Raw genomic sequence first — 72089 nt, forward strand, 5'->3', positions numbered from 1 at the left:
AGGTTAATTTAGGGTATTGGGCTAGTAGTACTTGGGTTAGGCTAATTGGGCTGAAAATATTGTAAACAGGCTTGGGTTAGTAAGGGTTTGAAATGTATTTGGGTTTGGCAAAATTGGGTATGTACAAGTGGTACTGGGCCAGAGCCCTTTTCAGATTACAATAAACTGGGCCTTAGCCCCTTATTCAGATAACAGTATGGCCCATAGGCCCATTTCAAAATACATGCAACATCAATAACATATGCAAGCCCATTTGGGGAGACTACTCAACCTACCAACCATTACACTCCACCCGTACCAGCCATACACTCCATGTGGGGAATAGCTCAACCCACCCAGCCCAACACTCCACAGTTGCAGGCTTGCTGCTCAGTTAACAGTAAATTGAGGCAAAGCTTCCAGTATGTGGACAAGCCACTTTCAGTACTTCCTCCGTCAATATCCCAATCCCATGCATCAGATAATAACAACATGGCATGCAGTAAATAACAACAGTCAAACATGCATTTAGGTCAATTTAACCCTAGGGGTATTTCGGTAATTTATCTCCTAGGGGTAAAACTGTAAATTTTCCACTTTTAAAGGTATTTCAGTAATTTATCTATTTTAGGGTTTTTCATGCATATTCCTACCTTTCACGTACTAACAAAATCACTACCGAGGGTTCTTACCGAATTGGGCCCGTTGGCTCATCATTCCAATTTTGACCCGTTAAGCCCAAAAATATCGAGGGCACAGAAATCATGCACTTTGCAGTCCAAACATTGCAGCTTACCAAAAACATTAATCGATTTACCTCACGAGCATTCGCACACTCGAAAATCTACAAAATACCGGTTTTCGGCATTTCGGCTTTTCGACTTTTGCCGATCTAGACTAAAAAAGAGGGTGTTAGTTACACACCTGTTTGCGACGATATGCTGACGAGATCCACACACGAACCGCCTACAATTGGATTACTAACACGTTAATCTAACTATTCAAATACAAACTACGTATTAACCTTTTACAATATTCGGCCAACCACACCTACAGATCATAGTAAGCTTATAAGAAATCAATAAGCAACTCATTAACAAATTTTTGTCAATGTTTACCACATAATCATAATTTCACTGCAAGCTGTCTTCCTGAGCAACAGTCACTAAATTATTTATGACTGGAGCTACAAAACTCCAAATCAAGTTCCGTTAATTTTCCCTGAAAATAGACTCATATATCTTCTATCCATAAAATTTTCAGAATTTTTTGTTTAGCCAATCAATACCAGATTTTTCTCAAAGTTTCCCATGTTTCACTGTTTGACTAATCTGACCACTCTTCATTACGAATCAAATTTCTCATTGTATAGAATTCAAAATATGTTCTTATTTATTTCATTAGAAACTAGACTCAATAAGATTTAATTACATAATTTATTCAGCTTCTAATTCATCTCCCACAATTTATGGTGATTTTCCAAAGTCACGTTACTACTGCTATCCCAAGCAGATTTATTACCAAATCACTCTTTCACACATACCTTGCATGCATGTTATTTAAACATGTATATCACCAATCAATCATCACATATCTATGATTTTACTTAAGAATAATCTCCATTTCATCATTTTAAAGCACAACATGTTAGCTGATTTTTTTTCCTTTAACATCTAAGGCACATGCATGCTCATTTGTTTGGCTCAACTTCACCTATCTTCCATTTTTTTCATCAAAAGAACATGAAATAACAACCATTTCCTTCATTTTAATTCATGACTAAATGCTCACAACACAACTAAAAACTAAAATATGCTTCAAGAGTTAAGGTAGAATCAAGAAGAACTCATGAACATCAAGATAGAAGCCAACTACCATGAACTTACCTTCAGATTTCTTCCCCAAGTGACCGAACACTCAAGAGCTTTCTTCTCTCCTTTCTCTTCTCTAACTTTCAGCTATGATGAACAAAGATGGACAAAACTTTGTTCTTTTCACCCCTTTTTCTTTTAATAAAACTTCATATTTCATCCATTTAATTCTTTAATACAAAAGACATGAAATTCTTATCATGAAACATTTACCTAATCCATTATCATGAAACATTTACCTAACCCATTATCATGGAACATTTACCTAACCTATTATCAATTTGTATCAATTTGTACCATAAATTATGAATATCAAGTGTACATTTTGTCTACAACAACATGATGGCTGGCCACTTCATGTAAAATGAGAGGTTTGTCATACAAATCCTTCTATTTTGCACTCCTATTTATTTGGTCACTTCAATTTAGCCTATAGCATTTTCAAACATTTTCATATAGGTCCTATTTCATAATTTCACTCACAAATGACAAAATTAAAGCATGAAATTTTGCCAACATTCACAGAATTCCCGAAAATTGGGACGTTACACATATAATTATTTTTGTATTATTGTATTATTATTACCATATGCACTATGTTTAAATATGATTGATTATCTTCGTATTATGCTTCAAAATAACCCATGTCATTTTAAACTTATGTTTGATAAAAATTTTTAAGAAATAAAAAATTTTCAAAGTAAAGCAATGTTCTGTATTTGGAAATTTAAGAGATCGTGCCCTAACGTACTGGGTTTCGATTTTTCTTGTTTGATCCAAATGACCGAATAATCTTTTAAAATTAAAACACGTGAGTTTTGAAAATCAAAAGACCAACTTATTCCCGAGGGTCTTGTAATGGCCAATTTTGACCTGGGCACAAGAATAAAACAATAAATAACCAATTAATAAAACCTAGTGCCGCCCCTAACCTCTGCCACTAGCTGCCATGGCAGCACCACCACCTGCTCCCGTTCCATTGCCTGCAAACAGAGAAAAAGAAGCACGCAACAGAGAACCAAAACCCACACGCAACAATAAAGGAACAAGCAGAAACGACAAAAAAAATAGAAGTAAACAAGTCATGTGAATCGGTTATAAAAACCCGAAATTTATCTTTGTATTTTTTTTAGCCACAAACAAAAGGCAGAAACTATTAATCTAAAAGAGATTTTAAGGTGATTTTTGGTTTTTACAATAGTTTCTTTCATCTAGTTCTTGGTTTTGATTTCATTTTTTTTCGTGCTTTAGTTCTTTTTTCTTTTTCATGTACGAAAATAAACGAAAAGGTAAAGATAAAGGTAACCTCACCTTGATCTTCCCATGGACTCATCGCTGGAGATCTCTTCTCCAATCGCCGAAGTCGAACCGGGGAGAGGGGGACGTTTCTTTCTATTTCTTTAGGGTTGAGAAGGCATGGCCTTCGAATGTGCCTCAAAATGAGGCTAAGAAGCCCATCTCGGCGCTTCGTCGGCCACCGGGTACGGTGGTGGTACGGCGGGCGGTGGAGAACATGATCGACGGAGAGAAATAGGGGAGGGAGAGAAAGCAAACAGCTTTCTGTTCTTTTTAAAATTGGGGGCTGGAAATGAAATTAGAAAAGAAAGGTTTTTTTGTTGTTTAGATGATGATGATGAAAGGGCGCCGTTTGGTGGAGTGGGGGGTGTGCATTCTCCCTAAATGGGGAATTTAAGAGATTGGTCCTTTTCCTTTGCAACTTCATTCGATCAGGCCCCAGTTTCTGTTTTCTTTTGTTTTTTTAATTTAGCTCTCAGATTTCGCTTGGGTTACTTTCGGGTCCTTTGAAACACTGCGCATAGGGGCTGGGAATATTTTCCCAATCAGTCCCTCGTTCTTTATGCGTATTTCACTTCGATCCTTAGTGGCCCCTTTTCTTTTTTTTTTTTACAATTTGCACCTTAAATCTTAATTAAATTTTAGCTTAGTCCTAATCTATTTAATTTGTTCATTTATTTATTATTTCAAATTTTTTAGGAGCTATTTTACTGTTAGTTATTTTAAGTTTGTTTATCTTATATTATTTATATTAGACCATTTTATTATTAATTATTTTAATCCTTTTTACGTCTTATGTATTGTAAATTGTTATTGGTTTTAAATATTTTTTACATATATTATTTGTTTTAACCCCTATACATATTACTTATTTTGAAATATTTTATACGTTATTTGTTTTAAACTATTATATATGTATTTTCCATTTTGAGTTTCTTTTCATACTTTATTTAGTTACACTATTCTAATCGTTTAAAATTCATCTTTTTTTTAATTTCCCATATATTATTTATTTTAAGATATTCTTTACTTTAGATTATTTTATATATGTCCTATTCTAAATTTTCATGTGTAATATTTAATTTAAACTGTTTTATATGTTATTTACTTTAAATTTTTATATATTATTTATTTTAAATTTCTTTTTACATATTATTACTTTGAGCCTCTTAATATTTATTTTAAATTTCTTTATATATTATTCTAAACTTGTCTTTACGTATATTTATTTAAAATTGTCTTATACAACTTATTTTAAACTCTCTTATTTGTTTAAAATTGTTTTATTATTGTTCATTTTAGTTTTTTTTGACATAGTATTTATTATATAATATATGTATTACTTATTTTAATATTATATATATCATCTATTTTAAATTGGTTTGTATATTTTTTATTTTAAATCTCTTTTTTTCAGATTATTTTAATCCCATTTATTGTCATTTTAAAATGGTTTTACATCTTATTCATTTTTATTTGCTTTATACCTTTTAAATTATTATTAAATTCATTTGTCTTTAATTGTTGAGGTTAACATTTAAATAATGTACCTTGTGTGATTATTGCCATTGTGTGAATTTTGATTCGTTTATTTCGAAATTTTGCATTATTGTTATTTATTTGTATAATGTTGTGTCCATTTATATTTGTCTCATATTCGTTACTATATTTTCATATCATCACCTTGTGAATCAAGCCTCGTTGCATTTATCCAATAAATCGTTTTTATTTTAACCTAAACAAATAACATACGTCGTTTAAATGTCGTATTCGCTACTATTCAAAAACAAAAATTTCAAAATAAGGCAATATTTCGCGTTTTGGAACATCAAAGAATTGTGCCCTAACTTACGGGGTTTTGGTTCTCTCGTTGATTCTAAATAGCTAAATATCCTTTTGAGTTTAAAATACACGGAATTTCAATTGGAATTAAAGACAAACCTGTGCTCGGGAATTCATGGTAACGTTTCCTAACTTACGGGATGTGATACTCTGATATCTCGAGACGAGGAAATCTTTAACGATCGTTTTGAGCTAATTCAAGTGTTTTTTTCTTAAAAATCAACGCTAATAAAAAAGGATCGTATTTTAAATTCGTTCTCGATCTTCAATTTTCGACATTAAGACACTAACTAATAATTCGGTACCAATTTTTGGGCGTGTCGAGGATGATAACCCTTCCTCGCGCGTAACCGACTCCCGAACTTGTTCTCTTGAATTTCGTAGACCAAAATGTCGTTTTAATAAACTAAATTTTTTTATCTAAAACAAAGGTGATCCGATCACACCAAATAAAGATCGGTGGCGACTCCCGTTTTAATTATCATTTTCAAACCAAAGTCGATTCCTGCATTTTCAAAAAAATGGTTTCGACAGGTCTGAAATGTCGCATCTTAACGTGCTGGATGTGGCATTTTATTACTTCGGGACAAGGAGGTTTTTGGAATCCATTTCGATTTACTCAAGTAAATTCTTCACACAGATCAACATAAAAGAGGGATCGTGTTCTAAATTCTTTTCGAGTTTTTAAATTTCGACATTAAGACATTAATTAATCAATTAGGTATCAATTTTGGGCGTTACGAGGGTTCTAATCCTTCCTCGTACGTAACCGACTCCCTAACCCGTTTACTCAAATTTCGTAGACCAAAATCGTTGTTTTAGTAAATCAAAATGTTTTAATAAAATAACCAAATTTCTAGGTGATCCGATCACAGCTAAACAAAAAGGATTGGTGGCGACTCCCAATTTTCGTTTTCTTTTCAAAATATAAAGTCTGTCGAAACCATTTTTTAAAGGGATGTTCGAAAAACGGGGATCGACTTTTGAAAAATAAAAACGGGAGTCGCCACCAATCTTTTAAAGTGTGATTGGATCACTTTATAAAATGTTTTGTTCTACGAAATTACAAGAAAACAGGTTCGGGAGTCGGTTACGTTCGAGGAAGGATTAGCACCCTCGTAACGCCCAAAATTGGTACCAAATTGAATAATTTTGTCTCAATGTCAGAAATTTGAAAGAATTTAGAAATGAGATTTCCTTAAAACCGTAATATTTTAAATTAAAAGTATCAAGATTCATTTGCTTCAAAAGAGTACAAACATCACATTCAGCACGATTGGATACGATATCTTTAAACTTTCGTAACTGAAATCATCTTGTGATTTGTAAAAAATTCGTTAAGAATGATATTTTAGATATTTAGACAAACGAGAAATCGCAACCCAGCATATTAGGACACTACTTCTCGAATTCCTAAATATCGAAACATTGCCTTACCTTTTTTTTTTAAAAAAACCTTTTGAAATGAGATATTTTTTTTGTTTTTGAAAATGATGATGTATTTTACAAAAAAAAAATTAACATTAAATAAACCTAGCTACATAAGGCATGCTTTATCATTTTATGCAAATATAGTATAGGGAATAATAAATAATAACATAAATTACACAATATACGTTATCACCTTATGCATGGCCATATATGACATATATACACATGCATTATCGTTACATGCAACATACAAAAATGGCAAAATAAATCAATGCAAATTAAACATACATAATAATATTTCATGCAAATATACTCTTAAAATAACAATATAAAATATTCAATTAAAGATAAAACAAATGATATGTAAAATTTAACCTATTAAGCAACGAAAGAAAACCAAAAACTAAGCAAATTAAAATGTATAAAATATAAGTTGAATAAAAATAAGCTATTTGGAAATATACTAAATAATATAAGGATAATAAAAGAGAACCCCTTTTTTTTTAAAAATGATATATACATATATAGATTATACTTATAAAATATAATAACTTAATATGTAAGAAAAATAATGTACTAAATATTGCTATTATACTTATAAAAAATAATTTAACAATGTACATAATTAATAAATAATAAAAAAGTGTATATTTTATAATAAAATAAAGATAATGTAAAGAAATATGATAAAATATATAGTGTATAATATAATTTACAAACAATATAAATCATATGATAAATAAAATAAAAATATATATGATAAAATGTATATAATATATAAAAAATATCATATGGAGTAAAATATAATATGTAATAAAATAATATGAAAACAAATAATATATAAATATAGTGAAATATATAAAATGTATATAAGATTTATAAGAAACATATATAATAATATAATATACATAAATAAAAAAATTTATTATTTTTATACATAATTAACATTTTAAAAAATATATATAATACATATGTTTTTAAAAAATATTTTAATTAATACAATATAAATAATACATATGCCATATAAAATAATATAATAATATATAATATAATGGATTTTCCATATTTAATAATAATATAACATACAATTTTAATATAAAATAATAATATATATTAAATAAATAATAAAATTCAAAATAAATAAATTTATAAGTGTAAGGGGACTAAAATTAAAAGCAATTAAAAATTTTGGGCAAAATTAAAAAATAAAGAAAAATTTAGGCCTATTTAAAAACGCATTAAAACCGAGGGACTCATTGGGCAATTTACCCTAATCTCAAAACGACACTGTTTCCACGAATTCAGTTCTAAAGCCACTATGAGGACCAAACTGTATCACAATTAAAATACTAGGGCTAAATTAAAAAATAAATAAAATGAAATTATAAAGATTAAAATTGCGAGAGGACCAATTGGGCAATTAACCCATTTTACAAAAACACGCGGATCCTCCCCGGGTAACCGCGTCAACACGCGGATCCTCTGCATAATACGGTGCCGTTTTAGTGCTTATTGAATTAAGCAAAACGACACCGTTTTGGTAGGGTTATATAAACCCCGTTTTCAGCTTTTAAAATCATTTTAGCCAGGTTTTTTTTAAAAAAGGAAAGAAATCCTCTGAAAGAGGATCTGGGGTTCCAGCCTAGGGGTTCTGTCAAGCCTCCGTCCCCGGTCTTCTCACGCGCTCACGCGCCACCACACACAATGGTCGGAGGGTTAAAAAACCTCATTCTTTCAAGAAAATCGCAGGTAACCTCTTCCTTTTTCATAATATTATCAGTTTTTGCAATAGATCGATTTGTATACTTGTTGAATAAATAACAGAAAAAAAAAACTCGAATCACCTTTTTAAAAGAAACTGCTTGAACTTCTCTTTTATGAATATGTGTAAGTATCTTTTTATTCTGTAAAAATCTGGTCCTTTGTACAGATTTGTAAAGAGGCTTTTATAGCCTTCTATGAACTGTTTACATTTAGAAAGAAATCTTTGATTTCTTTTCCCTATCCGTTTTCCTTTTCTGTTGTATTTTCTTTCTCTTTTTGGAGGAAATCGAGGAAAGGAGGCCACCAGCGTTGATTCGGCCGTTGATCACGGCGTGATACTAGGCCGGAGTCACGGCGTTGATTCGGGTCACTGCGAGACGAACGGACACGAGTCGAAGGGGCATGACTCTTGGACTGATTGCGGCGCGAAGCCTCTGGAAACCCTAGGGTTTCCAGATTTAGTTTAGGCACTGGGCCTCACTGGTTTGGGTCTGGCTCGGGTATTCGGGCTTGGGTGTAACCGGGTTTTGGGTAGTAACGGGTCTGCTGGGTTTAAGCTAAATGGGTCAATAAATTGTAATGGGCTGTAAATGAAATTTGAGCTTTGTACATGGACTATAATAAATAAACATTTATTTATTTATTTATTTTTTATTCTTGGTTTTAAAGCCCGGGCAAAAATGGGCTACTACAAAGTCGATCCTTGTTTTTTTTAAAAATGGTTTCAACAATCAATGTTGGAGAATGGAGAAGAAAATTTTTGGTTTTTAGTTTACAGATCTGTGACATTCAAAATTGTTTTATGAAAAGAAAGGTTAAAAACTATAGAAGAGAAGGTAATGAAGGCTTTCGATTGGTGCAGGCGGTGTGAACAGAAAATGCTATCAACAACGATTTTAACAGTCCAATGATTTAAAAACTTTTGAATAGTTCGGTGACCATTTTATAACTTTTTAAAGTTAAGTGACTAAAACATAAATTTAATTTTTTATTTTGAAAATAATAAAAGATCGATAACCTTCCAAATATATACATTTTATTTTACAGTTTGTAATGGCCTTATTATCATCTTTCTCCTATTTCTTTCTCTATTAGCTTCAACATTTCTGAAACCTGTTGAAAAAATAAAGATAAAAAGATAAAACAAAAAAGTAAAAAAAAATGAAAAATGAAATTAAATAATAATAAAAATAACCTCAAAATAGTGGTGCAAAAGTGGAGAATGTTGATGTAGTTTTGCATATATCTTCTTAAGTAGTTCTGTAAGTTGCTCCACTTGATCTCCAAGAAGGTCCACCTATTTCTCAAACATTAAATAAATAAATAAAAATACTTATTAGAAAAGGTTTTAGGGTATTAATTTATGTTTTCAATCAAAGTAGATTTCATTGATTTAACTTTCGGTCCGATTTCTTAATCAATGATTGAAATTTAAAACCAATCAAGATAGTTATGAACAAATTGTTCTAGGTAAAGGTATCCATAAACTGGACCAAATTAAGTTCCGTCTTCGGTTTAGTAATTTGTTCAAACCCTTTGCAATATAACACGGGCACTCGAATTCTGAAAAATAACTCATTCTTGATCAGATAATAAGGAAGAAGAAGAAGACGTTAAAAAGCACCTCAGCTTCAGCCATTTGTAGATTCTCACATCTCCTTATGAAAGCTTTCCTGTAAAGTGATTCCTTTTGGATGAGTGAGGCAATGAGCTTAGCTACTAAATTTACCTCACCCTCCATTTCTTCTAACCTGCAAAATCCGAACACATCTATGTTATTTGGATTTGAGTGTGACATTTAAATATATGTATGAGTTTAATTCGTGTATGTTTAATTTTTTATTTTTCTAAAATTTTTAAGTATGTAAAGAGTTCTTAAAAGTATACTTTTATCACTGAAATATTTACATCTAACACTCACTTCGACCTAAATTCGGATAACATAGTATACTTTAATCTATTTTTGACCTAAATCCGTATATGGAAAACGTAAAAAAAATTATTATATTAATCTCATACTAAAATTATATCAATAAACAAAATCTTGAAAGATCATGATCTCAAACGCTTCATTTTTCTTAAAGTATTTATACTCGTTTCTAATCAGATGTATTTTCATATGATATGATCCTCAAAGGACCTTCCAAATACATAAAAACATAAAAATTCAACATATCGTAAAAGATATATATCCGTATCCGATACTTATCGGATTCCAAACAACATACTATCTCAGTATGCAGTGATCAGTTAATTATACTCTATACTCAAGTGATAATAATCAAAGATCAGGAAGATTTTTGATCTAAAAGATAGGACACATAGCAAATAATTGCAGTTCATAGGCAAATTTAAGTACCTCAAAGAATACCTTCCTAATTCCATACATGATTCGAACTCGAAACTCTTCAACATTTGCGCTATATCCTGGAAGAAGGTTTCAAGATATTCATCAATGGAGGGATTCCTGCAATTTCTAGTGGTAATAATTGGATCTAAATTATTTATTGTTATGCCTAACTGGGACCCTAACTCATTCAATGATGCCTTGCCATAATCCAATTGTAGTAAAGCTTTCTCAAGCTTGATATCTGCTGAATTAGTACTGTTTCCATCATAGGTTAAAAACCCGGGACAATGCTCATGTTGGTCGAAATTGAATCTGGACATGACGTGTTGAAGGCGGATCTTCTGTTGCTTTGTTTCGGAACAGGCGGTTAGGATTAGAGATTCTTCGTCTTCGAAAAACTTGACTAGTTTATCTAATGTATGTCTCAAATTGTCGACAGAGATCGAGTTGTTCGGACTTTGGTCTCGATTCCTCCGGTCATCGGTTTCCTTTACAATGCAACCTTGTTTCACTGCCTCAACAATGACCAATTGAAAAACATCTTCCCTTATGAGACTCTCGAGGCTAAATGCATATATTTTCATATGCAATTCCTTGATTATATCTGCTAGGAAAACCTTCAGAACGTCGTCCTTGATCGACATTGCCACAGTTTTGAAGACGTTATCATTGGCTTTGATCTCTCGTAGTTTGTTTAATGAGGAATTGGAAGTGTTTATAATGTCTCTAAAGATCTCACCAAAGACAAGCAAGCAAATTTCCTCACTTAAACAACTTACAGACTCGAAAGTTTCTATATATTCATTCCATTCCCGGAGTATTTCCCGCAGGAGGAACGTGTAAATGTCGTGCCAAAGTTCTCTAAAGAAGTAATCAGGGTGAATTAATTCCTCTAGGTTCGTGTTTTCAGAATAGAGTAACGGCACCGTACCCTCCGAATGATCTAATCCGCTATTTGCTTGGTGACTTTCAGGCGCCGTTGCCTTGGGGAACAAGGTATCGTATTTCGCACTTCCCATTTCCTTGTTCCACTCGGTTTTCATTTCCTGGATAAAGTTTTCGTACATACCTTCTTTAATTAGGAAATGCATGTGATGATTAAGCATCTCAGCATGAAATTCATCCACCAAACTTTTGAAAAGAGTTAATTGAATGTCTTCCATTAGCCGGGTTTGAAGATTTGAATCCTCCATTTCTTGTTTCACAAGCTTTATTTCGCTACATGGAGCTTCATTTCTTGTTTCAGGAACTGAGCTTTTGTTCACTTGTTCCCATATTTCTTCCATACTGTGAGCACCGCATTTCTTGATATCGGTTCTGTCATCTGTAAACGGCCTTGTCTTGAGAGGCTTTTGCAGTTCACAATCATACTTATTATCAAAAAAAACATCATCTATTTCAGGACTCGAGTTGATTAAACTCTCCAATCTCACCATAAGTTCTTGAATTCGTTGTTTCGGATTGACGGAATCCTTTTCTTTCCATGTTGGTGGACTTGATTTTTCTCCAAGAAGTTCTCGTGTCAACAAATCGAGCTCCTCACTCTTTCCCCGGATTATAGACTCATGATTCTTTATCATCTTTACAACATGGCTTCCATGATCATTTCCGGAATCCTCTTCTCCGTGTTGCTTGATTATACCCAATTTCCCGAGATCTTGACCCTCCGAAAAAAGTCTAGCTTTCAGAATTTCCTTCGGTTTCTTGACTTGAGCCTCATCCGGATTAGTAACAAACAGAAGCTCGTGGATAAGGACATTAATCTCTCGAATCACCTTGGATAAATGTTTCCGCAAGCCTAACGAGGCCTGCAACTCTTGTTTCTTCACTTCGTCTTCAAAATTCTCTCGGAAACCTTTCAACAGATCTTTAATCACAACTGCAGATATAGATCTCTCAATGTTCCACATCCATTGATGCTCGATCGGCCCGAGTTCGGATAAAAAAATTGCATTCTGCATCTTACAAAAGGCAAGATCTAAAGTCCCCTTCAAAATCCCGATATCTGACCCCATCTGCTCGATTTTCTTATTGTCGATCCCTTGATTTCTTTCTTCATCTTGAATCTGATAATTCGGCTCGAGCTGTTGTTGAATGTTCCACACCTGTTGATCAACCGAATGCTTCAACTCACAAAATTCGCCTTCTCGATCCCCGGCTTCGATGCTTGCTTGACTCCCAAGAAACAACTCATCAATGCCCTCATTTTTCCTATGTTCTTCAAGATCAGCATACAATGAATCCCTTTTCTTTTCACTCCTCTCCAATGCCTTTTTAAGCTTCAATTCATTCCCTAATCTCTCCGATAACTCTTTATCCTTATCAGAAATCGCGGATTCGACTTCCTTAAGTCGACCTTGAAGCCGATCCTTGATCTCTGTCAAGTCGTCAAGCAATAATTCCTGGCTAGTTTCTAGATCGTAATTACCTCTTTCTTGTTGAACGAATTTCAAACAACCTTCTAATTGAATCACCGCGAGTTGGTAGAATTTCGATATTTCATTCAAACGTTCGATTACACCGGTTTTTGATTTAACTTTCCGGTATGCTTTGTCCATTGATTTGTGAAGAATCTGCATCATTGTTGACTCGGTTATGGAAACTTTGATATTACTATTTGCACTATCCACTTCGATCAGATTCAAAATTTGCTCCATTTGAGCATACAAAATTTTCCTGGAAAATTCAAGTATTCGTTTATTCTCGGGAAAATCTAACAGAACTCAGTAGAATAAGAAGTTGATTATGGGATTTGTTAGATACATGCAAAAGATTGTTTTGAAAGGAATTATATTTCTTTTTTATGACTTCAATTATTAAAAAATATATATAAAGTTAGTGAATCGGATTTTTATATTTACCCTATTTAAATGTTAGTTCTAAATTTTAGTTATTCACATAATCCTTTTCCATAGGAAGGGGATTATATAAGATTTGATTCAACAATTCTATCATCTAATATAATAATAAAAATCACTTAAAATTAAACCTCATGTGATGACTCGATGGTCCAGAGTGTTTACCGCCCCAGGTGTAGCTTGGTGCTCACTCCTGTTAAAATCATAAACGCCAAACTGATGTAGCAGTTAAAAAAATCGGTATAATAACAAATTTAGCTATCAACTTTTACATATTATATCAATTTAGTCATAATTTTAAAATTTTAACACTCAAAATTTACAAATCGTGTCAATTTAACCATTATTCTAAAAAATTTAAAGAAATATATAAAAATACATAAATATTTAAAAATACATATAATAATAAATTTTAAAATGTCAATATTAAAAAAATTAGAATTCTCAACAATGGAATAAACAAGTACAAATTGAAAATTTTTGTGTATTATTTTAGTTTCTACCACTTTGTCACTTTAATACTTGATTTTTTTTTACTCCAATCAATACTTAAAAAAGATATTTTTTGGATGATCAAAATGAAAGTGACATAAAAGTTGGGCGACCAAAATGAAAGTATAAACATGATATGGCGTGTATAGTTAACCGTTATTAGAGATTTAATGCTTGGGTGAATAAAATGAAATCGCCCTAAAAGTTGGGTGATCAAATTGCAAGGATTTCATTTTAAGTGACCAAAATGAAAGCTCTCTAAAAGTTGGATGACTAACTAGGAGTTTTACCCTTTAAAAAAGAGATAAATTAGTAAAAAGATCATACGACACCGTTTATGCTTTCCAGGGTAATATCGGTTTTAACCGGATTCCCAAATAAAATCCCTCCCGCGTTTCGATTGTCTCACTTGTTCCAACGTGAGCGAATTCGCGAATTAGGGTTTTTCTCTGAAATATTAAAAGAAAAAAAAATCGAAGATGATCGAGGTGGTATTGAACGACCGGCTAGGGAAGAAGGTGCGCGTGAAGTGCAACGACGACGACACGATCGGAGACCTTAAGAAGCTGGTCGCGGCCCAAACTGGAACTCGGGCCGACAAGATCCGTATCCAGAAGTGGTATACGGTTTACAAGGATCATATTACCCTCAAGATTACGAGATCCACGACGGTATGGGCGTCGAGCTTTACTACAATTAAAATTTAATTTATGTAAGCTGCGTGGTCTTTGTTTGAACAAGCTTTAAATTTTATGTGTGAATGTAATATAATCGTGGATAATGGTTAAAAAAGAATATTAATGGAGGAAAATAAGTCTTGGATTCGCTTGGCTCTTTTTAATAGTGTTAAATCCATGAATTCTTATGTTTTAATATATATCTATGTGTATATAATACACACCCCTTTGGTTATGGATTATGGAAAATTGGGCACAATGTTTTTGAGGGGGGAAATTGAAATCGGTATTGTTGGCTAAGGTGGAAGCCTTGGGTATTTGAGTACTTGGGTTTGGATTTCATCATCCATTATGTTTTGTATTAGTTTGAATTTACCTTGTATATTTGTGTTTCTACTTGTGAGTGTTACTGTATTTGTTGTAGTAAAACTTTCATAAAGAAAATCTGAAATTCAAAAAGAAATTTGCATCAATTCCATTCATATGAAAGAGTATCTTAGAATATGATATGTAGAACGGAATTTTATTCTTTAATGTTTAGAATTTGGTGCTTGTTCATGTATTCTCAGTTATTTCATCACTGGGAAAAAATTCAAGAAGAAATTGTATGGAATGGTTACTTTTAACATATATTACTTTTATTCAATTATATTATATATAACATAATTGTTAATGAAGTGTTGGCATTGTTGACAAAAGCAAAAGCTTTGAGTCCATATGAAAATTATGTTCAGGAATTAGTTGAGTTAGTTTGAATCAAGTTATTTAGTTTAGTGATTATAATTATTGATTCTAATTAAAGCTGTGGATATAGTTACTGAGTTGTAACTTCAAAAATATAAAAAGTTATGATATTGGAACATGTTTTTTCATTCTGTGTTATTTTTTATTTTTCTTTCATGTTATGTCAAAAATTATTGTACTTAGAGCCAATTGAGTTTAGTTCAATCGGTATGGCCATTGTTGTCTATGTAGGAGGATATGGGGTTTGAGTACGCTGAAGTACATTATTCTTCTATTTATGAGTTGGGGAGAGACTACGGGTAATTTTAAACATTGTGTCAAAAAAAAAGCAGATATGATCAGAATATCTAATGAGATTGTTCAAAAAAAATTTATCATGCGTATATTTTTTAGCTTGTTTCACATAAACTTGGACTTTCAAGGTTTGAAGACCAAACGTTATTATTCTATCTATTATTTTCAACAGGATACAATTAGTATTAAAAAAGAATAGGAAAACTAAAACTCTATTGAAAAATTTGAGAGTACGTGCAAACAAATTGTTTATTGCTAAGGTGTTCTTATGTGATTCAAATTCATATACAGACAATGTCTCTTTGTTGAAGTGTTTCCCATAATGCATCTGATTAGATACTTTTTTTTCTTGGTCAAATCGATACAGTTGTTTTTGACACAATACAATTACTTGTTATACAAGTCAAATTTATGTAAATATTTGTTTTAAAATAAGATTTAATATGTAAAATTTTATGAATAGAATTTTCAAATCTAATTGACTTTATCGTAATTTAATTGACATTATTATTATTGCAACAATTAGGAAGGCATTAAATTAAGTGTGTTTGAGTATATAAAATCGGTTTGATGGTTGAATTGGTCCATTATTATTTACCTGAATCAAATAATAATGCTTTTCCAAAATTCTTGAAGTGTAAATGAACCATTAAATTTTTAGGCATTTAAAATTACATTATGGAGCGCCAGATGGTGAAAATAATATCTGCAAATTTAGATTTTCTTTCAAAGTGATAAGACATGTTTTCTTTTTAATTTCTACAATTAATTTTAATATTTATATAGTTCATTTTTTATTTATTATTATTCACAATAAACTAATTTTTTATTAGACCAATAATTTATTTTTCTAAAACCTATTCAAGGATGGAATTAGTCAACAAGCGTGACAAATCCAGTCCATGTACGTCGTAGAATATTCACTTTCGGCCTACCCTACCAAAATGGGCTAATTGGGTTTCAAAATTTTTTGGGCTTCGATAAAATATCTAAGCAAGGGTTAAACTCCTTGCTCAGCTGACTTGGCCTTTGAATTATTATTTAAAATTTATTTTTAGAAAGTACAAATATTATTTTTTTTTTGAAAAGCAAACAAAAGGATTAGAATTAACTTTTTTTTTTAATAATTTCATTATAGATTTTGGTTATATTTGCTATTTTTGGACACAATGCATTAAACTACTCATAGTCCCTACCCAACCCTTGAATAAGAAAATAATATGCTTCAGTGTATTCGAACTCACATCATCTTGTATTGACAACAATGTCCATGCTAATCGAGTTAAGATTTAATTGACTTAGAACCAACTAAATTAAATAAAAGGAATCTCTCCTTGCAATCCTTCTTCCCTGTCAAAAGCTATTTTGGCTATTTGGTCAACTTCTCTATTTTTTTGTCTAGGGACATGTTCTAGCATCCAATTCCTCACATTCTTAGGATTTGATGTATTCGACTGATTAACACCGAGCTTGAAGTCTTCAAAATAGATTCCTGAATAGCCACAATAACTTCCATGTTTTTCGTCTGCACCAACACTCTATCTCAATGTCTGTTGTGCAACAGTGTCAAGCCATCTAAAATATCTCATAATTCAACATCGAAAATTAAATATTTTCCCGAACGTCAGTTAAAACCAAGAATTCACTCTCCATGCTGACCCTTCAAAATTCTTCCTGCAGTAGCATACCCTAAATCCACCTTAACAGCATTATCAAATCTTATTCGTATTGAACTACCTCTCCAAATGGACTCCCCCCTCACAACTTGCCTCGCAACTTGTGAATAGAAAAATACTATTTTGCCCAGCTATATGAACCTTTGATAATTTATTCTACACTCCACAGTACTTTCTAAAAAATGTAGGTATTCCTATTCTTTCATATATACCATGGAATTAAACAAAAAAACACAATTGACTCCTCTCTAATAAATCTTTTAAACGATTCTCCACGGAAAAGAAGCATCCATGCTCCTCAACCGGAATTATACGAGACTTAACAAAAAAAAACAAAGTAAAAGAAAGACAAACTCTTTCTTTAATAATAAATAATAAATTTGTTCTTGTTTTAAAAAGGACATATTTATAAAATCGGTGATACGGCATCGTTTAAAGAAACAAAAAGGCAAAAGTAGTCAACGGGTAATCTTTGGCTTTAAAATGCCCCCCACGCTTCAATTTTCTCTTATTTCCAGGGTTAACAAATTTGGGGATTAGGGTTTTCTCTGAAATAGTCTTTTGAAAAAAAATCGAAGATGATCGAGGTGGTGTTGAACGATCGGCTAGGGAAGAAAGTGCGCGTGAAGTGCAACGACGACGACACGATCGGAGACCTTAAGAAGCTGGTCGCGGCCCAAACTGGAACTCGAGCAGACAAGATCCGTATCCAGAAGTGGTACACGGTTTACAAGGATCATATTACCCTCAAAGATTACGAAATCCACGACGGTATGGGTCTCGAACTTTACTACAATTAAAAAAAAATTATTTATGTAATCCGTGTGGTCTTTGTTTGAACAAGCTCTAAATTTTATATATGAATGTAATATAATCGTGGATGATGGTATTTACTTTTCTAAGGATTATCAATAGAAGAAAAGAAGTTCATAGATTTGGATGTTCAAAATAGTGTTAAATTCACTTATGTTGTACCTTATATTTTCACCTTTGGTTATGGATTATGGAAAAATGGGCATAATTAGGGATTAGAGGAGCAAACCGTTAATTCGATCGGTTCTTCTTAACTTAATCAATTTAACCGATCATCACGTGGAATAATCAAACCGGTGAACTGATTTATTTAAAATAATGAAAAATATATTCAACTGCCTTATATATTATAAAATATGAATATATTTAAAATAATTAAAAAATATGAAATTGATGACTACTGAATTGCTGAAAGAGGATCTTAGAATATGATATTTAAAATGGAATTTGATTCTGAGAATATGATCATTAGAATAGGATTTGATTCTTTAATGTTTGGAATTTAATTCTCAAATATGATAATTAGAATAGAATTTGATTCTTTGATAATTGGAATTTGATTCTCATTTAGAATGGAACATGTGTTCTTGGTTTTTTCATCAACAGAGAAAATTTTGTACGGAATAGTTATTTTTTTGAATATATTATTTTCATTCAAAGATTCGATTCTGGAGAAAAATTCAATTATTGGGACATATTTGTGTTATTTTTTCGTGTTATGTTCAAAATTATCCTACGTTAATGGATATATCAGACATTGGATTTTAAATATATTATTATTATTATTATTATTATTATTATTATTATTATCAACCCGATACAGTTACACGATATTAATATAATACTAAATAATTAAAATGTGATAATACAAACAATTTGTTTGTTACTAAGGTGTTTTTATATGATTTTAGTATAAATTTATACACTACCATATTAAATACTACCATATTAAATGCAATATGGAGTGAAAAATTTTTGAGATAACCGAGTTCACAAGTTTTATTTTATTATCTTAATTTGATTTGAAATGTCAAATTAAAATATTATTACAGTATAATTAATTTCATATTAGAGCTTTTAATATGATAAACTTGAATCAGTTATTTATTTAGGTCTTCAAAATTATTATTTTAGAAAAAATTATATATATATTTTAATTTTTAAAATTTTTTAAAAATATATAAAATTTGAAATTTTTATAAATATTTTAAATTTTTTTGTAATTTTTGTTGAGCGAGATTAATTTGTTTATTTTCAAAATTGACTGAAACCAAAAGGGTATTTACACTAGTTTGTTATTCAAATTATTCGAATTGTAAAATTCACCTCAACTTGAACTCGAATCAAGTTATTCAAGTTGACTTGAATAAATCGAATAACACTATTCGATTAACTCAAAATTTGAATTTTCTTTCTATTTTTTCAAATTGAATCGAGTTTTGCTCACTCTAATTTTTATTTTTTTCGAATTACATTATATGAATATGGTATAAATGAACTATTATTAAACTTTCACTTTTTTTAAAAAGAGATAGAACATTATGGAACACCAAATGGTAAAAATAATCTTTGTAAAATTTAGATATTTTTTTCAAATCGTTTAGTTTTTTTATACATTTTATGCGCGTCATTCTATTGACGAAGGTCGTTTGTAAATACATTGGACATGTATAGGTTGTGGTAGCTACGGAATATCCGTTGGTAAGGGCCACTGTCACTTCAGTTTTGTAAGATAGCCATCCGTTTCTTATCGCCATCCGTTTCTTATCCGTGTGGTAGCCAAAAGGGTATAATTATCAAAGAAATTATTGTCAATAAAAATACTTTTTACTGACAGAATATTAGTCGAGTTTAGACTTTACAAGCCAAGTTAGAAGATTGACGAGTATCCTATAAAAAAATAATAAAACATGTCAATTTTTAAAAATTACTTGTAGAATAAAATATACCAAATACTCACCAATTTTCTTTACATAATAAAGGATGAGAATTGCATTGTAGCTTAATACATGAAACCCTACCAAACAATAAAAAAATGGACACATATTTTTAATTTCATTTTGATTGGATGGTAAGGAAAGAAAATTAACAACAAAAAAGGGGACCTCTACATGATTTGGTATTCGATTCAACCTCTCAATAGTTCATGGTAATGGTATGTGAGCTTTCAATAGATTGGGATGACTAAGCCAGTGTGATTCGAGGATTTTCTGGTTTCTTTTCTTGCTCATGGCATTGCTATGTGAGCTTTCGATTGATCGAGATGATTAAGACGGCATGTTCCGAGGAGGGTTTCCGGTAACTCCTCTTGTGTATTACCCTGAAGTAGTAGTTTGGATCATAACCAAAGTCATTAAGCAAATATATTGTACTCGGACTTGAGTACAAGTGTTAGATACGAGTATGTGTTTAACTCAAGTATGTTCAACTTTTTTCTAACTTCATTAAAAATGAAGAATCGGAGCAAACATAGAAGCAACTTACTTAAAATAATAACATGATGCAAGTTAATTTTCTCGTTTCTCTTTCGTTGCTTGCAACTCAAGGAAAGTTAACATTTTTGACACTTCAAGAGAAGTCTTACCTGTATTATAAATGCCATTTCTACGACCAAATTGTTGAGATATCCGAGGACAAGATTGGCTACACCCTGAGCCACCGTCGAAGACCCAACATCTATGTCAGCCTGAAATTTAAACTCGTTTCGGTGATCAGCATATAGTAACACGATAATGAATCGAAAAATCACGAAAATGAAAATATCAGAAAGTCAAAGAATAACACAATCATCATTCGCAATTGTACTTGGTTTTGAGGATTCGAGAATCTACCTCCAAGTAATTTTTCCCACGGAAATAATGAGTATTGAGAGCTTGACCGAGTAAGCAAGCTTTCTTTCCAACACTTTGTTTGACTATCCATGATCCCTGAAGAAATGGATTATTTGGTAAAACATAGTGTAAATGAGCTTGAGCTCAACATAAAGTTTGAGAAGTGTTCTAATGCTCGAGTCGAGTAATTCTCAAGCCTAATCAAGTTAATATTGAAAACTTTCAATTCAAGCTTCAACTTGAGAACACTTAATCGAGCTCAAAGTCAAGGATGAGAATCAAACTCATCTTTACTAAACAAATGAGCCTAATTGAGCAAGCTCAAGTAATTCAATCTGTTTCTTGCCTGAGTTTAAGTCGGGAAAGGAGCCTCGATTTTGAGTAAAGCTTGCGCTTCTTATAGTTTGATTTGGGCTCAGCTCGATTATACTTCAAAAAAGAAAAATGCCTGCTATAGATTTGCATACCTTAGAAATGTATGGTATGAGCTTAAATCTTGAGTTTCTATAGGCTTCATCTCCATTGACGAACTTGTACAGCAATGGGTGATCTTCAATGGGAGTTTTTATCATGTAGTACAGTGCTAATGTATATGTCGGTGAACCAGGAATCTGACTCATAATAATTGAGAGTATCTAATGTGATTATTGACAAAAAAAAACCATAGAAATAATAAAGAAATGTATAAAACGTAACACACCTGCATATTGATGATAAAGAAAAATTCTGGTCCACCGCGTTCAGCGTATTTCTGCATGAATGTATATCAATGAAGTTTATTTTTCGATCAATGATTTGTATCTAATGCATAGTTTTTCTTTGTTTTGCATAGATGAGTAGTAACATGGATCAGATTTTATAAATCGGAACGTAAAGCACAAAATTATAGTCCAAACCTGAACAATACCACCAACTCGACTGCCTAAATCATCTTCTCGTTTGTCAGATATTAGCCAGTCTGCCCCAACCATTTGCATCGACGTTCCATTTGCTTTAATCTACCACAAAGAATACAAATTTAGAACATAGATTGAAGCTAATTTACATTTCATGGATTTGAAAAGCAAGTAACCATAACTTTCGAAGCCATTGAATGTATTATGAATAGCTTTAAATTCTAACTTTACAAGCTGAGTAATGCAGGCTGAACGGTTGAGCTATATATTCGTCCGACACAGGTATGTTGAATGTTTTCCAAGTTTTATTTAATGCATTTGGAAACTTCAAGAAAAATGAAGAGTCGGTAACATGTATGCATATATGTATAAATGCATGCATGCTGGCATATCATATGCATGTAAAAATGTATGCTGTCGAGCACGGAAATTTTAAATAACCTATATACATTTTGAAAATGAAATTGAAGTGAATGGATACCTTTCTGTTGTCTTTCAGGTAAGTTTTACTGCGTATCAAAAATGAAGAAGGGTCTCCGGCTGACCAACTGCATGGTGAAGTGAAGGTTGGGTCCTTTTGGAGAGAGGTTCCGTAGGAGAAGACTACGCTGTCTTCCCGAGCCACCTCTTGTAATTCTGTGTAACCTTTCTTTTGAGCTGCAGCATGAATAATAGATTAGAAACAGCTAAGATGCATTCGATCCATCAATTATCTCAATAACTTTGGTTAGCATAATCGAACTCACTTGCAAGACCATGCAATTTTCTCACTAGACCGGCTGCTGATGTTATTTTTGGCTGTGTATTTTCTGCATGTTAGATTATGAGAAAAAGCTAAAAACACAGTTAATAAATTGTATGAACTCAATACAAATCCAAAGATCGGAAATGTCTCTTCGATATAAAATTCCTTCGCCACATGATTCATAACAATTACTTGAAAAACAAAGATAAATCGGGGAACAAAGTACCGGAGAACTTGATTCAGGAGACCAGTCACTCTCCAAGCGATCATAATCCAAGAATTCATCTGCTTCAGGAACATCAAAGAACTCATCCGGTTCTTGATTCAGACGCAATAGACTTACACGCCCGGATGGTGGTTTTGCTGCCTCAACCTCCATTAGAACATCCTCCTCAATCTTTATTGTCTCTTCGGGGCTTTGAGTATCAATCTTAATATCCTCTTTTTCTAATTGAGGCAAGTGTGCATCACTCGTCCACTCCATGGACAAGCATTCAGGAGGATAATTTCCTTGTTTTGCTTTGAACAGCTCCCGTAAGGCTGCAAATCAGTAAGTTCAATAAAATATTTTACATCAGTGAAAAAGGAAACTAGCTGGAATGAAGTTGAATTATTATTAATGAGCAGAGAGGCACCTGCAACTCTCTCAAGCATACGAATCGTCAAAGATCTAGCAGCCGGAGTTCGGAGATAAAATTTCCAGAACTTCCAATCTATAGCAAGCATGTGTTTCACAAGTGACTGTTTTCCGTTGTTCACCGGAGTGATAACATATCCCCCACCTATGTATTTATAAGGAAAAATTTAAAATTCGAGTAAATATGCAAACCATATAAGTAGAGTCATGTTTTGGAACAAGGAATTCAGAGAGGGATATAATGAAATCAGGGCAATGAGTGGAAAAATGCATGTGGAGGTTTATATTGTTTTATCATTCAAATGGTGATTCTGTAGGTTCGATTGGAAAACTTATTCAAAGGCATTAATTAGAGGAGAATGAACTTCTAAGTTCCTAATGTAAAACATGCATTACTTTTTAGACGAGCACGGACATAGCCATTTTGAGGTGGACACTTCTTGTGAGACGCGGAGTGGTAAAGAATCACTGCAACAAAAAAAAAAAAAAAGATATGGGATGTTAAAGCTTGAGAATAATATTTCCAAAACTTCATGCGTTTTGGTTAGACTATAGTACCGTATGTGCCATCATCCTCTCGTCTCCAATAGCGTTGAAGTAATAAATCTCTTCGTTTCATTCCCCTGTAACAACTCTGATCAATAAGAAATCTAAAATGTGAATTAGGTTCAAAGAAGGCATAGAATCTAACCATGGTAGCCAGTCGCTATATAACTTCTTGTGAATGATATCCGTATGACCATCAACGTGCTCGACCACACTGCCATGGTAGAGGCAGAAATCCCATCTGCAAGACAATCGAATATTTAACATCTGGTTCATATATATATATATATATGAATGTATATATTCATGATGATGGAACTTGAATGGAAAGTAAATTTGCAGCAATCATACTCTGATCTTGAGGGACCAAGAGACATGACAACACGGAAAATTGCCTCTGAGGTCCCATCAACCACACCGACAGCCATTATTGCTGGAATATCATTCCAATGCTGAGAACAAGAAGTTTCTTCAGCCAAACAAAAACAAAAAAAGATTGAGAATAGCATTCATGATTAATGTCCCAAGAGCAACCCACCCATCCACGAGTATTCTTGTCTTTTGATTCTTTGAAAAGCCGTAACCCTGTGTTAGAAACACAATGTCAATGATGTGTCGCGTTTATGAACTTGAATCATGGTTTGAACTTAATTTTGTACCGTTCTGACAACCAAATATTTTCCAAGGTGAGGGTGCAACAACATCGGATGTCATTGCCTCAGAATGAACAGATGAGTGGAAAGGCCAATGGACAGAGTCCTTGCTGTGTGTTCTCTTTGAATTAGTCAATCTGTTTGTAGAGGAAAACGCCATTTAAAATATATACAAACACTAACACCCAAGTCCTAATAATATAGCTAAATAAGGCAAATACGAGGTAATTGCATACTTCATACATGTAAGTGGAGGGTTATATACCCCTATCCATATCGGAAAATGTGTCTAATATGGGTACCTCAAGAAAGAGAAGAGTCGGAACAACATAGGTTACTAATGAAACAAGCATTTCAGCCTTTTCTTACAACTAAACTAATAAAACAAATCGGGAGAGTATAAAATATAATTACCTCAAAGATGACCATATCTTCTTAGGAGAAGCTGAAATATTCTTTGCAAGACATGGAGATTCCTGAAAAAGAAAATTATAAAATGTAAGGCTTCCATCGCAAGAATAACCATTAAACTCACAGATTTTTAAGTTCATAGTATTAAACCTTTAACGCTGAATCCTTCAAGCAACGAATCCACCTTGCTGCGTCCTCTGAGCTAGTCGCGCCTAACTGTAATGTTTCAATATTAGAAGATTGCTTGCTAATAAGTTAGGTTACTGGGACTCAAGGATGAATGTCAGGTATAGACTCCAACATGGGTATGCTCAATCCGTTCTATGCTTTCCTATGTATTTGGTAGGTCCTTGGAGGGCCGTATCCTCATACCCTCATCCAGATATGTTCCAGACATGGGTGTTAGTATAAAAAATAAACACAGTTCACAGTATTAGTATATAGACCTTAAGCTGCTCATTATCAACTGAAGTGCTGTAAATGGTGAAAATGAAGAAGACCTGCATGAGGTGAACACTTCATAAGCATTAAATATTGACATTGCAGCACCGAAAGGAAACATCCAAAGTCCCGGAAAATAAAAAAAAGGGATTTAATAATCAAACCTTCTTGTTTATGCTTGCCCTTCCATCATCTTTGACCCGAATGCATGAATCAATTATAGCACTTCTAACAGGCTCCTGAAAAAAGAGAGTTTCAGATTATTATACTTTGATTCAGCTGGTGTTACAAATTAAACGGGACTGTAATTGGTAGATTTCTTGCATTTCAATTACAGAAGACCGGTTCACTAAAAATTTTAAAGCTCATAACCATAAAAGACATCACCAAGATTTTTAAAAACGAAATTGCGAATCCTACAATAACTCTTCAATTACAGAGCAGAGGATTTATTTAAAGCCTTAAGCAGAATTTCAAATTAAGTTATCAAGAAACCAGACATATGGTATAAAATTGGATTCTCTTTTTTTTTTTTTTCTTCAACTACTAGAATGGAAATTAATGAAACTATTGGCTATCAATGTAAAAAACCAACCGCTTAAACAAAAATGAAATCCAGAAAACTATATATACAAACATCCACACACATATGTATAAACATGATCAAATCAACATAGGGTTTAAAGTATCACTTAAAGTTGAAATCCAGAAAGTTATTTATGCATACATACAAACATGCATATATAAACATGATCAAATGAACATGGGGCTTAACTTAGTTGGTTTATGCAGTCTCAAAGGTGAATTTCGAATCTCAGACATCCCTAACTCATTGCATATTTCTAGGTAAAATAAAAAAATAAAAAACAAACAAACATGCATTTGCCTCATTAAATAAAATGCTTGTCATCAAAACAAGAACATGTCATAATACCAGCAAAAAAAGAACATAGCATTCTCATTTCCATTTTCCAATATGGGGTTCTTTCTTTCCAAAAACATATAAAAGATCCATAGTTCAAGTTCAAAAAAAAATCAAATTAAAAAAAAAAAGAATTAAAAGAAACAAGGGGTTTACCTCTTCTTCAGAAATGGGGGTGGCTTTATAGCTTTTGAGAACATTGTTATGAAGAATGAAGTAACATTTGCGAGAGAACTGTAAGCCAATACGATTAGAACGTATTGTATATAACCAGCCTTCCATTTTAGCTTCATTTTGAGAAACACCCATTACTTTAAAATCACTCAGAAACCAAAGCTTTATTTCTTCAACTTCAATGAAGAACGTTTATTGCATGGCACTGGATATCATTTATTTATTAATTTGCTTTGGGTTTTGAATGAAGATTTTGAGGGGTTGATCCTCTGATCCCAGCTAATGGAATCAGAGAATCAAATTGGGGAAAACCAGTGAGGCTTTCGAAATTTGCAGAGCAATTTATCCTTCCTCCTCTTTATTTTTAAAATTTTTGTTTCTGTTTTGTTTGTTTTATTTTGAGTTTTTCCCTTCAATATTGAAACTCTGTTTTTAGACTATAAACAGAAGATGACGGCTTTTATCCCACTGATTTTCCTGTATTTTATTTCCTCATAATCATTAGATTTTGACATATTAACACTAATTATATAACTAATTAAATACATATATATATATTTATAAAAACAACTAATTAAAAATATTTTAAAATTAATAGAAAATCGGTTTAAACTTTTAAATAGCAAACCTGATAATTTTTAGTAGTTAATTTTGTATATTCATATAAATTTAATTATTTTTACTTTTAATAAAAAATATAATTAATGGAAAATATATAAATATTTAAAATATAAACATGTTATACCAACAAGTGGTTCGATTATACTTTTACGGGGACAATAGAGGTTTAAATCTTAAAGATGACATTGTTGAAAAAGACAATCGTAAACTCCGAATATAGATTGTAAAACAGATCGAAACATATCAATATATATTTTATTATTCAATCTTTATTGTTTTAATCTCTAAAAACTCATTGTAAATACATTAATTATATTACAAATGCATTAAATAATATTATTGTTTTGAGTTATAAAAATAAATAATATGTATATATATATTTTTTAAAATTTATAATATGTATATTTAAGTGTTAAGTAATATTTTTACTTTGATAAAAGCATATCTAAAGTAATTTTTAATATACTGTTTTTATAATATTATTTATAAAATAACTACAATTAATTTTTAATCCAAATATTGTATTATTAATATTTTATTATATTTATGGAAAAAAATATAAAAAGTAAAATTTATTTGAACAATACCATTATAGATTCTAATTACATTTGTTCTTTGTGACACAATGTTTAGAATTACCTATAGCCTATTTCGAACCCATAAATAGGAGGATAATACACTTCAGCGCACATGCATTAGCAACAATTTTCATTTCAGTAGAACTAAGACTCAATTAACATGAAAGTGGAAAATTAGATTATATGCATTTACTTTTAATAATAAAAAAATATTAATAATGCTTCATAAAAAATATTTATTGTATAAACACGTTTAGTTATCTATTTATGGATAAATCTCAAAATTATACATGAATTTTTATTCGATGTATAATTCGATATATAAACTTTGATTTGATGCAATTATACATATGAAACTACAATTGTTGTTCAAATGTATACATTAAACCTTAATTTGAATTCAATTATACATATTTAGAGGAATAAATGCATTTGTGTATTTTATATTAGATATATATAATTATTTTGTATTACAAATATGTATACTGAAAATAGTGTTATATCGATAATTGTATTAGTAATTTGTGTAATTGAATTAAATTAATATTTCATGTATAAAAGTATACAAAACCAAGGTTTATGTATAGCATTGTGTCACGGGCCACGGATTTCTAACCTCGTGACAATTGCACGTTCAATTAAAGTTCATGTATAGCATTGTGTCATGGGCCACAAATTTCTAACCCCGTGACAATCGCACATTCAATCAAAGTTTATGTACAGTTTTGATATTTATCCCATATATTTAAGATATTTTTTTTATTCAATGAGAAAATTGTTTATTTATTAATAATATTTTTGTTTCGGTAACAATTATATCTAAAATAAATTATTATCTTGTCTCAATTAATATTATTAATAAAATAAATATAATTATGATTTTTGGTTTAAAAATTATATTAATAATATTTTATCATATTTTCTGAAAAAATTGTGGAAAAAAAGTAGAATTAAATTATAGGTATTAAAATCCATAATAATAATATTGATTATTATGTAAACATGTTGAGTTATCTATTCAAGATAACTTTTTTGTTCAATGAATTTTTTATTCGATAAAAGAATTTTTAATTTTTTTAATGTTGTAGAATTATATAAAAAGTAATTTTTCATATATTATTCTTATTAATATTATTAATAAAATAATTATTTTTATTCTGTACCTTTTAGGTTAAACATTATATTAATAATTTTTATCATATTTATTGAAAATGAAATGTGAAAGTAGAAAAAGATCAATTGAAATCAAATTAATGGTTGAAAGAATATGTTGATGACGTTTTGGAGATAAAAAGTTGAAGATTTTGGAGATAAAAAGTTGAAGTTTACTTTTTTATTATTTTAAAATTTTAATAAGTAGTAACATAATAATATAATCTTTTAAAGAAATGTAAAATTTTTATGGTAAAAAGTTTAAATTTATATGATAACAAAACATGATAAATAGTAACATGCATATGTTAAATTTATACATGTTCCTAAAAGGTTTAGGATGTAGGTTCACAAAGTGAGAGTGTCTTACCGAGTCAAATCGTGCGTGGCACATGATTACCTATCAAAGGAAATGGTGACCATTTGCCTATGGTAGAATTTGAACTAATAGATCCTTCAATAAGTTGGCATTTACCTATCAAAGGAAATGGTGACCATTTGCCTATGGTAGAATTTGAACTAATCGATCCTTTAATAAGTTGGCATTGTCCCCATGTTATGTTGGAGTTTGTCTCTCAACTTTGCAAAGAGCCGAAGTGTTTAAAAAGGTTGCTTGAGATGTAGGTTCATAAAGTTATAGCGTTTTGTCAAGTTGGATCGTGCGGAGTGCACAAACATCTACCAAAAGAAATAATGGTCATTTGCAAGTTTGAAGTGGAGCCCCAACCTATAAGATATAAGCCACTATGGTTTGAGTTCAAACCTTATTTTCGTCAACTCTAAACGGGCAACACTTCAAACACTTTTTTTTAGAAAAAGTCAGTCTCTCCCTAACAATTTAATTATTATATTAAATTATAGTAAAATTAAATAAAATAAATTTTAATTACTATATTTTAAACAACTTGCTAATTCCATTTCTTTTGTTGTCTTAGAAGTAGTTAAGTAGTCGGCCTCCGTAGTGAAGTTAGCAATACAACTCTACTTAACACTTCTCCACATTATGGAGCCTCCATCTAATACGAAAACACAATTCGATGTTGATTTCCTTAAATCCATCATGTTTGGAAGTTAAAATCAGTATATCTGATGAGAGTTAAGTCCCCTCAGGAATATATTAGTATATAATCTCTCATTTTTTTGTAAATATTTGAGTATATGCTTAATTATTTGCCAGTATCTATGATCAAGACTTGTTGATATTGACTCACAAATCCTACTGCAAAACAAATATTTGGACATGTGCATAACGTCGCATACACGAGACTTCCAACTACCAAAGTTTCAGGAAGTTTTTTCGCATGTTCTCTTTCTTTCGCTGTCTTAAGATAGTCATCTAAATAAAGATTAAATCCCTATACAAAAGGATGTGTACCCTTATTCGAATTGGCCATGGCAAAACGTTCCAATATATTGTCTATTTATGAAGCTTGTATTAAAGTTATCACTTTGTTTTTTTATCCCTAAAGATTCAAATTCCCAGAGCATTGTTAACTTCACCCAACTTCTTCATGCTAAACTATTGAATTAGTCACAATTTAACCGATGATAACGTCTCTACATCATCCCCAAAAAATAGTATGTCATCAACATAAAAAAAAAACTAGAAAGACCACCATTCCCATGTCTGAATAGATAGTAGTGCAAGTGTCAGACAAAGATACTATAGGAAAATGAAGAATTTGGTAACATAGGATATATAAGCGTGTTTGTTAAAGAGTTCTATCTTTATTTGAATAATCACTCATTTTAACAAAATTGCAACAAGGAAAAAGGCGGGCGTGTGTTAAAAGATTCTATTTTTTACTTGAATAATCACTCATTTTTACAAAATTGCAACAAGGAAAAAGGTTTTAGCTTGCCTATGCTATTTAGATTCTTTATTTTTCTCGAGTACTAATGTCTAACACATGTATATGGGATATGAACATCAATCTTATCCGTGTCAAGCACATACATGTATTTAACTCTACAATGAATGTTGCATCATCAATAAGGAATGATAATAAGGTTGCAAAAGGGTGTTTGGAATGCTAGTACGTAGGCAAAGAAAGAGTATTTGCAAAATAGTGTTTAAAATGATCGTATGCTTTATTACAAGGTTTATGCTATGTACAAGAGTGGGGTGGATTGACCCCTATTAATAGTGTTAAAATAGATGCCAATAATGACAATATAGAATGATCGCAAAACAATAAGAAAAGTAAAATAAAACACATAGATTTTATTTGGAAACCCTTTCAGAAAAAAACCACAAGCAGAGAAGAAGAAATTCACTAATGTTGAAAACTGAATGATAAACAATAAGAAAAGAAAAATAAAATACAGATTTTACGTGGAAACCCTTTCGGGAAAAAACCACAAGCAAAAGAGAAGAAATTCACTAATGTTGAAAACTGAATGATATAAGAGGTGTTTCAACTACATCTATTTAAAGGTTGAAAAGCCTTACATAGATCCCATTGTTTTACTACTGTATTTTCTTTAACAAGGGTTTGGGTCATACAACTCTAACAATCTCCACCTTGACACGAATTCTCGAATTTAGATTGTTATGAGTTTAGATTAGCATGGACTGACTTTCGAACTTGGACCTTTTTTTGATAGCTTTAGGTGCATATGAGCTTGGAATGCAACATTGAAAATTATCAGGAGTGAAATCGAACAATTACAAGGAGGCCCGAAGAAGGACGAGTGGGCTGTGGCCCAAAACACCGACACTCTAGCCTAGATTCGGCGCCTCAACCTCAACTATTCGTATGCTTAGGCACCTTAGACCGTGCTTCAGTGTGATTATCTTGCGAGCCCTAGCATTGTGCTACTGAGTTGCGGCACCAAGCTTGTGCGACATAAGATTCCTTTGCCATTTTGACCTGGGGCTACTGTTTTCTTTTTCAAATATTAAAGTCTAAGAAAGTATTGTAGCCCTAATTTAGGTCAATAAACTTTATAAATACAATATTTTTTAAGAGGGTAATATAACTTTTGATTGCATTGAACTTTTAGCTTATTGCAGACTTATCGTTTTTGCGCTATTATTTTATGGATTGATAAATCCACTTTTCTATTCAAAGAAATTTCGAAGTTTGATTCAGATAGTTGTTGAGATCTAATTGTTCTTAATCTTTTATTTGTTATTTAGTATTTGCATTTTTTCTTATTTAATTACAAATATTCAGGTTTATTGAATATAAGGTATGTATTCTATATTGTGTAGACATGCAATCTAATTTAAATGGACTCCACTAGTGTGTGTTTGTTGGTTAGAATTATGTTTATCTAGATCTTAATGCTATTTTTAAGTTAAACACTAAGTGAAAATTATAGGATTGCTTATTGATAAGAAAAATAATTTCAATCGAGCCGCCCCTTGGTTATCGAAATAGTAAGGAGAGATTGGTTACTAGGCCCGACATCGACAACTATAACTAGTTTATTAAAGAACATTGAAAATAATATTTTCATCAATGATCAAACTCATGAATTAAACGATAATTTTAGCTTTAACTACAACTTTATCATATTGATTCCCCCCCCCCAACTTTTTATTACTTTTTTTTTAATTTGACTTTAATTTTAATATTTTTTTAGACTCCATTAATCTTTTTTATTTAAAAAAAAAAAATTATCATACTCTACTCGCTATTGTTTAAAAAATTATTTTGTAATTCTGGGTATTGAATTTTGGGCTTGGATTTTACCCATGAATACCTAAGATATGAACCGACCTGGGTATTGAATTCTGGGCTTCTACTTTTAAATTTAACTTGCAGTCCCTGCCCAATCATTCATTCCGTCCTTTTTCTCCTTGTGTTTTCTCTCAACTCAAACTTTTTCAAATTTTAATTTTTATTCCTTTTCCGAAATCAAAGTAATTTTCAAGCAGATTCAGAACATTCCCATCTCAAGAAGGTATGTAGATTGATTTCTATACCTTTATTTTATTTTACTTTACTATGTTTAAATTTTGCCCTTCTCCTCTTTAAACTGCAATTTTGGGTATCAAATTGTGTGTAGATTGAAAAGGTTATGCTGGAAATTTGTTTAATAAATTTTCTGGAAAAAAAACAATCTTTTGAGATTAGTTGAATAAAAGAATTTTTTTTAATTATTTGGGTTTTTACTGGAAAATAAGAATTTATGGTTATTAAGCTGTAATTTTAGTTGAGCAAAACAATGGGTTCAATTCAACATTATTATTTAAAACAAAAAAGAAACTTAAATTTGTTTGAATTTGGAAAATTTGTTATATTGTGTTAATAGATAGCGAAAAATGTCAAACAAAAATTCTATAGGAAAATGAAGAGTTCGAGCTTCATAGGATATATATGTTTAAGGCTTCTATCTTTTACTTGAATAAGTCACTCATCTGTATAAATTGCAAAGGGTTTTAGCTTATCTATGTTATTTCGAATCTTTATATTTCTTGAGTACCGGTATCTGACACTTGGATATGGGATATGACCTTCAATCATATCCAGTTTCAAGCACATACCCGTATCTAACTCTTAAGTAACAGACTGATTTGCAATGAATAGTGCATTTGAGTTCTTTTTGGCTATCAGAACTCAATAGATAAGTAAATATAGCTTGAATTCTATTGCAACTGACATTCTTATACAGTTTGTTCATGATTTGCTGAAAATGACATCTGTTGAGGGAAATACGGCTGAGCCTCGGAAAACTAGTAATCCGGCTGCTAACACTGCTAAGATTCAGAGTTCATCATTGTCATTCCGAAGGTGGGGTAGGAAGTATCCTTTTATCAGATATGGGCTTCCAATGATTTCGTTGACAGTGTTTGGGGCAGTTGGCCTTGGTCATCTCTTGCAGGGCAGGTTAGTTTCGGTACACTTGATTTGCAAATTGATTTTCCAAACCAGTTTAGTGGATGAGACCTATGTTTCATCTGGCAGTGAATATATCTGCTGTGCAGAGAACAGCATATATCATTTTAACTTTGAGGGGCAAACCATGTTATGGCGTAAATAATTGGCTCAGTTCTGTTCACGGTGTATTTCTCATGATCGGAGTTGGACCTATGGTATTAGGCCGTCAGTTCTGATGGTGGTATATAGTTGTAAATTTTTAAAGTTGGAGAAAAGAATTCCAATGACAATAGGATGTAATCATATGATTGGAAATAGAAGGCTATTTTTGCATTCTTGTTTGACTTGAATTAATCTAGCACTATATGATTCTTACACCCACACATTCACTTGTATGTACATATCTTTCTGCGGTTTTCAGGTAGACAACCAAATTAGTAGTTTAAGAAAATGTTTTAGTATGATTCTTGTTTGGGCTCTTTATCGATTGAGTGTTGAGCATAAGGTTCAAGTTCGATCATCTATTAGTTTGGTTTGGTTGAGTTTAGTTGGTCGAGTTAGATGACCTTCTATCTGATTTTCTGACTGAAAATTCGAGGGCTTGATCGATGTCCATGAAAGGTGCCACTGCTTAAACTAAGAGTACTTATCACTGCTGCATTTTTGTCTATCTAGAGTTCACAAGAACACTTCCGGTTTGCATGTTCCAATTGAAAACTGCTGATCATTATGTGGACTTCTATTTTCAATATGATTATCTGTTTCGATCACTGTTGCAACACCTCTAATCCATAGTTAGTACTTACCATCATCATTTCGTTCGATCTTCTAAAATTTTAGACTATTTCGTAGTTCAGCAAGGATATAGCAAAGGTGAAAGATGATCAAGAATGGGAAATTATCGAGACGAGGAAAGCATTATCAAGAACAGGACCCATTGATGCGTATAAGCCAAAAAAGATTTCATTAGAGGAAGAATTAAAGGTATACAATTTTTTTATTCTTATGTTATTCAAACTTGGCTCTGATCACCGGATATATCTCCATACCCATGTTTAAATGTGCATCGAACATGAATATCAAACTTAAGTACTTTGAGAAAATGAAGACTCTTTGTGAGACGGTTTTTCTTCTGTTTTGTAGGCTTTGCAACAGAAGGTTGATATAGACAACTATGACTACAAAAGAATTCCGAAGCCAAATGAAGGCAACTCAGGCTAGTATATTTTGTGCTCTCAATCCCAAAGGTTTCTTTCATACTTGCAGTAATATTAGGATTTTAGTGCTTTTTTTTTTTTTTATTGTGGTCGCTGCATCTTGATAAATACCCTGGTTTAATCCAAATCCGCTTAGAATATGTTGCTCATGTTGTTATAGATTGTTGTGAAAACTTAAAACACAATTTTGGTAGTTGAGATTAATCATCATATATTTACCACCTTGAGATACGCAAGCTGATTTCCAACTTACTTAATTTGCATCTTCTCAGTTATCAGTCAGGAAAAAAGGTTTTCTTGTTGTTCAAGTTTACAATCTACACCTCGGGATGTTTTCTTGGTTTAAATCTGATATACTCAAACTGTTTGGACCGAGCAGTGAACCTACAAATGGCCTAGACAAACCCTTTGGAGTTCCCCTCGAAAGGACCTCTCAAGCAATCCCGAGCTTCTTAGAGACATCCTCTGAATCAACAATCGAGGGTTCCACACATTAATTGTCATATCAGACTTCATTTATTACATCCCATCCTAGGTGACTGAAAGCATATTATAGCATTATTGTACCTAGATTTATAATGGTAGACCACTTGGCTACTTATCACTGACCCTCCTATAAGAGTCAATACATGATACTTAAGGATCAAGGCTAAGAATATATAAGGCCCAAAGACGATCACCAAAAGCCAATCCCTCCTCACCCTCCTTCCACCATGATCAACTTCTACTTCGAATCTCCCTTTCTCTTACTATCTCTAGTTATCTAACCTGGTGACTCTTTACCTTGTACTAAACAAGATGAATCGTGCCTCTGCTATTCACACCGCCTTGTAAATCAAAGACAAATATATCATTTGTAAATCAAAAGATGGTTTCTTCTTTTAAATGCAAAGTTATATAAAGATGATTTCTTGTTTTAAATTCAAGGTTATATATATATTTTAAATCAAAAATAATTTTTTTTATATTTTTATTTATTATATTTATTTTATTCATTATAGAAATGATGAAATACATTTCGTAATTATTTGCTGGATCATAAAAAAATCATTATTTAATCTAATTTTAGTAATCAAATATATGAAAAAAAAGGTTAGAAACCTAAAATTAAACAATTACATTCAAATCCTAGTTTTTTTCACCATTTCCTACTCAAAACCACTTGTTTCTTTACACAAAAAAGAAATCCCTTCATGTAAGCCTATTAAAAGCCTCTAATCCAATTTTTTTTTCATAATATTACATCAAAAAATAAGCCAAAAAAAAACCAATTAAAGAATCAATAAAACAGAGATGGCCCCCAAGAAAAATAGAACAATAATGGTGATTTTAGAAATTAGTTCAATCCTAGAACTTGTGCGATGTGTGAATAAATGCATGACATTTGAGTATATTGGTAGTGAGTTACACAAGAAGAGGATAAAATTCTAATAGTAATGCGAATAGTGTAACTTAAACTTAAGTGAATATTTTTATTTCATTATTTATGAAGCATCGAGATATAAAAATAGGGAAAGGATAGCTTTGAATAAATCACAATTAAACTTGATTATGTTTGGAAATCTGAATTTATGATTGATTTTTAGAGTTATAGACTTGTAATTATGTTATATAAATATAAATGTAATGTTTACAGTTATTTTTAAAATTTTATAAATTTGAAATATTTGTGAATTTGAAATCTATATTTTTATATATAATTTCAAATATACAGTAATATTTAATCTTAGATTAAAGCTTATTTGATAACTCGTTGAAAAATTTTAAATCAGCTAAAAATTGAAAATTTCAGTGATATAATATTTTAAATGCCTTCGATATTCCATAATAAAAATTACCTTTTTAGAACTTTTTTCAATAGAAAAAAGAGAAAAATAATGAATAAATAAAGACTATCTATTACTTAGTAGAAAATACGTTAAAGTTAAATCTAGTTATTTTTCCTTTTAATACTATATCATCCTTTAAGAGAATCGTATTTACACTACATATTCTATTCAGTAAAATTTTCTCTGAAACATAAGCCATAAATACATCAATTACATGTGAAAATTTATTCTAAGCATAAGTGTTATTACATTTTAGAATGTGGAAAAAAATTATCCGTAAAAGTATTATTGAGATTCTTGTACTAAGAATTAAATTATATTTTGTTCTTTCTAATTAAAAAATAAATAAATTAACTCATATACTATTAAATAAAGGAACAAACTGATTTTTCCGTTCAGAGACGCCTTAAGAGTAAAACAAGTAAAGCCTTTACTTTAGGCCCTGAATGAATATATATATATATTAGTCGTAATTAACTATATAATGAAGTATTAAAAGCCGAAAAGTCAACATTAATGAGGCTTATGAAAGTAATTTTTTATGGATTTCTAATTAGAAGTTATACAATCCATGCCGTTGTTATAGTCTAAATTTAGTATTTCGTGATATGATTTCTTTTTGCTCTAAAACTGCATCTTTTTTTTTTTTGGAGTATTACAATGAATATATTCATTATTTTCTTCTTCAACGAAAAGATGAAAAATTTTACAAAATCATATATCAAGCCTAACTCTTAAATTATCGTCACCAACACATTGAGAAAGTCGTATTGAAAGTTTAAAACTATAAGATTTTAAGCTCCAAAAATAAGAGATGCTTTGTTGAAATTAATTGAAGTTAGTGATGATCCTAAAATCAAAAGTGAATCTAAGCTTGTTAAATGAATTTGTAAGGTTGTCTTAGTATATTATTTTGACTATACCAACTATTCCATATTCAACAATCTCTTGTCCTCTTAAAATGCCTACTCTATTGTTTTATATTTTGTCACAATACAATCTAATAACTTTTCACTATTCCATCTTTAACAATCTCTTTGACAATGTGATCGATGTGTTTAGTCCTCTTAAAATGTCTACTCTATTGTTTTATTGTTATCACAATACAATGTAATAACTTTTCTCGTATTAGGAATTATTTTGAGGTCGAAGTCAAATGTTTCCTTAGTTGCTTCTAAAGCAACCACATATTTAGCTTCCATAGTAAAATCAACAATACATGTTTGCTTGACACTCCTCCAAACTATTCACCATAATAAACGATCATATTTTGTTAATATGAGCTTACCTTTGGAGGATAAGAACTAGGTTTGCCAATTATCGAGCCTTTTACCTACTAAAATCCATACAGATATATAAAATTTTAAATAAAAATATAGATAAATAATACGAATACAATATAATATTATTTGATATATCAATGGAATGATATTTTAACTTCATAGGCGGGGTTAAAAAGTCACATGTTCCACAGATTATTTCTTCTTTCTACCCTAGATATTATTTTATGGGTGAATGCACTTAGTAGGTCCCTCTATTATGGAGATCGGATTAAGTTAACCTTTATACTATAAATTGATCAATTTAGTCCTTGTATTATTACAAAAAATCAAATAAGGTTAAATTTTAATATAGTTAACTTTTACTGTTTAAAAAAAATATCATTTACTATTTAATAAAGGTATATTTTAAAAGATTTTTATGATTTTATAGATGAAATATTTTGTTTGGATTTAAATTGCAAGTGAAAAAAAATAATTTTCATGTTATTTTTTTAAATAGTAAATGTTAACTTTATTCCAATTTGGACTTATTTGACTTTCAAATAGTATATGAATTAAATTGAACCATTTAATACTAAATGGACTAATTTGATCTGATCCATGTAATGGAGAGACTTCGCAGGTATTTTAACATTTTTTTTATGCTTATTTTAATAAAAAACAGACCTTTATTTTCTTTATATTTTTATTTATTATTTCTATTTTATTTATTGTATACTAATGTGCTTGGACACCGTACAGTAATTGGATGAGGGTGCTGTAATTATAAGAAATTCCATTTCTCTAAATGTGTTGGGTGACAGAATATAATTACATTGTAGTTTCTTATGTCATGTTTAATAACATAAATTGTAATTATAAAACTACATAACTTTAGTTTTATAAAAATATTAATTATCATAAAAATGATTAATCATACCAAAGAAAAAAAATTTTCCGAACAAGTAACAAAATTTAAAATCAAATCAATGTATGCAATATGTTAGTCTAAAAAAGATATTCGACAACACAACTTCTAATAAAATTAACAAGAAAAATAAATATTGTATACAATTTTATCTAATTAGCCTGGTATTTTATATTTGTTAGGTTATTCTCTCTGTAACATTATACATATACTCCTTGTCATGATCATTGACCAATTATAATTAATTCATAATAAATACTAATTTAATTAAATTTAGTATAATTTATTTATAATAAATACTATTTAATTTAGTTAATTATTTAATAGGTTAATATTAATGGAAAATTATCTCTCGCCTATGAATTTTTTTAGATCATTTAATCAAGATTAGTAAAATAACATATAATTATATTTTTAAAAATAAAATATATAAAAATATATATCCTAAAGTTAAAATATTATTACTATTATATAAATAACTTCTTAAATTTAAATAATGTACGGATATGTTTGGAAAGCCGTATGGTAATTAGAATTGAGTGTAATTCTTTGTAATTACACACTCCCTATAAATTTTTTTTTTATAAAATTGTAATTGAAATGCTTTAATTATACTCAATTCAGTAGGACCTGCTAATTACAACGATCACTTAAACATGTCATACATGTGTAATTACAAGCTAATTTAAAATATGACGCACGAAAAGGAACAGGGACCAAATGGGAAATTATTCTCAACCCCATTAAACGTGCCGTTTCCAAGAGTGACCAAATGACCAGAGGACCAAAAAAAATAAAAATAAATTAAGTGGTATAATTTTTAAAAAGGAAAAAGGTCGAAAATAGAACCCTATTGAAAAGCATTTAAAAGGTGGAAGGACTAAAGCTATAAATATCCCCCTAAAAAAACATGCGGATCCTAGGGTTGATTCGGGTTGGGCAATTGGGTCTTGCTTCAAAACGACGCCGTTTTGGGGCTTCTAAAGCCAGGCCAAAACGACATCGTACCGAGGCTCTATATAAGTCAAAATTTTCAGGAAAAAAAATCACTTCTCCTGTGTTTAAAAAAAAAAACCTCTCCTTTCCCCCTTCTTTTTTCTCTGAACACATCGTTGGATCCGACCATGGGGCCGTCAAATGCCTGCCATGGCCACTGGTCACTGGCGATGGCAACAACGATCGTCGTCTCCGGTGGTCGGAGTTACAAAAAACAAGCCTTTTTAGCCTCTTTTTGACCTAGATCTGAAGGCAAAGCCTTCTTTTTGCAAAAATAAAAAATCAAAAAATCAAAAAATCAAAAAATCAAAAAATCAAAAATCAAAAGAGAAAACTTTAGGCTCTTTCACCTAGCCGACGCGCCTTTCACGCCCTGTTCTGTCGAAGCCCAGGCCAAACCCTAAAGGGTTTTGGGGTTTTCATTGTCAGAGAAGACCTCCGACGATAGAGGGAGGTGTAAAATAGATTTATTTATTTATTTATTATAATTTTTCGAAATAAAAAATAAAAATAAAAGAATCACCTTTGTTTTTTTCTTTTGTATTTTCTTCCTTGTAATCAATACATCTCAAATCTCTGGCTTTTATAGCCGATTACACAAATATTTTTCTTTTCTTTCTTTTGTTGTTTTTGATTTTTTTATCATCTGTCTTGTTTTCTTTTCTCTTTGCAGGTGTTTGTGGTTAATGATGGTGGGAGTCGCACCCTTGCCATTTCGATGCAACGATGGCAGGGGAGGCCATCCTCGGGCGACGCATCCACTGATGTGGCCAGGAGCAACAGAACATAGGTGGTCTAGGGTTTTTTAGTTTTCTGAAAAGTTTAGATCGTGGGCTTTGGGTTAGGTGATATATTTTGGGCTTAGTTTATTTGTTCATTTTTAATTTATCTTTTTTTTTTGTTTTTTCTCTGGCCCGGACAAAATTGACCTGTTACACAAGCAATTACACATAAATACAATTAATAGGTGGCTTTCCAAACATACCCTAAATAAGGATCACGATTCTAGCATCAATTAAGAAAATAGAGGATAAATCGTTAAACAATTAAATAGCTTTAATTATTGAACCCAATATTTGGCCGGTTGGTCATGGGTATTCATCTTATATTTCAAGTCTTGGATTTGAGTCGTGGTGTGTGTGAAGTAGTGATTTGCTCTAACGAAAGGTGTGTGAGTTGTATTAAAAAGAAGAAGTATGATTATAAATTATTTATTAAATCATAAAATCCCATTTTTAATCTAATTTTGGTAACCAAATATATTTGATTAAAAAGGTTGAAGCCCTCTAAAATTAAACATTTTTCATCCAAACCTCATGTTCTTTCTCCATTTTTTACTCAAAACCATTGTCTTTTTACACCAAAAATCCCTTCATGTAAACCATTTTAAACACTCTAATCCAAAACATTTTTCACATATTACATCAAAAATACCAAAAAAAAAATAAAATTCAATATAAAAGAGATGGCCTCCAAGAAAAATATGACAACAATGGTGATTTTTGTGATGATTTTAATGGCTGGAATTTGTTCAAGCCAAGAAATTCTCCATGTTGAACAATTGCATGCCTGAATGCATGGAAGACGAAGGTTCTAACAAAGCTGACTGCTTAAAAGCTTGTGAACAGAATTGCAATGAGACTAAAGGAAAAGGGGTTGCAATTGATCTTGAGTCGAAGAAAATTACTTAATTGATTTGTTTTTCCATTTTTTAAAATTCTTTTTGGATTATTATCAGATAAATCAATAGCATTTTTTTTCCTTTTAACTTTACTAGAGGCCAACTGAGTCTTAAATCGATTGACATGTGCATTGTTGTTAATATAGGAGGACGTTAGTTCGAATACATTGAAGTGTATTATCCTCCTATTTATGGATTGTAGAGCGGTTAGGAGTAGTTCTAGACATTATTTTAGAATGAGCAAATATGATCAAAATCTATAATAAAATTATTTAAAAGGAAATTACTAGAAAAACTCGTGAAAAGTTAAAAAATTAAATTGCGTTTAGTTGATAATTAATTATTTATTTTTCTTTGGAGTGAATTATAATAAGGGAAGGATAGCTAGCTTTGAATAAAATTTTATTTTATGGAAATAAAGTATCATCCTTTTCTAATTAACGTTGCGTTACGTTTGGGAATTTGAATTTACTATTAGTCTTTAAATTTATATATATATATATATTATGTTTAGCCTTTATAAATTCTATGAAAAAACATAGAGATAATAATTTATTTGATGTTTTATTTTTTTAAAAATTTTTTTAGTTATGCATTTAATTTTTTTGTCCATTTTTAACTTTTAAATTTTCGTTATTTGTCAAATCATCTCAAAATAGATGAAAATAATTAATGTCTATTCACTTTGTTGATATGACATATTATTTAAAAAATTATAAAAATATATCAAATTATTTTTTAAATATTTTTAATTTTTTTAAAAAATAATTAATTGCTAACATTACATACGTGTGGATTTTCATGATGCTAAATAAAAAAATTTAAATTTATTAATTTTTTCATCCATTTTGGAGTGATGTGACAAATAATGCAACTTATTTAAATTCAAAAGCTAAAAGAAACGAAAAAATAAATAGGAAACTAAAATAATTCTTTTCGTAAATTTAAAATGTCAAATAAATTATTATGATAAAACAAATATTATTGATATGATTTCTTTCTATTATTAATAATTAATTAATATTACGTTAAATTCAACTTCAACTCAACTAATATAGTTGAATAAAACCTTTATTATTTAAAAAAATTATTTTTATATAATATTAATTTAGTAAAATAATAATTTTTTAAAACTTGTGCTTTATATATATATATAGATATCAAAATAAGCCTCTAACTTTTAAGAGAAAAGATTGAATGAAACTATGATTCCACATCATCCCTATCCCTCCAATAGAAGAATGAGGAATTAGGAGAAAAAATTTTATTTGTCATACTCCTATTGGAAAGTGAAATGAATGATGTGGAATCACAGTTTCATACAATCCCTTCAGAACCTTTTGTAACAAAAATATAATTAGATTTTTTTAATATTTAAATGAATATATAAAGTAAACAAATAATAATTTTGATCTAACTAATGATGGCTTCTCGCCACTCTCTCACTAGCCTTGAGTGGCTAGGTTCTCCACTGCCGGCGGAGTTGGAGAGAGCAACCAAAAAGGTGAAACGTAAAGATGTTTCCACGGTGTCTTGGAGATGGTATGGATAGGGAGGGCACTTCATTTAGGGATATTTTGATGGCTAAGGATGTGGGGGAAGACAAAGAGGATACCTTTTTAGATGATAGTGTTTTTGGATGGGAAATACACTGAAATTTGTTTTTCTGAAAGAGTATGTACATTCCTGGATTGATCAGAGCATGGGCAAAACCCTAGTGATCTGATACTTGGCCGTTCGATTGGGTATAGGGCTTTGTTAAGATGAAACGCTAGTTTATGGGAATTGAGCAAATCTTGATAACAGTTACTTTCTGGTGAAATTTTCTAAGTAACATGATTATGATGAAGTTCTTTCGGGAGGACCATGAATGGTTTGTGGGCATTATTTGGTGGTACAGCCATGGAGCCAGGATTTTTCAACGGAAGAAACCCAACCTTGGAAAATTCGACTCTCGGATCTACCAAACAAGTATTATACTAAGGGTCTCATTCGTTAGGAACACCACCATGTGCAATCTAGAACTGCAATTGTCCTTGATCAGTATTGACGCCATTACCCAGACATGTGAATACGGAGGCTTTACCAACAGTATGTTACAATTATTGACGTTTTGGTCACACCAAAGAGAGCTGCGGGAAGAACACTGAGGAGGAGAACAATGGGAAACCAAATACTCAACACCTCAATACACATACATAAACTGCAACAAGAGAAATACGTACTCAAAATGAAAATTTTACATCCAAACCTATTAACACAACATGAAATTGTAAAACATTTAAGAAAAAAATAACCTTGAGAATGAAACAAACACTTTAAAATAATTGAGGACAATAGAATGCAAATGGCAGTAAAATAAGTACTCACTTTTGTTTCATGTTCAAGAATACAAAAATATTATTATTTACGAAAATAGTATAATTTTCTCCTTAATTCCATTTATTGTTACATAAACTAGTTAACTTATGAACTCAATTGAATGCAGCAACAATACACTTTTGCGATGGAGTGTCCTGAGGGTAATACTACAAATGTTTTAAGGAGTATGCAAAGTTGAAAGAGCCCTTTTCTCGGATGGGACAAGTTGAATATTGATGGTACGCGTAAACCAATTATATGATCACTTGTGGAGGAGTTATACGGGATTGAAACGGGAAATGGATTGTCAAATTTTCTAGATTCATTGGTTCCTGTTCGGCATTGGAAGCGGAACTTTGGGGTGTTGTTGAAGACCTTTAGGTTGCCTGGTGGAATAGATAGAGAAGAGTTATTCTTGAATTGAATAATATTGACGTTGTTAATATGTTGACTGATAGTGCTAAGGTTGGAAAGCATAACTTGGGTCGCGAAGCTCATATGTACATGAAGAAGGAATGGGACATATGTACATGAAGAAGGAATGGGAGGTGACGATACAACACGTCTACAGGGAAGGCAATAAGCTTTGTTGATGGCTTAGCTTTGACGGCTTAGGATCAACCATTGCAATGTTTCGTTTTTTTACTTTCCACCCTATGCAATTTTTAATTTACTATATGCTGATGCTCATGATTTTGTAACACCAAGAATAATGTCGGCTTAATATTTATTTTATTTTTTTAAAATAAAAAATATTATCAACTCAATCAAAGAAAATAAAGCATTAAAATAGGGGAAGGGAAGAACCCAAAGCTCTCATCAAATTAATTACACACTTCAAAAATACCAAAACAACAATTCAATCTATTTCTTAGAGAAAAATTATTAATCTAAATAAAATTTATTAATGTTTCAAATTAATTTTTGTAAAAAAAAGCAATAAAAATAATAACATGTAACATTCCCAACTTATAAATAGAAGCAACAAATTCGAACTCACATCCTCTTATATTAGTAAGAGTACTCATGCCAATTGAACTAATACTCAATCAGTTCATTAATAAATAATTTTTAATAATAAAACAATATGGAATAATATTATTAAAACACATTATCCAATAATAATATAAAAGACACTAGATATTCAAATTTAATATGGGCTTGAGATAAAATATAATTACTGCAATTAATTTATGATTTTATCATTTTTTAAAAGAATTAAACATATTTTTTTTATTTTTGGGGTTAAAGTATAGTTTTACCATATAAAAAAATTATAATTTAATAATTTTAAGGGGGCTAAAATATAATTTTTCATTTTCGAGAGGCACGAGGCCCTTGCCTCCTCCTTTTGCATTTACCCCTAAGAAACATATACCCTAGATTCAAGTTAATCTGACAACCTGTCGGAGATTGAAGAAGGAAACTATTTATATTTGATTTGAAGATTCGTTACGTTTAAAATTATTTAAAAAAATTAAATTGTAGAAGAGAAGGAGAAAAAAAAACTTTTATTGGTACAAGCGATGCGAACGGAAAATGACATACAACAACGATATTAACAGCTCAGTAACATAAATAAAAACTTTCAAATAATTCAATGACTATTTTGTAACTTTCTAAAGTTAAGTAACAAAAACAAAAATTTATTAATAATTTAATAACCTTAAATATAGTTTACCCTACTTTACTTCGAATCCAGTAAAAAAAATATAGTAAATGTAAAAAAATAAAAGAAAAACAATTAAGTATTGGTTAACCGAAGCTGAAGAAAATTCGAAACTTGCAACCAATCCCAAACCTTATTTTACTCCATGATTCACTCAAAACCACTTAATAAATATATCAACTAAAATCCCATATAAATATTCCAATTCTTCCCACTTATTTTCACATCATTGAAAATTAAAAAAAATAAAAAATAAATAAAATAAATAAAAAATGGTTACCAAAAAAACCATTTATTTGGTAGTGTTAATGATTCTGGGTTTGATTGTGATTGCCCAAAGTGATTGTGTAGAAAATTGCTATCCAAAGTGCGTTCAAGATGTTCGTGAAAATGAAGGATGCAAACATGCATGTAAAAGATTTTGGTCCGAATATGCTGGAATGTTTTAATGATTAAGAGATATGTAATTTTGTTGTACGTAACATTATATTAAAATTTATTTTGTTATATAATCTTTTTTATTAGAGCTATAGAATTTTACTTAAAGAGATTTTGTAAAGAATATATAAAAGATTTTTATAATTTAAAATAAAATTTTAGAAAGGATATAAAATAACATGTAAATGATTTTGTAAAGAATTTCTTGCAATTGGTTTTTTAATTGATGTTTAAATTTGATTATTCAATTTATCTTAATTAATGTAAAATAAAGAAAAATAGTTGATACGTTACCGATAGAAATTTTAGACTCCATAAATAGGGATAAGAGATTAACAAGGGTTTTTAATGGTATTGTAAAATATTAAAAAGATAGACACATAACAATTTTTGAAAGTTACCTGTAAAATATAAAAAATATACAGTCAATGTACCAAATATTAACCCGTAAATTAATATATAAAAGATTTTGTTCCGAATATGCCGGAATGTTTTAACGGTTAAGAGATATGTAGTTTTGTTGTACGTAACGTTATATCAAAATTTCTATGATTATATCAATATTAAAATTTTTAATATTTTAATTAAACATTTTGCTATATGTTCTCTTGTTTTTAGAGCTGATAGAATTTTGCTTAAGAAATTTTGTAAAGAATATATCGAAAAATTTTATAATCTAAAGTAAAATCTTAAAAAGGATATAAAATAGTATGCAAATGATTTTGTAAAAAAATTTCTTGCAATTATTTTTCTAAATGATGTTTAGATTTGATTATTCGATTCAATTTAGTTAATGTAAAATAAAGGAAATATTTGATACACTATCAATAAAGATTTTAGACTTTACAAAAGGGTTAAAGGATTAATAAGGGTACAGTAAAATATTTAAAAAAAAAGATTGTTTGTGAAATAAAAAAATATACCGTCACTAACCCATAAAATAATAAATAAAATAATTTGTAAAAAAGAGAAAATATGATAGAATTATTCCCTCACTAATGTTATAGACTTGATAATTTGTTATATGTATTTTTTTAGTGAATATATTTTAGAGGTCCCTCTATTATAGGAACATGATAAAATTAGTCCATTTACTATTAAATGATTTAGTTTAGTCCTTGTATTATTAAAAAAAATCAAATAATGTCAAATTTAAATAAAGTTAATATTTATTTTTTAACAAAGTTAATAGTTTAAAGTTTTTTATAGTTCTGTAAATAAAATATTTTATTTGTAATTTAACTACAATTAAAAAAATAGTTTTGAAGATATTTGTTATATAATAAATATTAATTCTGTAACAATTGAGACTTGTTTAATTCTTTTTAATAATATAAAAACTAAATTGACTCATTTAATAATAGATAGACTAATTTAGTCCCTACCATATGAAAGTTTTTGTAAAAGTTAAGGTGGATATTTTTGTAATTGTAGTAATAATACTATTAATTCGTATATTTATATTATCTTTTTTCTTGACATAGTCTGCTTTAAAATATTTTTATTATAAATGTTTACATATTAATAATTCTCATGGTATGTATTTTGCACATTTTTATATTTTCTTAGAATAATAATTTTTTTTTACCTTAAAAAAATCATTTTACCTTTTTTTTTTTCTTCACACTTTTCTAGACCAGTAAATTTCTATCATTTGTAAAATTACTCATAGCGGAAAAGTTTTAAGTTTTCTATAAATGGTACTAACGTGGCATCCAAGCATATACATATTATTCTACATGGTAGTTAACATGTATTCACTGCTAATGTGTTACTATTTTGTCATATATACTATACTAACAATTAATTAAAATTTAATAAATTATTAAAACATAAAATAGTTAAAATTATTAAATTATAAAAATTGAAAAACTGTAAAATTGAAAAATTATTGAACTTCTCAAAAAATTAGATGTTATAAAAATAAAAAAATACAAATAATAAAATTATTAAAAAAATTAAAAATTGTAAAACAATTAGAAAAAATATATAATAAAAAAATTATTTAAAAATTATAAATATAAAAAATTGATTCATTCAAGCCAAACCCCTTACCTCAATAATCGATTCAATTTTTTTTGTTCAAAGCAAAAGAAATTTTGTGTGTTAATTTTCATAATTTTGATTATTGTTTTGAACTGCCACAAGAAGTTAGAGAAAAAGTGAAAATTCTTTCAACCAATTATGAGTAATTTGATAAACAATAAAAAATTAATAATTAAATAAAATATAAAAAATAGACTAAAATGATTTTTTTATATAATTCAAAATTGATAAAGATATTATATTTTTTATATTAATTATTGTATCTTATTTTAATTATTTTATCTATTAATAATTTAACCTCATTTTCTTGAATGATCTTAGACATGATCATTGAATTATTTTTGGGAGGGATACATATATCGTCCATTACCAAGGTTGCTTGTTCCCAATAGTATTACAAGACAATTGCAATCGGCATTACTCGATTAAAGTGTACCATTCTTTTTGAAAGCTTAAGTGTATTATGGTCAGCCGAATCAAATTTAGTTCGTAATGAATTTATGCATGATATTAATATCATACATAATTATTTAAATCTAAATTTTATGCTCAATAGATTTTTTTCTTAAAAACATCATTCTAATCTAATACTTTTATCTAAATCTTTTAAAGTTTCGAGCAGACTCTTAAAGTTGACCCTATAATAGGTCTAGTAGAGACTACTTTGTGACCTAATGACTATTGTATTTTCCACAAATTTGAACCTACAACACCATCCTTCAAACAACCAAATTGCAATGTATATTACTCAGTAGAATACATGTATATATTCGACACAAGTATCCTGAAATTTGTGTTAATATTTTTAAATATTAAGTCATTTTCTCATACCCATATTCAGATGTATCAAATATAATAAAAATGAAAATCTGAATAACATAAATTGCGGTAGCATAAAAACATTAACATAAATGACTCAAAATGTTGCAAATTTAGGTGCTCCATCAATGAGAGATGATTCTATAACATAAATGACTACTGTATTTTCCACAACTTGAACTTACAACGCCAACCTCATCCTCTCAACGAACAAAGTGCAATCTAGGTTACCCAAATTCGCAGTAAATGCTAGATACAAGTATATGTCCGACATGAGTAGTCTTACTTTTTCCTAAATATTTTAGAAGATGATACTCCCATATCCCTGTTAGAGTTTATGTCGGAGTATATTAGTCCAACTTTTCATTTTTCTCTAAGTATTTGTGCCCAACACCAGTGTCTAATGCATATTACTACATACTAGAGTCAGGCATATAACCATACCTAACACTCACACTCGAATTCAAGTAACATTGGTGTAAGACACAAATGTCGAACATAATTTCTTTTAAGAAAATGAAATTTTGAGTAACATAGAATGCAGTACCATGCAGAATTAACATTAACGACTCAAAATATTGCAAATTCGAGTGCTCCAACAAACATTATACAGATGAAGCTTGTGCTTTATTCTTTGAGTGCCTTTAAGAAATATGAAACAGAAAATGCTTACCCACCACTTATAGGAGGAATAATGGCCAATTCATCTTTGTCTTTAACAACAGCTGACTCGGTTGTGTATTCTTCATTGAGAGCAAGAACAATACACTGACGAATCTCGTCCAAGTTAGGAAACTTTGCAACAAGCTTGTTCAGACAATCTTGAGTAGTGCTACCAGATGAAACCTCCATTGATAACTCGGTCAACCCTGTTATATCTCGAGCTTTGGCGAAGAACAGCACCTTTATCTGAACGAATGATTCATCTTTGACAACTGATTGCACTGCAGGAAGATTATCCTCCTTAGTTTTCATGTTAACAATGGGACGCAGCACTTGATTTATCACAAATTGAACCTGTTGATGCTGCAAAAGAATAAAATTGACTTTAAACCACCATTAGTATTCGGGGAAAAGGAAATTCAAATCTTGATCTTCAAGCACAGATCATAAACCAACTACCAAGCCAGATACTGGTTCAGCAGTAAATATCTGTTAGGAACCTTGATTCATGTAATACTAGAACAGAATCATAAGTACATAAATCAGGTGAGCACTACATGTCAGAAATTCAAATTACGGGGTCGAAACACGAATTCAGTTTCTCTGCCATCTACATTCAAATCAATAGACGATAGCAGCATTCCGTTGGAACAGCAAATCAGCACCAATAATACACCAACTATTGATCCAAATATTAAGTACAGCACCGATATCTACTAGAAAGCAGGATTCATGAAATACTTGAACAGAACTACAAGTACATAATTCAGATGAAAAATAAAGATCAGAAATTTGAATTAATGGGTTGAAACATGATACTACAAGTATAGCAATTTCTATTCTTTACGCAATTTATATTTAAATCTGTTAGATCATCGTACATTCGTCCTAATATCCCTAAAGTATTGGGAATAATAGCATTTGTCTGCATAAAGAATCAGATGAACAATACATATCAGGGATTTGAACTAACAAGTCGATGGTTTTATACAGCAATCAGACCACAAATCGCCCCCCAAATAACCTAAAATTCAGCGCAATCCACCAAACTTACATAAATTTTCAAGATTCTAGATTATGAACTCATTTAGCAGGAAGGCGATTACTGAAAACTAAAACCCGAAATGGGTTTCTAAGGAATTAATCGATTATGCAAGGATTCAATTCAAATTAGATTGTAAATTCAGATTACAAAAGAGCAGTTGGGAGATTAGAAAGAAATCGATACCTGGAGAGAGTCTGAAAATTACAGGATTCAGAATCAGATCGAATATTGATACTTGATAGTGTTTTTAAACAGTAAATTAGAAATTAAAATGTTGACCAATGGTCTTAGGTTTGCTGCTAACACTGGAGAACTGATTGGTAGAGGATAAGAGAGGAAGTTATTTCTGAAGGGTTCGTCCAGGCTTAAATATGGGATTGGTGCAGACTACAAACATTAACGGAAACCATTCGTCAATTTAGTATAGGTCAGTTAAATTGGTTATACAGTGGGTTTATTTGATTATATTGATAATATTTTAGAATTAAATCCATCAATTTAATCCATTTAATGTTTTATATTTTTATAATTATTTATATTTTATAGTAATATATAAGTTGGTTAAGCCATATATTTATTTTAAATATATATTTTATAATATATTTATTTTAAGTCGGTTCAAGACTTATTTACGAGTTTAGTAAAAAAATTAGATCTAAAAAATAGCTTATTTAAAATACAAGTCAATTTTAGGCTTAAATATTTAATAACCTAATCCTAGCTTAGCTCGACCTATTTTTTATGTAAGTATTATACTATTTTTATATATTATATAAATTAAAATGCATGAAAATTAAATATATAATATATATAATACTACAATGTTAATACTAAGTATTAAAAAAATTTTAACCAATAAAAAAATGTAAAAAATTAATATATATTAATTAAAAAGAATATAAGTAATTTTTAAAAATTCAAAAAATATGAGTTTAGAGTGAAAATTGTATGAAATTATGATTTTGCGTCATCCTTTATCCTTTCCAACAAGGAAAAATCTGAGCCTTTTTCAATGAGGAAAAATCTGAGGTTGAATTACAGATTTATATAATCATTTCTCTATGAGTTTAAGTATTTTTAAGCATATTGGAGCTAATAAACAATTCTGAAATAATCATGCAATAAAATCCATAATCTGATCTCTCAAATGCTATTAAGGAATAAAGAAAATAGTTATGATTACTGGTAGTTAATATTAGCTGTTAGCAGTTAATTAGTTGTTAGTACTTAGCTTGTTTAATTCTGTATAAATACAGCAGCTGGTTATTCAGCTAGATATGATTGAATCAATTTTTCCTTCCTTCTTCTTGAATTGTCTTTCTCATTATGGTATCTGAGCCATAATTTTTTTTTTCTCTTTTCTCTTCTCATGGCAACTGAAGCTGTTTCGGGTAATGATGATGAGAATCGGCAGTCGTTTAATACTGCTGTTCATGCAGATGGTTCTTCACACGATCTTGGCAATGCTTCTTTGAGGAGGATTCAGCAGTTTCCTAAGCATGATACTGTGAAACTTGGTGAGCATAATTTTCTTTTGTGGAAGCAACAAGTTCTGTTGATTCTTGAAGGATATGGTCTGCATGAGTTTGTTCTTGGTACTGTGAGTGTTCCTCCACAATCAGTTGTTGATAAGGATGGTAATCTTGTTCCCAATCCTGAATTCTTATTTCATAAACAGCAAGACAAGCTGTTAGCCTCTTGGTTGCTATCTACCATTTGTGATGAGATCCTGGTTCATCTCACTGATGCTCGGTCTAGTTTTGATGTTTGGAATACTGTTGTCCGTCGTTTCGTTTCGAAATCCACTTTGACAGTCTCTACCTTGAGACACTCTTTGTATTATCAGAAAAAGGGCCAATTAACTGTGAAAGAATACTTGGCAAAGATTAAGAGTTTGTGTGATACTCTGACAGCTGCAGGAAATAATGTTTCTGAACAAGAGCAGATTAGTATTATTCTTGCTGGTCTGCCTGTGGAGTTTGAGTCGATTAGGATTGTGGCTTCTGCAATGAGGGTTTCCCTTGATCTTCTTGCAGAAATGCTCTCTGATTGTGAAGCTCGACAACAAGAGTTAGTTTCAAACGTGTCTTTTCAGGCTAATATTGTTCAGCAGCGTGGTAGCACTGATGACACCACCAGTAAAAGTGATAGGGGGTCTCGACCATCTTACAGAGGTAATGGAAGATTTTCTCGAGGCAGAGGTCGAGGAAGGAGGGAAAAGGTTGCTGCTGGACAGTTAACTGTGGGGCATGTCCCAGCTCAGGATCAAGTAGCAGATATTTTCACCAAGCCCTTGTCTGCTCCTATGTTTACAAAATTTCGATCGTGTCTCAAAGTTGTTTCCAAACAAGAACCACCAGCAGAGGTCAAGTAGCCGGAGGCATATTAAGGAATAAAGAAAATAGTTATGATTACTGGTAGTTAATATTAGCTGTTAGCAGTTAATTAGTTGTTAGCAGTTAGCTTGTTTAATTCTGTATAAACACAGCAGCTGGTTATTCAGCTAGATATGATTGAATCAATTCTTCCTTCCTTCTTCTTGAATTCTCTTTCTCATTAAATGCAATATATAATGCTTCATTTATATATATACTGATTTTTGTCAGATATCGCATTTACAAAATGAATAACAGTTGCTGACTTGCTGTCAACTCGAAAAATCTCTTAATCAAAGCTTAATTATGACACAATTTCTCCTTCTTCAATATCATCATACAGATCATTGCCTTTGGTTTCGTCTTCCCTGTAGTCATGTTTGAGGAACAAGCCTAGCCGATGCAGCGGACTCGGACCCCAAAGAGAGCCTCCACGCAGAATCAGGAGCTCCTTTTGTGTCTCCAAATTCAATCCCAGCTGTGTTTCTCATCTTTTGCAATGCAATCCTAGCTGCTTCTCTACCTCGATCCCGTATTGTTTTCACAGCTTGGATATGATCTTCAGTATCCTCATACAGATCAGTGTCTTCCTAGTAGTCGTGTTTGAGGAACAAGCCTAGCCGATGCAGTGGATTCGGACCAGAAAGAGAGCCTCCACACAGAATCATGAGCTCCTTTTGTGTCTCCAAATTCAATTCAATCCCGGCTGTGTTTCCCATCTTTTGCAATGCAATCCTAGCTGCTTCTCTTTCTCGATCCCGTATTGTTTTCTCAGCAGCTTCGATAGCTCGGATAAGATCTTGAACCTTTGCCTCCTCTTTACACAATCTTCGTAACAACTTCTTTTCATGTTGCTTCTTCACTCGATCAGCCTTCTTCCGTGACATTGGCAAGGGGATAGTAGGATGAGGAAATGTTATCAAGGCTTCACCAGATGTCTCATCTGTTACAGTTGCAGCAATCTTAAGTTGAGAGATGAGACGAGCATTATCCGAAGCACACTGTCGATCATACTCGCTTATTGCCCTGCATTTGTGTTGGAAATCCGGTTAATTGGAGGCATCTGCAGCTGATTTTCCACCCATTGATTCATGGTCTGGTTTAGTTCACTGACACTTAATGCTGCCACATGAATTGCATTTGCAGGCTCCTTGGCTCGATGGCAGTTCAGGGTCGCCAATAGATCGACTTCTACAATTACTGGTCATGTCTTTTCTTGCCAATTTCCTAACAGGATCCTGTCTCGGTTTAAGAAACTCAACCTTGTCCGATGAATTCAATGGAACAGTTAGATTTTGTGGATTATGATGCCAATAACCCTTCAAAGATTTCCATCTAGACTGAAGAATGCCATTCAGTTCTTGATCATCAAATGTTTGATGATTCAAAAACCTGCATGCAATCGGATATTTCTTGTGAATCATGCAAGCGTCCATCTTCTGCCTCTTTTTGTTCGGACCCCCGGTGGTCATCCCTTCTCTGTAGACAGCACTTCTTGTGTGGTTTCCTTTTGCGGCAAGCTGATGAAGAATTCTGTTTTGGTTTTGGTAGAGAAAATAAGATATTTTGTAAGTGGCGGCTAAAGATGTGAATGCTTATGTTAATCTCTCTTAATTGACTGCAAAGTTTGCTTTTAACAGTATATGTTCTAATTCTTATCAATTTAAAGCAAACATAATTTTGAATAAGAGTAGTAAATTATTATTTTTATTTAATAGATTTAAATTTATTTTATTTTTAAATATATTATTTTATTGAATATTTTAATAATGAAACTGAGTTATTATTATTATTAATATTTTATTTGTAGATTTTTTTAAAAAATATTAACCCCTTCATTTACGTTTCAACTAACCCGATTAAAAGTATTTTTAAAAAAAACTATATTTTCCATTTTAGTAATTAAAATATCGGCGAATGTTAATTTTTTTATAAGTTTAAATTTAGATAATATTTGAATTCAAGTATTCTAATTATTATATTTATGGATAATAATTAGTACTATATTTGAATTTATTATTTATTTTATTTTAAAATTTATATTTTAGTAAATATTTTATTTAATTATAATTCGTAATAGTCAAATGGTTTAGGTTTTTTTTTGTTCTTATTTAGATTTAAGAAAAGCAAATCAAAGTTTATTATCTATAAAATTTAATCATTATTGCAATTTCTAAAATATGATACGGAAAATATATTACTATATATGTAATGTCATGTTAGCTTGTTATTTCTTCATATTACCTACTAAAAAATAAGTTAATGGATTAACTGCTATCATTTGCGTCAAAACTAAAATTTCAAAATTTGAAAAATATAAAGACTTAAAATGATCAAATTAGAGAATATGAACTGAATATACAATTTTACACATAGTACATGACTAGTAATTAAATTTAACTGTTAATGTTTAGGTCAGGACTAAAATTGACCAATTCAAAAAGTATAAGAGCTAAAATTGACTAATTTGAAAAATATAAAGACTAAAATTTATCAAATTACAATATAGGAACTAAATTTATAACTATCAAAAAAATACAAGAACTAATAGAAAAAATTATCAATTTTAGTGTTCATCCCTATATTATACTCAAAATTTTATCTTTATACTTTCTTTTTATATAACAAACACTTTATAGTTTATAATTTGTTACCTAAAGTCTTCCTTACATGACACATGTCTAAGTGTTTTTAAATATAATAAGATAATAGTTAAATTTCAAATTTGGTCCTTATAATATGCTAAAATTAGATATTTAATTTCTATACTTTAATTTTTGACATAATTTGGTACTTTAACTTTTACAATGTCATTAGTTAGTCTAAATACTTTATTCCAATTAAAATGTTGATTTGAATTTTAAGAATTGTTACTATCATTAAAATTCTTTGTTAAATTTAGGTCTATTACAATACTATTTTTTTCACATAACTACCAAGTAAGTATTTTTTTTTTAATTTCAAAATTTAACACCAACGAATTTAATAGAAACATTTTAATAGTGTTAACAACTAGACCTAAATTTTTAAATTTGAAAACTAGAGAAACTAAATTCTTAAAAATAAAAATTTAAAAACTAAATTTCAAATATATAAAAAAGAATACAATAACTTGATGCATATTATAAGTTTGTAACATTTAAATTTGTTACTTTATAATTTAACCTAAAAAATCAACCCAATGTGAAACATGAGTAAAAATCATACTAGTTAGTGGGTGTTTGGTTCATCGAAAATAACATTACGGACTAAAATATTACATTTTGGAATGAAATTATGATGTTTGAATTTTAAAATTTTAGACATCCAATAATCTAGTATTAAAGTCATACTATAATATAGGATGTAATCTCACTACAACATCTTTTTTGCAAAATCTGAAATTACGTGCAGAATCTGAATTTTAAGACATTCACCCTCCTTTTCTTTTCCTTTCTGTTTCGGCCATTACTCAAAGTAACTCCCCTATTTCTAGTGAAACAAAAATTTGTGATAATTGATTTCAGTGGTGGTAAAACATTTTTATATACGCACAACTATCTTGCACATCAATTTATAATTTCGATGAAACATTCAAAAGTTGTATATTGACTAAAATAGTGAGCTCTTTTTTTATTGGACAAATTGTTAAAATAGTCTTCTTCTTTTTTGTTTCAGGTTACGATTTAATTATTTATATTTGAAATGTTACCTTTTAGTCACTTAAAATATCATGTTGTAACATTTTAGTCACTGAGCTATTAATTATCATTAACGGTGTAATGGAAAGCTAGTATGGCATGTTAAATCATTATTTCAAATGAAAATTTTAGGTTAAATTATGCAATTTGTCTTTATATTTTTTCATTTTGAGCAATTTAATTTTTTTATTTTATATTTTTTTAACTTTTTTATTTTATATTTTTTAACTTTCCCTTTTTTTCTTTATTATCCATTCTATTATGCTTCTCCCTCTATTTTCCTCTCTTCTTCATTTCTTTTAACGTAGTTTTTCTATGTTTTCCATTTGTTAAAACTAATCCATAAGCTCGCTTCACTCGAAAAAAATTAAATTGTTCAAAAAAATAAAAATATAGGTACTAGTTTTAACAAATAGAAAACATAGAAAAACTATGTTAAAAGAAATGGAGAAAGGAGGAAAACAGAGGAAGAAGCAGAAGAGAATGGAAAATAAATAAAATAAAAGAAATTTAAAAGGAAATAAAATAAAAAATTAAATTACTCAAAATGAAAAAATATGGGGACCGATTGTATAAATTAACCTAAAATTTTTATTTGAAATGATGATTTAACGTGCCACGTCAGCTTACCATTACACTATTAACGATAATTAACGGCTCAGTGACTAAAATGTTACAACGGGATGACGTAAGTGATTAAAACGTAAACCTGAGGTAAACAAAAGTGATTATTTTAATAGTTTACCCTTTTTTTATTTGATTGCCATAATTTAGGCCGAAAAATTGGTATGCATTACGTAACAACTAGTTCTTTAGTTGGTATGATTCTGTGCAAAATATAGTAAAACTTATTTTTAAACAATCTTACAATTCATCAACTTCTAAACATTTGAATTTTATATTCCAGCTAAAAGAACAGAACAAGGTAATTTCACATTTCACTCTTAATATTACATTCTCATAATCTTATTATGAAACGTAATCTAATATTCAGTGAACCAAACACCCCTTTATAATTATTATAATTCTTTTTAAGTTCCATCATTTTAGTATAGAAAGGGAGCCTACTCCCAATTTCTACTTGTTTAAAAAAAATAATTTTTTATCTACATACTTTTCTCTCTCATTTTGTTTTCTTGAGGTGAGCCATTTTGATGTCAAGTGATGGCTTTGGGCCGTCTGCCCCGTCCCATGCCCTTCCTTTTTATGTTTTCTCTTCTCCTGATGGCTAGTTGCAAACCTTAACATTAGCACCTGTTTGTTTTCCCTTTCTCTCCCTTCTTCCTCTTCTCTCCCTATCACACCCGATTATCTTTAAGTCCCAAAATTGAAGGAAAATTAGGATTAAATTGAATGGATTGATGAATTTTCGGGTTCCATTGGAAATTTTAGAAATTTTAGTGACCGAATTGGGATGGTTGGATCACAATTTTGGTTTAGTTAGTTTGGAACCAGTTATCTCCTTAATGGGAGACAAAACAATTAGTAGTGATTGGCTATAAAGGATTAAGGAGACTGTGCAAACTTTGGCTATACATATGTGTGTGTGGAGAGGAAAGATTTCTCCTGAATTTAGTTGGTAATCTCATTTTTATTTGCAATGTCTTCTTTGGGTGTTTCGAAAGAGAATAGGAGGTTCAAGAAAGCTCTGCATGAGATGGTAAATAAGGTGTTCAAAGCCTAAGAAGCCGAGAATTCGACAAGCTGGTAAGCCCTAAGCCTCTCTGTACTCGTGGATTAGAGGAAAGAGAATAAAGAATTCTCAAAAAGTTTTTGTATATTTATAGATTGTGGGTCTTAAGGTTTGAATATCTTCAAGTTAACCGATAATGGTTGTTATGCTTAGTTGCTAGGCGATGCATCGTGAACTAACTAAAAATTTGACTAAGGCAAGTGCACTTATCAATTAATAGCATAGCAACAGTGAACAAAAATATCTTTCCCACAAAAACTAAAAGTATTAATAATTCGAGTGATCGATTTAAAAACGGTGTGCCAAGCCGAGTAACTCTCTGAGTTGCCCCATATGCTCGTGTGTCAGGCCGTGTATTGGATCGTGTAACTTACTGACTTGAACCTTAAGAAAATCCCAAATGACACACGGTCGTGTCACCAGATCGTGTGCCTCACACGGCTGAGTCTCACGTCCGTGTCTCAGATCGTGTGAACCTAAAAATTTACCTAAAACCAAGCCATTTCAGACCATTTCATGCATAAACTTTCAAACCATTTAAGCACACTTTAAAAGGAACTTGTAATACCCCTAACCCATATCTTTCGCTAGAACAGGGTTACAGAGTATTACCGAAATTTACAGATCAAATGCAGACATTTAATATCTTTTAAATTTCATATCAGAAACTTATCATAATTAATCATATTGTCCCTTTTATGAGCCCTCGAGGCCCAAAATATGAATTAGAAACAAATCGGGACTAAACTGGGTACTCAAAGAATTTTTCGTAAAATATCAAAATTTTTCCAAGGTGCAAAGGACACACACCTGTCTAGTCAGGCCATGTGGGCATTCAAAATAGAGGCACACGGCTATGTTTCAGCCGTATCCAAATTAGGGTACTCTCTGACTTGGGTCACACAGCCAAGCCACACGCCCGTGTGCTAGGCCATGTAAGCATATTGACTTGTATTAAATAGGTGCAGTGGTCACACGACCAAGCCACAAGCTCGCGTGCCAGGCCGTGTGAAAAATTTTGATTATTCCTTTTTGCAATTTAAATGATGTAGGGGATACATGGCTAAAACACACGCCTAAGTGCTAGGCCGTGTGTCACACACGACTCAGTGTCTCTGCCCATGTGGATGAAAATAGGTCATTTCCAAGCCACATTTCTCACCCAAATTTGGCATCAACCTAACACAATAATTTGCACATTCACAAACCATATCAAAGCACTCAAAACAAGCCAAAATCATGTATTAAACATGACATATTACCACATACAACCAAAACATTTACATTCCAACATTGGCTAATTAACCTATACATGCCATTATAACCAAAATTAATTTTCTATTTATACCAAAATAAGCTGATGGATAATGTGAGATATCTCTACCAAGCTTCCAATCAAATGAGCTTCCGAATTACTATAAAACAGGGACAATGAAATAGAGTAAGCTTTAAAATTTATTAAGTTCGTATAACCTAAAATTTAACTTACCATTTATCATTTAAGGTAAGCAAACTAAATATACTCAAACCAATTTGACCAATTGCCTAACACATATCCTCATCAACCATGTTAGTCATGTATTTCATAGAAATATCAAGAAATATATATGAGCTCAATAATAATCAAATTGTCACATACATAAATTTTCCACATCATGTATCCATATAACATGTACAAATCATTTCCATGTACTTCAGATATATTCGGGTAATAGTTCATTTCGAATCCATGTTATCTCATATTAGAACTTTGCCTATTACACTTTTTAAAATATCGATAGATACACGGGTAGTACACATACAAAACTGTAATCCGACAATTCATGTATTATCTTTCAATTCATATTTGGGAATACTCATCAGAGCACATAAACGGGAAGCTCTTCTGATCTATATAATGGGAAGCAAATGTGAGTTATATAACGGGAAGCTCCAAAGATCCATTAATCAGGAAGCTCGTGCGAGCCATATATCGGGAAGCTCCGGAGAGCCATTAGTCGGGAAGCTCATAAAAAAGCCTTTAATTGGGAAGCTCCGGAGAGCCATACTTCAGAACGCTCATAAGAGCTGCGGTGTGTCCACAACACGTGCATAATCAAAACCAATCAGGATGCTCCAAATAGCTATTAACGTGAAACTCATGAAAGCCATATATCGGGTAGCTTAAGTGAGCTAATATCGAAATGCTCATGAAAGATAATAACGGGATGCTCTTGCGAGCTGTGTTATGTTTGCAACTTATGTAGGACTACAACCAATTTGGGAACCCTGTATCCATCAAATTTTTATTTATTCAAACATGACTTAATACTTGTCGGTCATCATCAGATATGTAATTAATTTCATATACATGGAAATTTATACAAATCACACTCAACAATATTCAAGTTAAAACATATAAATGTATAATTTAGTTACACAAACTTACCTCGACAATGTTCATGTACATAAAAGCTACTAATCCGTTACTTTCTCTTTTACACGATCTAACTCCGTATTTGATCTATCCGGATCTACACGAATGAATTTAACATCAATTTTTATTCAATTTTATTCAATTCACATCTTTAGCAAAATTATCATTTTGCCCCTATACTTTTAATTAATTAAGATTTCGTCCTTAGGCTCTAAAAATGAAATTCATGCAATTTAATCCTTATTCCAAGCCTAGCCGATTTTTACATGTAACAATAACAGCCCATGAATTTCATAAATTTTAGAATTTTCCTTAAATTTTCCATCTTTTCAATTGAGTCCTTTAATCACAATTTTATCAAAATTCTCTTTACAAAAGTTATTTATCTATCAACAACCTTTCATTTTCTACCATAAAACTTCATAATTCATACATACGCATCCATGGAAAAACCTTAGTACTTTGATAATTTTACAAATTAATCCCCAAGATAGCTAGATTAAGCTATTATAATGTCGGAAACATTAAAATTATTAAAACGGGACAAGAATACTTATCCAATTAAGCCAAATAAGCTTGCTCAAAACTCAACACCATAGCTAGGGTTTCCATGTCTTTAATTTTAGGAAAGATGATAAATATGATGATATTTTTATTGTTTAATCATTTATCATCTTTTCTTATTTCAACTTTCCAATTTAATCCTTTTTTTAATGAATTTTCCAATGATGACTAATCATACTTATCTACTAACTCCACTAATTGGTCTATTTGCCATATAAGGACCTCAAATTTTGAATTCCATAGCTATTTGATCCCTTTAACTACTAGAATTCAATTTTTGCACCTTATACAATTTTTTCCTTTACATCTAATTATACATGTAACCGATAAATTTCTTTACGAAATTTTCATATGATATTTAAATCTTAATGCGGACCATGAAATAATATTAAAATAATTATTCTTCTGGACTCGAATTTGTGGTCCCAAAACCACTGTTTTGATTTCACTGAAAACGAGCTGTTACAGAACTAAATATCACCCAAACACACATCAAAATGCCAATTCAAGATCCTAATTTCATGCATACAATCCTATTCTATTTAAGTACTAAAACATACCTCATTTAGCCATTTATAAAACATACAAAAGATACCATAAAATACCATTATCAAGCTATTACAATCATACCAAAAGAACCTTACATACATGCACTTTTAAGTGACCAAAATGACATACTTTGGTAAAACATTGCAAACTACCCAAAGCAACATAAACATCAAAACATTAACATCCAAATCAACATTACATAACATCCTACACATGTTATTATAAGCTTTGGCCACAGTGCTTAAAAACTACCAAATTGTTTGCTGGATAGTGTGATAGTTCTCCGACAAGCTTCCAACCAAATTGAGCTTCCAATAATCTATAAAATAAAGGAAAACAACTACATAAGCAATGAATGCTTAGTAAGCTTGTATAAACCAAAACATAACTTACCATTTCACTTGCATAATATAAAGCATAAGTAAAAAATCAACCAAAACCATAAGCTTGGCATAAGCCTATAAAACATCATCAAAATCACAAGTTAGTACTATTGTATATGGTTCAAATGAATTCATCTATAAACAAGTAGATTTACACATATAATCTCATCATTTGGTTCATAATTCCTTTTAATAAGCTCATGATATGTTCCATTTGATACTTACCATTTCGTTCCTTTTCATACTCGTTGAACCATCTAGAATTACATCGGATACACGAGAAAGCTCATACAAAGTGTGCCTGTACATATAACGTAACCTTTCCTTTATATAATTGCTCACACGAGCTGTGAAATGGGTCTGCTCACACAAGTTATGGGTTAAAATGTAAGCTACACAATACTGCTCACACGAGCTGTAGAGAATCCACAACAAATGCAGGACTTCAGCCATTAGTAGGACATTCAAGACTAGCACTCGAAATGTAACAGCCCGTTTTCAGTGAAATTAGAACAGTGATTTTGAGACCACAAAATCGAAGTCAAAAAAATTTATTTTTATTATTATTTTATGATCTACGGTATGATAGAAATACCATATAAAAATTTAGTTAAGAAATTTTACTGTTTACATGCTTAATTTGATACAAAAGACTAAAAATGCGTAAAGTGCAAAGGTTGTGTTCTAATATCTAAAGGTATTAAATAGCTATAGAATTTTACATTGGAGGTCCTTATATGGTAATTAGCTATTAAAGTTGTTAATGGATATTTGTTTAAAAGTAAACAAAAGATCCATATTATTATTAAAAAAAAATTCCAAGCCGATTCATAAACAAGTGTACTATTATTTATGGAATTTCTTCTAAATTGAAGTTAAGAATTGCAAGGTAAACATTTATTTTCTTTCTAATAAAACAATTCCTTACATTACTTTTCTTTTATTTCTAATCAAACATTTCCTTAATATTGATAAATATTTCCATATAAATTTGCATGTTTATCGATTCATTAGATTGTCATTCAATTTATTTTTCCTTGACACTTAAAGTATTAAAATTGTTTCAAACATTTAAGTCGGTTTCGAGTTTGAGTGTCGGATATGAGAATGTGTCTGATGCAAATAGATTTTATTTTAAAGTTTTTTAAATATATGTAAAGGACTTTGAATATCTTGTCCTCATACTTTTATACCAAAAACTAAATTCAAATAAAAAAAAGTAACATAAGAGCTGGTTCTATAATACAATTCCATGTTTTGAACATTTTAAGCATATTGGAGCTAATAAAAGAATCTTGAAATCATACAATAAGATCCATAATCTGATCTCTCAAATGCTTCATTTGTATGTATATTGATTTTTGTCATAGTTTGCATTTACAAAATGAATAACAATTGTTGTCATTTCGAAAAATCTCTTAATTAAAGCTTGATTATGACGCAAGCTCTCCTTATTCAATATCATCATATATATCATTACCTTTGGTTTCATCTTCTGTGTAATCGTGTTAGAGGAACAAGCCTAGCCGATGTAAAGGATTCAAAGCCGAACGAAAGCCTCCACACAAAATCATGAGCTTTTTTTGTCTCCAAATTCAATTCAATCCCAAATGTGTTTTCCATCTTTTGCAATACAATCTTAAATGCTTCTCTTTCTCCACCCTGTATAGTTTTTGTAGCTCAGAGATCATCTTTAATATCTTTATATCGATTAGTGTCTTTCGAGTAGTAATGTTTGAGGAAAAAACCTAACTGGTGCAGCAGATTCAGACCAGAAAAAGAGCCTCTACAAAGATTCTCGAGCTTCATTTTTGTCTCTAAATTCAATTGAATCCTATCCAAGTTTTCCATTTTTGCAATGCAATCCTAGTTGTGTCTCTTTCCCGATCTTGTATTATTTTCTCAGCAGTTTCGATAGCTCGGATAAGATCTTGAACCTTTGCCTCCTCTTTACACAATCTTCGTTACAACTCCTATTCATGTTGCTTCTTCACCTAATCAGCCTTCATTCGTGACATTGGGAAGGGGATAATAGGATTAGGAAATGTTATCAAGGCTTCACCAAATGTCTCATCTATTATCGTTGTAGGAATCTTAAGTTGAGAACTGAGACGAGCATTATTCAAAGCACAATTTCGATCATGCTCACTATTTACGTCAGAAATCTGGTTTATTAGAGGCATTTGCAGCTGATTTTCCACCCATTGATTTATGATCTGTTTCATTACACTGATACTTAATGATGCCACATAAATTGCATTTGCAGGCTCCTTGGCTCAATGGCAGCTCAGGGTCACCAATAGATCTATTTCTACGATTACTGGTCATGTCTTTTCTTGCTGCTTGAGTACTATAGTGCGCTAAGAAGTTATAAAATAAAAGGTTAACCGACTTTAGATAGTTGGTGTAACATTACTTGTAGGTCCTAGGTCTTCTGTAGTGGGTGTGTTGGGCTCATTGAGTTCCCAACAAGTTGTATCAGAGTAGACGGTTCAGGCATGTCACTTGTGGAGGAAGTTTTGGTAAGCACTGGGCGCTTACGTTGGTTGGTTTGTCATAAAGACACTACAGGGAGACTCTGCCAGTGTACAGTCAAAGGCTGTGAAGCTCATTGGTCGAGGACCACATTTACTTGATGACGGGTGCCAGTCACCATGGTAGATCTTGCGGCAAGAGCAATGGAATCAATAAACTCAATAACCACAACTATGGCTATTGGCAGACTTGCATAAAGTTCTACCTACAGGGTCAGGATTTATGGAAAATAATCACTGGTACTGACACAACTCCTCTACTGAAGGAAAATGTTGAAGCCTTGAGAAAATGGAACATCAAGGTTGGAAGGAATTTATTTGTATTGAAGACCATAATCAATGAGGACTTATTGGAGTATATTTTTGAAGATACGACACCGAAAGCAGCCTGGGAAACTTTGGTGAAATTATTTTTGAAAAAGAATGAGCACACCTTCAATTCTTGAAAAATGAGCTTGCAGGTATCTCATAAGGAAACTTAACCATTTCTCAGTATTTCACTAAAGTGAAATCTATTTTTTGTGAGATATCTCAATTTGCACTGGAGGAGAATGTAAGTGAAGTAATGATGAAGAGAATTTTCATCCATGGCTTAATACCTCAGTATAATAGGTTTATGGTTGTTATAAGGGGATAGCCTACTCAACCATCCTTAGTGAAATTGGAAAATCTGTTGGCTAATCAGGAGGCATTAGCCAAAGAGATGAGTGGAGTAATAACCATAAAAGACGAAGATGAGGCACTATACACATGCAAGAAGAATGGCACATCTCGAAGGTAAGGAGTGGGGAAGGAAAGGTGGACACAAGAAGGCAATATTCATCTAAAAGAGAGAAATAACACTTTAGGGGGAGCTCGACATGGAAGAGAAGACTAACCCCAACAACATGGTTTCAATTATGGCAAGAAGGGCCACTTTACTCGAGAGTACAGATTCCCCAAGAGTCGGACTTTTCAAGGAAATATGGCCACCATAAAAGAGGAGAAGAAAGAGGTCATGTTAGAGGCATCCATCAATGAGGAAGAATAAGATGCAGAAGCTGAATTTTTTGTTGGATTGGATCAAGAACAGTTGAAGGAAGACATAGAGGAATCAACTATTGTAGCAAACACAAATTCAAAGATACACTATATGAAAGATTGGATCGTCGATTCTGGGTGCTTCAATCATATGACCAGTGACAAGAAGAAGCTGCAAGACATGGCTGAGTACAAAGGAATGAGAGTGGTGTTGACAACCAACAATTTAAAGTTGTCTATTTCTTACATTGGGAAGACAACACTTCTAAGTTTTAGCTCTCGTTAGCTCTAACTCGAGAAGGTTTATCTAGTCCCTGGCTTAAAGAAGAATTTGTTGTTAGTACCTCAACTGATAGAAACAAGAAATTATGTGCTCTTTGGGCCTAAAGATGTGACTGTATTTTGAAAAGTGGAGGTGATTGGCACGCCTATTATAAAAAGAAGAAGAACAGATTCAGGTTATGTGTTATTTTCAGAGTCGGCATATGTGGACAATACTCAGAAGAATGTGACAACTAATTTTCGGCATGAGCATCTTAATCATGTAAGTTACAACAAGTTGAAAAAAAAGATGAATAATGACATATTAAGAGGACTTTCTCAAGTATACATTCGAATAGATATAGTCTGTGCTGGATGTCAATTTGGCAAGGCTCACCAATTGGCATTCAATGAGTCAGAGAATCAGTTCAAGATCCCACTAAATCTTATACACTCATATGTCTTTGGCCTAGCAAAACAATCGTCACTTGGAGGTATAAAGTATATGGTGACATTTATCGACAACTTCTCAAATGAAAGAAAAGTAAAAGACTTTTATGAAGTTCAATGAGTTTAAGAAGAAGATAGAGAATGAATTCAATAAGAAAATTTAGTGCCTATGCACTGACAATGGGAGAGAATATCTATCTATTAAGTTCACTATCTATCTTAAGAAACACAAGATCAAACAAAAATTAACTTGCCCCAATACTCCATAATAAAATAGAGTGGTAGAGCGCAAGAATCGTCACCTTCCTGAAACTTGTCGAAGCATGCTTCATTCCAAGAATGTACTAGAAAGATTTTAGGCCAAATGTATGAGAATGAAAACCTATATGATTAATAGGTTACCATATCTAATCTGGGATTCGTCTCACCGTATGAAATACTATGGAAGATCAAGCCAACTATCTGCCATCTCAAGGTATTTGGCGATGTATGCTACGTTTTCGTGCCAAATCACGTAATGAAAAAATTTGATAATAAGGTAATTTGGTGTATCTTCGTTAGCTATGATGGTGCACGGAAAGGTTGGAGATATTGTGAGCTAACCATTAACAAGTGCCACACTTCAAGAAATGCGGTGTTTGATGGAGCTTCTTCATGGTGGTCACCTCAGAAGATCAAGCTTTCGGAATCTCATGGCTTAGATGAGGTTATAGAAGAAAATAAAGAAGAAGGTAAAGAGAAAGCATTAGATCCAAGTGAAGAAAGAGAAAGCTCACTTTCTAAGGAAAAGAGTTCATAGAAGACCGGCATACATCAACCTATATCTGAGCAGCTTCGTTTAAGACAAACGGAAGTCAAGAAGCCTACAAAAAAAATTACAAAGATCAACAAAACTAAGGCAACCTAACCCAAGGTATGCCAACACTACCCTTATAGATGAGTCTATACCTATTGAGCCATATACTTATAAAGAAACTGCACAAAGCCTTGAGTGGCAAAAAGCTATGGAAGAAGAGATTAAGGTACAAAAAGAAAATCAAACATGAAACTTAGTACCAAAGCTAAAATATGTGAAGCCAATATCGTGCAAATGGGTTTACAATGTGAAGACTTGACCAGATGGCTCAATTGAAAGGTATAAGGCTCGATTTTTTGCTCGGGTTTTCTTTCAACAATATGGATTAGATTATGAAGAAACATTTATCCCGATGGCAAAGACCATAACTATCAAGTCTTACTAGAATTGGCCGCTAGAAAGTCTTGGAAGTTGTGGCAGATGGATGTCAAGAATGCTTTCTTACTTGGAGAACTTGACAAGGACATTTACATGGGATAACCAAGAGGTTTCGAGAATAAGATCCATTCCGAGTATGTTTACAAACTGAAGAAAGCACTCTACAGCTTAAAGCAAACTCCAAGAGTATGGTACAGGAAGATCGGTGAGTTCTTAATACAAAGTGGTTTTACAATTGCTTCTTCATATTCGAGTTTATTTGTGAAAGCAAATCAAGGAAAACTAGTCATAGTGCTAGTATATGTGGATGACTTAATCATCACGGGAGATTATTGTGAGGAAATCTAGCAAACAAAGGAAAATATTTCTATTAGATTCCATATGAAAGAACTAGGAAAACTAAAACACTTTTTTGGACTTGAAGTAGAGTGCACAAAGGAAGGATTATTTTTAGGCTAACAGAAATATGCAAAGGATCTTCTACAGAGGTATGGGATGCTTGACTGCAAGCCTATCTCCATTCCACTGATCCCAATATAAAATTACAAGTAGATGAAGGAAAACATTTAAAAGATGTAATCATATATCGACAACTGGTCAGAAGTCTTATCTATATTACTCTAAGCTGACCAAACATAACTTATGCAATTGGAATGGCTAGTCGATACATGAGTAATCCTAAGAAGCATCATCTCGATGCAGTACGACACATCCTAAGGTTTGTTAAAGGAACCATTAATTTTGGTATTTTATACAAGAAAACTAAAAAATGTCTGGTGGTTGGATATTGTGACGTTGACTATGCTTGAGACTATGATATGTGTAACGTATAGGTTTGTGCAAGTGTACATAGTCATTATCAATTAATAAGTAAGTAAAAGAGTTATTGTCTCCATAGGGACTATATATGTCAATCAAATAATTGCAAAATTAAATATTTACAAGTTGGTAAGAAAACACAATAATTTGGGGTGATTGATTTAAAATTAAATGAATTAACTAGATACAAATTAACTTAAATAAATATGAGATGATAATGCAGTGAGATGGTTTAGTAGTAATTTCACAGGTTCAACAAGAATAACATGAATAAGCTAGAAAATTACAACATTTGACTTAATTCATTTTCATCTTGTTTAATAATGTTTGGAAAATATTCCATGGCAACTCGATCATTCATTAACTAGGAATCTTATATAAGTTCAACCAAATCTTATACCTAGAAAAAAATGCATAAACCAATTTCATGATTTAAATAAGGGTTTCTTAGAATTTATGTGAAGTAATAGGGATGGATTAGGTTTGAAACAATTTAATCACATAAACCTAAAGTTATGCAAGCTAATAAGTTCTCTTAGTCTATTACGAACCTTTAATTTAATTACATTAGGATATAAATTAAGCATGCACCTTCCAATTATTGTGTCCATTAATCGTCATCTGATTAGGATCAATCAACTAATTCTAATGCATTCAAACATATTTTAATACATGAAATACATACATGATTTTAATTAGAAGAATGAACAACTTGAGGCTCAAACATCATAAACATGAATCAAACAGATTCCATCAAATTAATGTAATCATTCCAACTAAAACAAGATTAAGCTATCATTGTCAATGGAAAAACATCAAAACAATTTGCAAAAATATTAAACAACTAAGAACAAAAATAAAGATTAAGTAAGAAAAACTCTTTGATGGCTTCGGCGGTTCTTGGCTTTGGCGGTTCTTCGACGACCAATCATGGTGGCTTCCTCCAATTTTTGTGTTTGCTCCTTCGCAAAATGCTCCTCAAGGTGGCCGGCCAAGAGTGGTTTTCCTAAAGGGAAATGCTAGCTAAATAATATGGCAAATGGGAGTGATATGTATGGAAGTGAGAAAGAAAATGAAGGTAGAAATGAGAGAGGAATGAATGATGAGGGATGCTTGAGAAGTGAAAAGAATGTGATATTTATAGTAGAGGGAGAGCTTGGAAGTTTGATAAAAATAGCATAAACATCCCTTGAATTCCTCTCATGCATGGTCGGCCATGAATTGTGGAGAGTGGGTTGATTTTTTCATGATTTCTTTTGTAACACCCCCTACCCGTATCCGTCGCCGGAATAGAGTACGAGGCATTATCGAGAAGCATGAAACACTTACAGATAATTTAAATACATTTTCATAACAATTTGTTTCGATTTCATACTATTTCATATTTAAGCTTTATTCACCAAAGTATTTAAGCTTTATTCACCAAAGTATTTGAAATATCATCTTTATGCAAATAGCACACATGAGGTACATAATTCCATAATTGTGAATGAACACATTTATCAAACATATTCCATGTTTTTATATATATATCATAGTTTCATATTTCTATGTATCAATTACCATCATTTCCTCGTATTTCAGACAAATACGTATAACAGTTCATAAATATGCAATTCATTAACTCTTCCTACCAACCACGATTTAAATTGCCAAATCACTTATTGAGCCCAATTTTAATGTTCACTAAAATCTATCATATAAATTTGGATGTACGTATTCATCAATAAATTCCATTCTCATATTTCCATATACATTTACTTTCCACATTTATGAATTCAAATAGCATATACAAGACATACCAATGTATTTCAAGTACGTTTTCATGATATTTCATTTCGAACTCAGATTATTTCATACTAGAAGTTTTCTCATTAACTCATTTAGAATACCAATTCATACGGATAATACACTCAAGGCGTAGAAATATATAATCACAAATGAACTCATTCATCAACCAAGTTTTATGCTCATGTCTCATCAACTCGTATTTCCTTATGTCACATAATTCCATGTAATACTTACCAAACTTCTTCAAATTAGTGAACATCTTACGGAATTGAGTACTTCGTTTTCTCGATGCCATAGTTCAACTATGGTTTTACACATCTTCACATAATGATGCCATAGCCCAGCTATGGTTTTACACATATTCATATATCGATGCCATAGCCCAGCTATGGTCTTACACGAATCACATATCTCACTGATGCCATATCCCAGATATGGTCTTATACAGTAGCATATATCATACCGATGCCATATCCCAGATATGGTCTTATACAGAAATCACTTGTCACTTGTAGTCGAAGCTACCACTATTCACTGATCAGGTAGCTAGAGCTACCATTTTTCACTGATCAGGCAGCTAGAGCTACCACTTTTCACTGATCAGGTAGCCGAAGCTACCACTTTTCACTTGTTATTTGTCATTGATCAGATAAGTGTAGCCGAAGCTATCACTTATCACTTGTTTCCATGGTCCAACCATGGTATTTTCCTTCAATTCATCTTGTCACTGAACTGAAATGCTCAATTTGATCATTTATTCAATTTTCATGCTTTTACATTATTCACGATTTTATCATCAATACATATGAAATAACACATCATGAAATTCATAAAATTAACAAATGATCACTAAAATTTAGCCATATAAACTCAGAAGTTTGATTTTTGTATTATAACGATAATCATAATTTCATAATAAATATTCGAAATAAATCATTATATTATTTTTAATTCAACACTTATTGATTATAATCGGGCATGTGATCAATTTATACACGAGTCATTTATATATATGTATATTTTTCCTCCTCCTCCTCTCCATCCACATCCTTAGTATAAATAACACACTTGTGAGTAACCTTATCCATAATTTTCACTAATTACTTATGTGAATATTCAAGCTATCCACCTGTGTCATAGTCACTAAATTATTTATATCTGAAGCTACAGAACTCCAAATTGAGGTCACTAATTTTCCCTAAAACTAGACTCACATATCTTCTTACCATAAAAATTTCATAATTTTTGGTTGGGCCAATTAATACAGTTTATTCATTGAAGTCTCCCCTGTTCTGTTGTCTGATAGTTCCGACCCTTCTTCACTAAAAATTAATTATCTGCTCGTACAAGACTCAAATGATGTTTCCGTTTGTTTCTCTTGAAAATAGACTCATTCAGGATTCTAAAATATAAATTTAAGCCCATAATTATTTTTATCCAATTTTTTATGATTTTACAAAGTCAGAACAGGGGAACCCAAAATCATTCTGACCTTGTCTCACAAAATTCATCATATCTCATGATTTACAATTCCATTGCTTACATAATTTCTTCTATAAGAAACTAAACTCAATAAGCTTTAATTTCATATTTTATTCATCCTCTAATTCCATTTCTACAATTTTTGGTGATTTTTCAAAGTTAGACTACTGCTGCTGTCCAAAACAGTTTTAGTGCAAAATGTTGATTTCCATTATGCCCCAAATTTCACAATTCATACAATTCAGTCCTTGCTCAATTAACCCCTCAATTAAGATAATTTTATCAATTAATACTTTTCCTAGACATTATAAGTTATTTCATAAATTTTGAAATTCATAATTTCCACATAAAACTCTAACTT

General features: G+C 31.0%; 5 protein-coding genes, 2 long non-coding RNA genes and 1 pseudogene across 9 annotated transcripts; 4 read left to right on the plus strand and 4 right to left on the minus strand.

Moving 5' to 3' along the window:
* Positions 1-2114: 2114 nt before the first annotated feature.
* On the minus strand, positions 2115-5105 carry LOC121230554 (uncharacterized). Its single transcript, XM_041115462.1, has 3 exons — positions 5088-5105; positions 3162-3432; positions 2115-2833 (listed from the first exon to the last, which is right to left on the minus strand). The coding sequence occupies exons 1-3, from the start codon at positions 5103-5105 to the stop codon at positions 2778-2780; spliced, it is 345 nt and encodes a 114-aa protein (XP_040971396.1). The 3' UTR covers positions 2115-2777.
* Positions 5106-8014: 2909 nt separating this feature from the next.
* Positions 8015-8826, plus strand: LOC121230760 (uncharacterized). The gene is made up of 2 exons (XR_005928883.1): positions 8015-8168; positions 8466-8826. It is a non-coding gene; the product is annotated as an uncharacterized lncRNA (long non-coding RNA).
* A 332-nt stretch (positions 8827-9158) lies between these two features.
* Positions 9159-13299, minus strand: LOC107941437 (uncharacterized). Of its 2 annotated transcripts, none has more exons than XM_016875000.2 (4): positions 10555-13299; positions 9808-9934; positions 9379-9480; positions 9159-9296 (listed from the first exon to the last, which is right to left on the minus strand). In XM_016875000.2, the coding sequence occupies exons 1-4, from the start codon at positions 13188-13190 to the stop codon at positions 9249-9251; spliced, it is 2913 nt and encodes a 970-aa protein (XP_016730489.2). In that variant the 5' UTR covers positions 13191-13299; the 3' UTR covers positions 9159-9248. The 2 variants fall into 2 exon arrangements, with proteins under 2 accessions (XP_016730489.2, XP_040972029.1); XM_041116095.1 differs by having other exon boundaries at positions 10543-13299.
* A 970-nt stretch (positions 13300-14269) lies between these two features.
* On the plus strand, positions 14270-14707 carry LOC107941433 (ubiquitin-like protein 5; annotated as a pseudogene).
* A 3062-nt stretch (positions 14708-17769) lies between these two features.
* Positions 17770-18208, plus strand: LOC107941434 (ubiquitin-like protein 5). The gene has a single exon (XM_016874997.2). The coding sequence runs from the start codon at positions 17853-17855 to the stop codon at positions 18072-18074; it is 222 nt and encodes a 73-aa protein (XP_016730486.1). The 5' UTR covers positions 17770-17852; the 3' UTR covers positions 18075-18208.
* Positions 18209-20033: 1825 nt separating this feature from the next.
* On the minus strand, positions 20034-26772 carry LOC107941436 (protein ENHANCED DISEASE RESISTANCE 2-like). The gene is made up of 21 exons (XM_016874999.2): positions 26326-26772; positions 25412-25486; positions 25253-25306; positions 24957-25022; positions 24810-24871; positions 24402-24532; positions 24281-24327; positions 24094-24194; positions 23888-23983; positions 23755-23819; positions 23593-23664; positions 23195-23341; positions 22786-23099; positions 22561-22612; positions 22296-22471; positions 21815-21916; positions 21619-21669; positions 21386-21529; positions 20919-21014; positions 20672-20773; positions 20034-20407 (listed from the first exon to the last, which is right to left on the minus strand). Exons 1-21 carry the CDS (start codon positions 26476-26478, stop codon positions 20315-20317), a joined length of 2199 nt encoding a protein of 732 aa, XP_016730488.2. The 5' UTR covers positions 26479-26772; the 3' UTR covers positions 20034-20314.
* A 5681-nt stretch (positions 26773-32453) lies between these two features.
* On the plus strand, positions 32454-35660 carry LOC107942502 (uncharacterized). Of its 2 annotated transcripts, none has more exons than XM_041116096.1 (5): positions 32454-32606; positions 33318-33532; positions 34381-34507; positions 34667-34739; positions 35013-35660. In XM_041116096.1, exons 2-5 carry the CDS (start codon positions 33339-33341, stop codon positions 35084-35086), a joined length of 468 nt encoding a protein of 155 aa, XP_040972030.1. In that variant the 5' UTR covers positions 32454-32606; positions 33318-33338; the 3' UTR covers positions 35087-35660. The 2 variants fall into 2 exon arrangements, with proteins under 2 accessions (XP_040972030.1, XP_040972031.1); XM_041116097.1 differs by having other exon boundaries at positions 35120-35660.
* A 13164-nt stretch (positions 35661-48824) lies between these two features.
* Positions 48825-50897, minus strand: LOC121230761 (uncharacterized). Its single transcript, XR_005928884.1, has 2 exons — positions 50661-50897; positions 48825-49795 (listed from the first exon to the last, which is right to left on the minus strand). It is a non-coding gene; the product is annotated as an uncharacterized lncRNA (long non-coding RNA).
* Positions 50898-72089: the final 21192 nt, after the last annotated feature.

The sequence above is a fragment of the Gossypium hirsutum genome, chromosome A06 (assembly GCF_007990345.1).
Source record: "Gossypium hirsutum isolate 1008001.06 chromosome A06, Gossypium_hirsutum_v2.1, whole genome shotgun sequence".
Lineage (NCBI taxonomy): Eukaryota > Viridiplantae > Streptophyta > Magnoliopsida > Malvales > Malvaceae > Gossypium > Gossypium hirsutum.

Excerpts from the sequence above, each read along its gene's own strand:
- LOC121230554 (XM_041115462.1), bottom strand. Across the intron at positions 2,834-3,161 it reads GAGTCCATGGGAAGATCAAG|GCAATGGAACGGGAGCAGGT; the intron begins GTGAGGTTACCT and ends CTCTGTTTGCAG.
- LOC107941437 (XM_041116095.1), bottom strand. The coding sequence starts at position 13,190 with ATGGAGCAAATTTTGAATCTGATCGAAGTGGATAGTGCAAATAGTAAT. Across the intron at positions 9,935-10,542 it reads TTAGGAAGGTATTCTTTGAG|GTTAGAAGAAATGGAGGGTG; the intron begins GTACTTAAATTT and ends CGGATTTTGCAG. Across the intron at positions 9,481-9,807 it reads TACAAATGGCTGAAGCTGAG|GTGGACCTTCTTGGAGATCA; the intron begins GTGCTTTTTAAC and ends TTTGAGAAATAG.
- LOC107941434 (XM_016874997.2), top strand. The coding sequence starts at position 17,853 with ATGATCGAGGTGGTGTTGAACGATCGGCTAGGGAAGAAAGTGCGCGTG.
- LOC107941436 (XM_016874999.2), bottom strand. The coding sequence starts at position 26,478 with ATGGGTGTTTCTCAAAATGAAGCTAAAATGGAAGGCTGGTTATATACA. Across the intron at positions 25,307-25,411 it reads GGGCAAGCATAAACAAGAAG|GTCTTCTTCATTTTCACCAT; the intron begins GTTTGATTATTA and ends CACCTCATGCAG. Across the intron at positions 25,023-25,252 it reads TTGATAATGAGCAGCTTAAG|TTAGGCGCGACTAGCTCAGA; the intron begins GTCTATATACTA and ends GAAACATTACAG.
- LOC107942502 (XM_041116096.1), top strand. The coding sequence starts at position 33,339 with ATGACATCTGTTGAGGGAAATACGGCTGAGCCTCGGAAAACTAGTAAT. Across the intron at positions 33,533-34,380 it reads GGTCATCTCTTGCAGGGCAG|CAAGGATATAGCAAAGGTGA; the intron begins GTTAGTTTCGGT and ends TTCGTAGTTCAG. Across the intron at positions 34,740-35,012 it reads GCCAAATGAAGGCAACTCAG|TTATCAGTCAGGAAAAAAGG; the intron begins GCTAGTATATTT and ends GCATCTTCTCAG.